Below are 72,089 nucleotides of genomic sequence, written 5' to 3' on the forward strand. Positions count from 1 at the left end.
AATACTTTGAGAATAAAATTTAGAACCTTATTTTAGGGTCACCTGCTTTGGGCAATATCTTGATTTGTCGGAGGAAAACAATGTTAATTTCTAAATGAAAATGGTATATGATCTTCTCAAGTGTAGGTTTATGTATGAAAACAAAGATAAGATGGATGAGGTATGGATAAATTACTATGGCATACCAATTTGTTTTGGTTTGAGAGATTTTGCCATAGTTACTGGATTAAAATATTATCCTCCTTCACCTTCTTAAGTTATACCTATTCTAACCCAAAAAAAGCACCCTGCACACTCAAAAAAGGCAAAGGCAAGTCAAGTGATCGTGATGACCTGGTGTCCCTTGTTGGCCAAGCTTCAAAAATATAAATTTGATAGAAGTGTTGAAAGGTAAAAGACTTTCAAAGAAGCATAAGCAATCGTGGTGCTTGGTTTGGTTTGTACATAATATTCTTTGGGTGAGAGATGTTAACAACAACATACCACTTGGTTTGATAAAGCTCTCCGAGGATCTTGAGGCATTTAACAACTATTCTTGGGGTTATAAAAGCTTTAAAATGGCGGTCAAATATTTGTTAACTCTATTAACGCCAAAGGCAGTCAACTTATATGGATTTCCATCGGCTTTCATGGTAAATATTTCTTTTATTATGACATGATTCATTCCTTTTATTCAATAATGTTTTTGATTTATTAGCATTACTTTATAGGCTTGGGTATTTGAAGTCATTCCTTATTTGAGACAACAAGTGAACTACCAGGAAGAAGTTTTCTTTCCAAGAATCCTGAGTTTTTTGTCAGCCAAAATTTATAAAAATGCAAAATTTCTTGATCTCTTCAACCCCCCAAAGGAAGCAGTAAGTCTAATTCTAATTAAATTTTATTTTAATTAATGATTTTTTAAAATTATTTTATCCGCATTCTATATATGTACTAATTTATTTTAGATTGTTCATCCGTGGCTTGTTCCGACCAATCGAGAATTGAAGATGATATTTTTTCTTACTTTATGGTCTTTGCAAACTTTATTGGACCCCAAGGTCATTGATAGAATAAAGAAAAAAAATTAGGAGAAACAACCATTACAAGAAAAATAATTTTGGAGGGTGGGCTTATTGTTGTTGATGATGGTGGTGGTGGTGGTACTACTGTTGAGGCTAATGATGCTCCTCTTACAATTTTTGAAATAAAAAACTATTATGATTATGATCATACTGGATATACAGATTTTTCCACTTCTAGCGAATATTCAGCATGCAAATGTCAAGACTCAAGGCAAAACATGATAGAGTGATTAATACTATTAATGCATTAACTATTTCTGTAAAGAAAATGGCATCTAGGAGGGGTGTCATTCCATCAAAGAGGATTTCATATCTATACACTCCACTAGAGATCAAGGTGGCTAAGAGGAGAAGGAAAAAATTTTCTAAGTCATTATCAAGCATCGTAATAAGCAAAATTGCAACTCCTCTATCTTTGTCTTGCACCTTTTATCAATGTACAAGGGTGACAGGAGAGCAACATAAGCTAAAAAAGGTGAATGCATATCATTTGTTCTAAAAAAAAAAAACAGACACATATTTATTTCAATAGATGATACATCTAATGAAAATAATCAAATAGATATATACATCTGTTGCAACTGTCATCTAACCTATTGCATCAGATGCATTATCTATTGTAATATTTGTCTGTCTATTTCAGCAAATCAAACAGGTCTTCATATAGTTTTAATTTTTGCCAATAGATGAGTCATATGTTGCAACAGATGGGTTATCTATTCAAAATTATCGTACAACTCTATTTTACCTGTTCAAATTTATCCCAAAAGATGATCTATCTGAGGCAACAGAAAGATAATATGTTGTATATCTGTAATTAGCATTCACAATTCTAGATTTCTAGGTCGATGTCACTGTAGAATCTACTGTTGAATAACATAATATCATAATTGATAATCCATTAACTACTTCCATGGAGGAAGAAAAGTGGAGCCTGTCAATTTGGGAGAATAAAAGAATTAGCCAATTTAAGAGTTCAGCATCTCGGGCGAGGCTAAAAAAAAGCTAACAAAGTTGATCAACAACTATTCAGAATGTATTGCCGATGGACCGTTAAAGCAACATGCCAGTAGGTATATAAATTATTTGTAAAGATATTGGTTTGTATAATTCTTGTTGTAAAAACATGACATTAACATATATAAATCATGTATAAAACAAAAAAGCGAACACTAAAAAGTGAATGAATCAAGTCTTGGTTTTGATATGTTTGACTTTATTGTTGTACATCCCAAAATGAAAGATTGGTTCTATTTGATGTCATAGCATCAAATTTTTTGGAATTATGAGGTTTAAATGTCATACATATTATTATTAATTAATACCTTATTTAATTACATCTGTGTATTAATTTTATTATTATGTAATCTAAAAGATTTGATAATATGTGCAGCACATCGATGTCATTTTTTACTACCTCTAAAAAAAGACCAAGTTACAAACATAAGAACAATATAGATACACGATAGGTAATTGTTTGTACAAAGTTCACATAAATAATGCCTACAATAGGTTTTATCAACAACAGCCAGAAGTTTCCCAAAAAGAGGAATGCTTAATCAACATCATCAAAGGTTTTAGCATTCTAGCTAGCTTACCTTAATATTTAGTCAATGAAGTGTACATCTCAATTAATTATGGTGATTAATTCCATTGGGTGTTGGCTGTCGTCATTCTAAAAGAGAGGCACATCCGAATTTATGACTTGATGTTGTAAAGAAGACATTTTGAGTCTCATCTGAGATACAAAAGCTGGCCAAAATATTGTCTACTTACCTTAATATAAGTGGCTTTTGCACCAAAAGGTTCGTACTAATTGATCGACGATTAAAGCATATCAGGATAAAATGGGTAATCCATTTGATTTAGAATATGTTGAAGAAATTGCTTAACAACCTATTGGTAGCCTGTAAGTATCATGATTTAGTTTAATTTCATAAATTTCACAATGTTTACATGAATTACAAGATATGGATTATCCATTTTTTAAAACACAAGGATTGCGGTCTTCTTATTGTCTCTTACACTGAGTATTTGACCGATGGATTATAAGTACCAAATGATAGACTTAATGCTGGATTACTCCACAAAATATATGTTGCTCTTTATGGAAATACGGAGAAGTGAAAGCACAAAAACCGTAAGCAAGCGACATTAAATACCCACGACGACCAAAGCCGAATTCCATATCACCAAATGAAGAATAACTTGTCCATATTGAGTAGATCTTTATACCTTGAGTCTGTCAAAGTAATAAAATCTCCTTGTGAATTGTTGATACCAAAGGTTAAATTGTTAATTTGTTTGTATAGTAGATCATTTGTACCCATAATAAATTTTTAACATTTGATTTATTTGTTAAGTTATTTCATGTAATTTTTGAAGGCTTTAATTTAGTTTATGTTGTATATGAATATAATTTAATCCTTCATTTTAAACCTAGTAATTGAAATAGAATACTAGATTCAAATATCGCAAAAGCTAATATATCTATTGCAACAGACGACATATCTGTTGGAAATTATCAAACAGATTTAGACATATATTGCAATATATCGGTTATCTGTTGGAAATTATCAAACAGGTATTCCTACTATTTTGATTTATTCTAATAGATTACCTATCAGTTGCAATAGATAAACTATATATTACAACAAATTATATATCTGTTATGACAGATAGATTGAGAAACATCTCCATAATTGTAATGCCTTGAATCTAATACTCGGAATATTACACGGTGCTAGCAATCCCGAAGGACCACAAGCAAACCCATGACTGATATATGTAATTGAGAACTGCTTAATATACTGTATAAATATGGAATAAAAGGGTTGAAAGGCCATAAGGTTCAAATATCTGATAAAACATAATATCTAGAAATATATCAATACCAAAACTTAAATAAACTGCCTAAACATGCTAGTTTGAAAGCCTCTAAATTATCTGAAAACTGTGGAGTTGATGGGACATGTCCCCAACTAAATTCGTCTGCTAAAACTGAAATAATGAAGTAATAAAATAATCATGCTATCCTTGAATGATGAGGACTCACTGCAAATCTACTACTGCTGGCTGAATCTGAAGCTAAGTGCGATCGAGAACTTGAGCGTCCGAACCTATGGTATAAAACACAATAGCGCAAAAGAAAAATATGCGCCAGTACGTCTGAATGTACTGGTATGCAAAGTGAGGTAGGCTGAATGTATGGGGTTCATATGCATGAACAATACTAACTGACTGAATAACATGAACGTAAGAATACAAACATGAATACGTAACTGTAAAAGAGACCATGATAATACTGACTACTGAGTCTGAATACTGATAACATGAGTTTCATATAACTGATATACTGTTAACTGAGTGGCTATGTCTGACAGTCCTGATCTTGATGGAACTAGGTGAGTTCTATACTGAACTGAGTGACTGTATCTGACAGTCCTGAATCTGAAGAACTATCTGAGTTCTTTTAATAAGACTAATACTGAGACTATAGGAAGTAGTTATCTAACTGGCATTCCCCCTTTTTATATAGAGTTGGGGTCCAATCTGTAACCCCAATTAGAAGGGTGTCAATGTCGCACCACTGGTAAGGACAAGCTGTGAGTGACCCTCATCTGGCAGTTCCCCAAAGGAGAACGGTGGAAACCTCAACTGGTAGTGTTAATCCACCTCATCAACCCTCAACTGTTAGTTTTGATGTCTCAACCTATGCTGGCTACATAGCTCAAGAACACAAGGATTGCTTCTAAGGGTCACATCTTTTACTGTCAGTGTATGCCCTTATCCTTGGGTTTGCTTGGTGTTGAATCCTACTCCAACTGAATAGACACTAAAGTAATTATACTGAGATAAACTGGACAGAGTTCACTGAGTTCTATGGACTGATGAAATGTTACCGAATTCTGTTAACTGACTGAGTTTATGAGATTACTGAGTTTTTCCTGAGTCATGTAACTGACCGAATTCTACTGAGTTCTGAAACTGACTGAGAATACTATTGATCATGGCGTGACTGAGATTATCTTGAAACTAACACTGGCTCTAGGCACACAGCTAAATTTTTGGGTACAAGTACCCCCAGGACTCGATAGCATGATACTGACAAAACATGACACTTCTTGAACGCATGACCATAGTAAACAATTCATAGTACAAACGTTGAGGATTTTCATAAAGTATTTGTATGTCATAAGCTTACACATGAATAGGAATACATAACAACATGGCATAATTTCGTAAGTCTAATCTCATGAGAATTCCACCAAACCATTACAATTCATAAAAATAACATGGAGGTCATTATGAACATAAAGGTAAAGCATGGATTCATCAATTTGGTCGTAATTGAGTCATAAAGAATAATTCTTATTCTTTTAGGTATTTTAGAAAATACCTTGCATGCATTACTTGAGGCTTAGGCATGAACATTAAAATAATACATCATGGCAACATTTTTCACTTCAAATACAGGAATTCCAACCACATGCTAAGATAATTTCATTATATGTATTAAAGATTTCAACTTGGTAATCATACAACAACATAAACATGGATATGATTCAATTCATAACATGGAATTCAAAATTTATATTTTTGAAAGGGTTTCTTGAGCTTCATGGGTGAAAGGAACCCATGAATCAACACTTTACTTACCTTGGATGAAAGTTTCTTGAAGATTAACGGTGGAATATCCTGGATTAGAACCTTCAATTAAAAACCCTAGATTTGTTCTTGAGGGAATTTGAGAGAAAAAATATATTTTGGTGAAAACCTAGTTGAATATCGTGTTATAGGCTTATATAGGGGAGAAAAATTGACCCTTTTTCCCTTAAAGACGCGGACATTTAATGACTAACAATTATGCATCGATGCGATTGGAGACACGGTGCGTCGATGGCATAGACGCGATACCTGATGTATTGCGCCATGATTGCACCAAGCGTCGGTTATTTTTACTGGTAGTCCCTTCAACAATGTTAACCAATACGATAGGCGACGCGGCACGCCAAGATTGCGTTATCCACTATTTTGGGACACCAAACGTGGTCTAAACGAGTTTTGAAAAATCTGGAACTTGTTCGGCAACACCTATCGACCTCTCTAATCATGAATCAACAAAAATATAGACCATTAAGGTACATTAAGGTCATGAAATGAGATTTCCAACTTTCGAAGGCCAAAAATAAACTAAGTCTGGGAACTTAGCTAGAATTTTCTAAGTCTGAGACCCCTTGACAAGCCTAAAAGGATGAATTAAACTTAGAAATTTTGCAGGGTCTTACAATAATACAACAAATGACCAATCTACTGAGCAGATAGTCAATCTGTCATAATAGATATACTATCTGTTATAATATCTAGATTATTTGTTACATTATAAAAAATTTAACTTTCATCAAACATAAAAAATTACCACTACATGTAAAGTGAAGTGTCTTGAAATAAAAAATTGTTATGGTGTTTTTCTTTATACATATTTTTTATACACAAGCTTCAAACATCTAATCAGTACCCTATAAGCCCATACCTCTTGCATTTTTCCATAATGATACCACATAGACTAGCCATTTCTATGTTGTTCAGTAAATACTTGATGTATACAAGTGTGTACAGCCCGCATGTGGCATCAGTTTTATTTTTTCAAGGTCTATGTCCTTGTTTTGACCTTCAAAATCCATTCTTTATTCTTCAACACTTCCTCTAGCAAATGATCCATCAGTTTATTCTACCTCAGCAAGCTGGGGAGCAACTCCAAAGTGGCCGCATATAGGTAAAGGAATCATAGTCATCGAAGACAGGCAAGTTACAGTCATAAACCTTAATCTTTCCCTCCTCGATAAGTATCTCAACAATGAGAAAATATTTGACTTCTACATTCATTACTGCAAGAATTCTCTTTGCCTTGGTCCATCCCTTGCTGTGTAGATATCGCCTCTTCCCTCTAACATATTTAATCATATCTTCATCACATTGGAACCTAGAAACTAACAAATCAAATCCCAAGCCACCGGGAGTTGATGCTGGCTTACTGAGCTCATTGTACCTATTCTTGAAATTATTATAGAAGTTGAGGTCCATTATCCCATCGGCAACATCATAAGCATCCGGGTACGCTAATTGCATGTCTTACATGAGGCAGAGAATTTCATCAACATACTGTGATATAAGAAGATAATTTTTAAATAGGTTAGTAATTGTAAAGAATAAAAACATAGTGGAAAGATACAACGGATGGTCCATCTATTGTAGAGAATTCTCAAAATTTATTCACAGATTACCTAGCTAATGCAACTTATGCAACAGATTTTTAATCTATTACAAAAGAACCACCACCAATTGCACTAGAATACCCAGCTATTTCAACAGATTACACATATGTTGCGTAGCTTCTTCTTCATGGAGTAGATTAAAAGGCTACGTTAGAAAAAGTAAACTTACCTTGTCTATGTACCACTTACACATATTTGTCATATTCTTAAAGTATTAGGCATCAAAAATATGCATCGTGTATTTTTGTGTAGGTTTATTCTTCTTAGCATACGTGGCCTTTCATAGTTCCTTCCTCTCTTTATCGCCAAGTGTCGCATATATGTCCATATTCTTTAGTGGCCCGTGAACTTCAATAACATTTGGAAAGGGAGGAGTTGCAATTTTTTTTATTTTCAAACTAGAGAATATTTGACTAATTTTTCTTTTCTTCCTCCTAACTACCACTGTAGGAGTGTATCGCTCTCTTAACTTCTTGGATGGTATGACACCCCTCTTGGATTTTAATTCTTCGATAGCTTCAGCGATAGACTCTAGTTTTTTAAGGATTTTATCTTGTCTGTCCTTACATACTTTGCATTTGCAATGAGAACATAAGGGTAAAGAGGGATGAGAGGGACCATTGTAAGGGTGGAAGAGACCGATGTAAGGATAAGACGGATATGTGTAAGGGGTGATTTCAAATGTATTTATTTTTTACTGGGCATCAACATGCTCATCATCACGACTGGAAGCAGCATCAGCATTAGGATGGCTGCCATCAACATTAATAACTCCACCAGAAATACCCTAGAAGAAGCACCCGAATCTATTATAGTAGGTTGGTCATGAAGAGCTTTAACATTAGGTTGACCTTGCCTAACTGCTCTTCTTATAGTTGTTGCTCCGGCCAATTCCTTCTTTATTAACTCCACTATTGGGTCTATTATTTTATCAATAATACCTAGAGTAATAAAAGAAGTCATCCCCAACTCCTGCTCAGTAGACACGATCCAAGGATGCACAACCTATAAAAAAAAGATAGATACATTTAAATCATATAATAATAATTTGCAGTCAGTTGGAATTCATGTTAACATAACCAACTTATGCAATAGATGATCTATCTATAGCAATAGTTGATCTATATGTCATAACAGATTAACAGTATGTTGTATAATATTACTCATCTATTGCATAATTTGTAGTAGATGGGAAATCTGTTGAGTCAGGTTTAGAGAACCAGAGCAACAGATAGTTAATTTTTTGCAAAATATGAATCGTCTATTGCAACAGATTACCCATCTGTTGCACTAGTTGTAGTAGATGGGTAATCTGTTGCAACAGACGACCCATCTATCGCTACAGATAGCACATCTATTTTAATATCTTTCTTTGAGTTAAATTATTTTACTTAAAAGAAGATGTATTGCACCATTCGAAGGGTTAAAGAGATCAGCCTCCTTAATTCTTGTGCTGCTTTTTGCAGCTAATTACCTAAGGATCCTTGGATGGGAAACCTCATCTAGGTAATCCTTGACCTGCTTTCGGGGGGTGGAATGGCTATAAATTTCAAGCTTAAAATATTTAAATAGGAAGCAAGCAAAAAAAAAATCATAATAATTATTTAATATACAATAATGGATGAGTAAATAAATAGTGATTAAATTTATCATGAAAGCCCAAGAAAAGACATATAATGTGATCATCTTTGGGGATAGCTTTGTAAGTAAATATTTAACAGGCAAGCTTTAGTTGTCATAACCCCAGGGATAATTATTAAATTTCTCAAAATTCTTAGCAAGCGCCAACAAATCATCTCTGATGACTTTCTTGACATCTCTTGCCACTATAATGAAATGGGAAAACCAAACTAAGCACAATTGTTCTCTGTACTGCTTTGGTATGTTTTTATCTTTGTGATCTTCTATCAAATCCGCTTCTTTGTATCTACGTCTAGCAATGTTCAACAACTCATCTATTTTTTCCTTGCGTTTGTTGGTTTTGGTGGGTTATTGCATGGACAATGCCTTTTCTCTATTTGATGGTGGTGGTTTGGCTTTCCTGCTTTCCTTGGGCCCTTTGTGAGGTGTTTTCTTGATGAGAGGTTCTTCTGGAAGATCGTATCTCAAGCTTTTCACTATGGAAAACTCTTTCAAACTAAAACAAACCAATATGCCACAATAGGTGATCCAGATTTCATATGTCTTTTCAACCCCCTCCTTCAAATCTTTATCATCCCCCTCATACGTGATCCTGCGCTTGAGGAGACTATATACCATGCTTATTTGGAAATAGGAAATGTGGTCCTCAGGTAGCTCAAGAAATCATCTAAAGCAGCCCTTCTTAAAAAGTTTATCTATGTTTTCATTGTTCATAATATTTCAAAAGTCATCAAAAGGTTTCCCTAACTGATATTTAAGTACAAGATCACCAGTTAGTTTTGCAGGGTCATCTATCAGTATCACAACTTGAAACCTATCAATACTAAAAGTTTTGACAGCCTCATGCTGGGATTTCGATCTTAATTCACATCCCATTGTTGATGTATTATCATCATGTTGAGCATTATCCTCTTTCTCACTTTTTACTTCTTCCTCTTCTTGTTTATCTTATTTTTCCTCCTTACCAGCCTTTATATACCTTTCTCTACCTTTCTTTTCATAACTTTCCTAAACTTCATTTTTCCCTGAGTGAGATTGTTCAGGAAGTTCCTCCGAATCTATCTGTACTCTAGCCTTTTTTGTTGGGTGGTCAGAAGTTGATCCACTTTCAATTTCTTTTCTTTTGGGAGACATCTTTTAACTACAAACAATAGAAAAATAAAAAATACATTACATTTGATGTCTGCATAATTTTTTAAGAAAAGATAACCCATCAGTTTGAATTAATGGGGAATCTATTTGAAGACCTATTCAATATCGCCCAACACATGTTCCACCTATTACAACAGATGGATCACAAAAATCACCACCAACACCAACACCAATGCCACCAAGACCACAAATACCACCACTAAGACCACCAAGACCACTAATACCACCACTATGGCCACCAAGACCACTAACACTACCACCAATTCCACCAATACCCGCACCAAGGCCATAAAAACCGCCAACACCACCACCAAGACCACTGATACAGCCACCAACAACACTAAAAACACCATCTAACAATACCACGACAGTCAATAAAACACTATGACAAAAACTAGAGTTTTCTCTGGTTCTTCCTATGTTTTAGCATCAAAACTCAAAATTGTTAACCCATTCTCAAAAATAATATAAATAAAAGTCTTATTTTTTATCATTAACTAAAAATCCTTGATTGTAAAATAAAGAACAAATGTAGAAATCTTCTCAAACTCCATTACCTACAAAGATAGAAAAATGATGGATACAAGCAAGAATGAAGTAAAAAATAACAACTATGTGGTCAAAAATGGAAAAAAATTGATCTTTTTTGAAAAGTTGAACAATATGTTGAGTAATTGTTGTTTGTATTGTCGAGAGAGAAAGGAAAAAGAGAGAACTAGAGATTTGAAATGATGAAATATTTTTTTCACAAATGGATTATTTGTATGGGTTGATTTGTATTTTTGAAAAAGAATGAAAATTTTTGAAATTATTAATTTGGTCCGAATTTATATTAATTATTTTTAAAAAATTTAAAAGATAAGAATCATTTCAACTCAGAGTGATCAATCTACTACTCGGGTCAGGAGGAACACAAAACCAATATTATGCAATTGTAAAGACTCAATCGAAGTTATAGTTAACCCTATGTACTCATCACAAATTCTAGATAAATCAATTTATGTATTAGCTTAACATTAAGTTAATATGAATCATTTCAACTTAGAGTGATCGATCGACGACTTAGGTCGGGAAAAATGCAATACCAATATCATGCAATTGTAAAGACGCAATTGAAGTTGTAGTTGACCCAATGTACTCATCCCTAATTATAGCTAAATAAATTTAGGTATTAGGTTAACATTAAGTTAAAATGAATTATTTCAACTCAGAGTAATAGATCAATGACTCGAGTCGGGAGAAATGACATGGATCGGGATTCAAAATTTTTCCATTTTCATCCATTAAATAATATTTAAATACCAATATCATGCAATTGCAAAGACTCAATTGAAGATGTAGTTGACCGTAGGTACTCATCCCTAGTTCTAGATAAGTCAATTTAGGTGTTATCTTAACAATAAGTTAATATAAATTGTTTTAACTCAGAATTATCGATCTACGACTCGAGTCGGGAGGAACGCAAACCAATGTCATGCAATTGCAAAGACTCAATTGAAGTTGAAGTTGACCCTATGTACTCATCCCTAATTCTAGATAAATTAATTTAGGTATTACCTTAACATTATGTTAATATAAATTATTTTAACTCAGAGTGATCGATCGATGACTCGAGTTTGGAGGAACGCAATACTAACATCATGTAATTACAAAGACTCAATTGAAGTTGTAGTTGAACCTATGTACTCATCCTTAATTCAAGTTAAATCAATTTAGGTATTTTCTTAACATTAAGTTAATATGAATCATTTCAACTTAGAGTGATCAATCGACGACTCAGGTCGGGAGGAACGCAATACCAACACCATGCAATTCCAAAGACTCAATTGAAGTTGTAGTTTACACTATGTATTCATCCCTAGTTCTAGATAAATGAATTGAGGTATTATCTTAACATTAAGTTAATATGAATCGTTTTAACTCAGAGTGATCGATCGATGACTTGGGTCGGGAAGAACACATTACTAACATCATGCAATTACAAAGAATCAATTGAAGTTGTAGTTGACCCCATGTACTCATCCCGAGTTCTGGCTAAATCAGTTTAGGTATTAGATTAATAATAAGTTAATATGAATCATTTCAACTCAGAGTGATCGATCGACGACTCGGGTCGGGAGAAATATAATGCCAACATCATACAATTGCAAAGACTCAATTGAATTTGTAGTTGACCCTATGTGATTATACCTAGTTCTAGCTAAATCAATTTAGGTATTATCTTAACAATAAGTTAATATGAATCATTTTAACTCAGAGTGATCGACTGATGACTCGGGTCGGGAGGAACGCAATACCAACATCATGCAATTGCAAAGACGCAATTGAAGTTGTAGTTGACCCTATGTACTCATCCCTAATTCAAGTTAAATAAATTTAGGTATTTTCTTAACATTAAGTTAATATGAATTATTTCAACTCAGAGTGATCAATGGACGACTCAGGTCAGGAGGAACCCAATACCAACATCATCCAATTCAAAAGACTCAATTAAAGTTGTAGTTTACACTATGTATTCATCCCTAGTTCTAGATAAATGAATTTAGGTATTAGCTTAAAATTAAGTTAATATGAATTATTTCAACTCATAGTGATTGATCGACGAGTAGGGTCAGGAGAAACGTAATACCAACATCATGTGATTGCAAAGAGTCAATTAAAGTTGTAGTTGACCCTATGTACTCATCCTTAGTTCTATCTAAATCAATTACAAAGAAATCTGTTGCAACATACGACTGAGCTATTGGTAATTTTCTAATAGATATTAAGATCTATTGCAATAGATTACCTATCTGATTTAATTATCAAATAGATATTTATATCTGTTGCGATAGATGACTGAGCTGTTGGAAAATTTCAAATAGATACTGATATTTGTTGCAACTAATGGCATATCTGTTTGAAAATTATTTTTTAATTTTAAATCAATCTTCTATCTAAAAGAAAAAAGATAAAATACTACTAAGGCGGTAAAAATATTTCTTGGATAACTCAAAAATATCCTCCTTAAGTAGTCTTATCTTGTATTTTAAATGTCACCCATCTTCCTCATGCCCCTCAAGTTATTAATTAATATTTAAACTCATATCTAGAATTATCTCACCTTCATCCCTAAATTTATTCATTTCTCTTTTCTTTCTCTCTTTTTTAGGGTTATCACAGTTGTCTCTTTTTTTCTCTCTTTTCTCTCCTCTTTCTCATAAAGATCATTTTAGATCTCAACTGATCTATATCTTTTCTTGACTGAAATTATTATTTTGATTCCCTTACTTTTGACATTGCAGGTATGGTTCACTGTTGCTCTTTCATTCTCGTCTTCTTCTTTGCAAGTTATTTAAATTAGCTATTTACATTCGTTTTTTTATTTAATTACCCTTTACCTATATCATAGTTATTTAAAAAATTTGAAGGAAAGGTTACTTTTAAGTCTTGAATGAACTAACCATTATTTTAATTAAAATATGCAAAAATAAGTCATCGGTTGGGAGAAGTTTAAAAGCCTTGTTAGCAGTATTATTTTTTTGTATGTATTTTGTTTATTTCTTTATTTTTTATATTGTTATGATGTTGTTGGTGGGGTTGGTGTTATTGATAGTTTTGGAACAAATGATGTTGTTTCTTTGTTGTTGATGTTGTTTCTTTGTTGTTGATGTTATTGTTGATATTACAACAGACAAAGAACTGTTGGAACAACTCAAACTACTAGCAAGGCTAGTTTGATGTAGTCCAACAGTTTACATATCTGTTGTAACAAACTTCATATCTGTTAGAACAGGCTTCACATATGTTATAATAATTTACAATCTGTTGAATAGATGGGAAGTTGTTGCAATAGATGTGGAGCTTGTTGCGACAGATGGTTAATATATTGCAATAGATAGATAATGTTCTTTCTGTTCTTCTGTTATTTGACATCAATTGTTTTTCTCTTATTTATAGCTATAAGGAAATGAAAGTTGATCGACTTTTTCTCGACCAACACAAGAGGCTACTACAGTAAGAAAGGGTTCAGAGGAATAAGTTGCTTGCAGATGAAATCACTTCATATATGGGAGGTATGTATTACTGATAATTTTATCGTGAAAATACATATAGAGTAACTGATTTTATGAATATTGTTTTTTATCGGTTAGGCATTGATCATTCAAACAAGATATCTGCAATTTTACAATTAAGTTTTATAGGACCTAACTGATAAGGCTGAGGGACCATGAATATGGTTCTGATACCCTATTAAAATTTAATGACGGTTATTGCTCATGTCTATATGCCAATCTTTGTGAAGTGATCAAGTTTTGGTGGCATTGTAAAAAGATTCAATAGTGATTGAACTAACTTTTACGGTGAATTAAACTCTGAAAGGGCCTTCAAAGCCTCCCACTGCTTCAACCAAGAATAGAAATCAATATAGTTATTGTCATAGCCCTAATTTTTATGGTTGTGTTGCTCAAAGTGATGATTATATGCTAGAATATGCGGTAAGAGAATACCTGCACGGAAAAAGGGGAGTTGATGAAAATTGTATCATCTGAGAAATAATTAAAGAGGAAACATAGGATAGGAGGGAATTTGTAGTAAATCTAGATAATGGAATTGACTTAGAACATGAGAAATCTGAATTAAGTGCAAATATGAAAGTGTATCCAAAAATAAAAATCTGTCTGTTGTCTCTCTTAAAGAAAAATAGTGCAGCTGTGCACTTTGCTAGGGAGCTGCAACTAGGTAGCGTGGTCGAAATGATCACCTACATAGAAAATAGCATAACACCAAGAAAGCAGCTTTGCGAGAATCGAGGGCTCAAATGATGTACAATAAGTCAAGAAAACTTACGCCAAGAACATCTAAGGTTAAAATAAGGAATCAAGCGAAGGCGGTAATTTTTGAATTTTAAATTTCATCCCATGCCTTCTTGTTTGTGTTTCTGATTGGGTCCACTACTATTGACTTGATCGAAACCATAAACAAGAATAAAATAAAGATTGAGTATCATTACTTCCTTAGCCATATGGATATAATTGATTATGTTTTCTTGCTTTAGCATGCTTTCAACATATCTTGGAGAAGATCAGAGGCTTTTTATAGTATGTGAATCCTGATAATTTTCAAGCTTGCCTCCAGCTTACTGATTTGGTATTCAAGTTTGTCGTTTCCATCTTTGAGGTTAGTATAGAGTTCTTGGTCTTTTGTGAGATCGTCAATAAGGAACACTTCCTTTGAAGTTATGGCATTGTAAAAGGACTTTAGAAGGCTTCCAGAAGACTTTTTTCAGAAGGCTTAAATGATACATGGAGGGTCACTATGTTTGTTTTAGGTCAACGTGTTGAGACACACTCAAATAATAGCCCAACAGTTGAACAACTCACTTTTTTTAACATTGTTCAATGCAACCTTCGAAGGATTTGATAGGTTAATGAGCCTGAAATTACATAACGTTTGATCTAAACTGATTCCACTAATGCTATAGCCTAAACGCTAGGAAATAACTTATTTGACTCCAAATAGATATTATAAATAGATAGAAAATAAAATTGGAGTACCTTATAAATACTGTAGTACCTTATTTGATCTAAATTGTTTGTTACTATTGTTTGAGTCAAATAAGTTATTTCCTAGCATTTAGGGTATAGGTTTAGTGGAATCAGTTTAGATCAAACATTACATAATTTCAGGCTCATTAACCTATCAAATCCTTTAAAGGTTGGTTGAACAACGCTTGAGAAAGTGAGTTGTTTAACCGTTAGGACCACTGCTTGAATGTGCATCAATACGTTGACCTAAAATAAACATACCGAAGAAAGTGTTCTGGAATTTTTCTAAAGGCCTTTTACAATGCCACAACGTCGAAGAAAGTGTTTCTCATCAAAGAGCTCACAAAAGACCAAGAACTCAATACTAACCTCAAAGAAAACAATGACAAACTAGAATACCAAAATAGCAAGCTAGAGGCAATCTTGAAAATTATCTAGATTTGCATACTACAACAAGCCTCTAATATTCTCCAAGATATGTTGAAAGAATGATAAGATAAGAAAGCACAATCAATTATATCCATATTGCTAAGGAAGTAATAATACTCAATCTGCCTTTCAATATTGTTTATGGTTCCAATTATGTTAATAGTAGTGGACCTAATCGGAACCACAAAAAACAAGGCATGGGACGCAATTTAAAATTCAAAAATTGTCGCCTCTACTTGATTATTTATTTTAATAGCAGTTGTTCTTGGCGCAAGTTTTCTTGACTTACTATACATCATTACAACCCTCAATGTCCGCAAAGTTGCTTTCTTGGTGTTCTGTTATTTTCTGTAGGTGATCATCCCGACCATGCTACCTAGTCGTAGCTTCCTAGAAAAGTGTCTATCTGCACTATTTTTATTGAGAGAGACAACAGAAAAATTTTCATTACTGGATACACTTTCATATTTGTACTTGATTCAGATTAATCATGTTTTAATTTAGTTTCATCAGCCAGATTCGCTAGAAGTTCCTTGGTACCCTATGTTTCCATTTTAATTAGTTCTCAGATGATATAGTCTTTCATCAACTTCCCTTTCCCTCACAGGTATTCTTCTATGGCTCTTTTTGGCGTATAATCATTTTCTCGAACAACCCTTTCATATAAATTTAGGCCGGGGGAATTTCTATTGGGTTTCTATTCTTTTTTTATGCAGCGCGAGGCTTCGAAGGCCTTCTCAGAGTCCAATGCACACTTAAAGTTATGTTCAATCTCTATTGCATCACTCCAATGACACCAAATATTAATCTCTTCTCAAAGGTTGACACGCATAAACATGAGCAATAACCATCATTAATGTATAATAGGGTACCATCACCATATTTATGGGCCCCTCGGCCTTATCAATTCGAACCTATCAAATTTAACTGTACAATGCAGGATCTTATTTGAATGATCAATGCCTAAACGGTTAACAACTACATTCACATAAAATCATTATACTTTATGGGTGTTGTCCCGGTGACCTTATCAATAATACATTGCTCCCACATATAAAAGTAGATCCATCCATCTGCACGCACCTTATTCTTCCTAGCCTATCGATGACTTAATATGATTAAATAGATGACTAACTAATTACAACAGATGATACATCTGTTAAAATTATCAAATAATTATAGATATCTGTTACGACAGATGATCAATCTGTTGCAACAAATGACTTATTTATTGAAATAATCAAACAAATATATCCATCTGTTGCAACAGATTGTCAATATGTTGTAAATTATCAAACAGATAGAATTTATTTTGTAACCAATTATCCATCTGTTAGATTTATTATAAAGCAATTTTCTTTTCTTTCTGAAATACAATAAAGATAAATATGTTGTATTTAGATTCATTTTTTATTTACATATTCGAAAATTCACCAGTTTTATTTAATTAAGAGATGTAATTATTAAAAATGAGGTGAACAGTCGTGGCTTTTTGACTAACCCATTCGAATTTAATCCTTTATAAATAGGTTCCTCTTTACTCATTCATGCTACTCCACTTCTAGATATGGCTGATCCAGATTTGGACAAGGTGATTCATCTTAAGTTCTTGCAGAAACTTGAAAGGCAGATTCATAAACTCCGGAGGGAGTTGGGAAACTTCAGAGCAAGGATGGGGAGGGCCTACTACTTCCGGATGACGATTGGCCCGGTAGCAATAATAATAATGATGATGATAATAATAAAAGCAGTAATAATTAGGTTATGTTTTTTCTTTTAGCGTATGTATTTTCTTTTTTATATTGGATCTACCCAAGGATATGTTTTTTTATATTGTATATATTTCTATATAATGGATTCAAAAATCTATGTTTGGTCGATTTTAGATATTTAATTCTTATTTAATATTTAATTTTCACTCTATCTATTTCTTATTCTCAACATGGCAACGGATATACCATATGTTGCAATAGATAGTTAATTTGTTGCGACAGATGGATCATATGTTGCAACAGACAATTATTAATAAAAAGGGTTACTGTTACTGAGAGGGTGAAAAGTCATGACTTTTCGATTATTTAAAATGAAAAATGGTTTGTAAATAAATAATAAGGAAATAAGTGATAAACACAATTTATAATCATAAAAGAATGATTATTTAATTTTAATAACTGATAGTGACTTTTCACCATTTTTATTTTTAAATTTATTTTTTAAAATTATTTATTTATTATATAATAAATAAGTCACAACAGTGAATAATTAAGGTATATGATGATTGTTGAAAAAAAGGTAAACAGTCATGCCTTTTTGTCTAACACATTCAAAATAGCTGATACATCAAATTCTCCATCTGTTGCTACTGATGAATCAGCTGTTAGAAGAAATACAAAAAGCTCCTAAAATAGATGTTAGATTTGTTACAACAAATGGTATATCTGTTGCCACAAATGGGTTATCTGATGCAACAGATATACAATTTGTTACCACAACTCAATAAAATGGTTGTTATTTTTTAAAAAAACGATTATTGAAAAGGTGAGAAGTCTTCAATTTTTTAATCGAGAAAAAGATTATTTAAATTTAAGAACTAATTAATAATAACAAGCTGAAAATTCATGACTTGTCACAATAATAAAAAAACTCACCAGCTTGATTTAATTAAGTTAATTCTTTTTACAGAAAATAATAAGGAAATAAATGATAAACACAATTTATAATCATAAAAAATGGTTATTTAATTTGAATAATTGATGTTAATATTAAATAGGCGACAAGTAGTGACTTTTCGCCATTTTAAAAAAAAATTATTTTTCTAATTTATATAATGAAAAAATCACCAAATTTGGATTAATGATATGATGATTATTAAAAAAAGATAGATTATATGTTGCAATAGATAGATTATCTGATGAAATAAGTTATCGATTTGTTACAACAGATGGTATATCTGTTGTCACAGATGGGTTATCTGATGCAACAGATATAGAATCTGTTGTCACAACTCAATAAAAATGGTTATTGGAAAGAATTAATTAATGATAATAAGCTGAAAAGTTATGACTTATCACAATAATCAAAAAGTCAGTCAGCAGCTTGATTTAATTAAGTCATAACTTTTCACAGTAATCAAAAAGTCATCAGTTTGTATGAAATTAATAAATGGAGGTGAACAGTCACACCTTTTTGCCTAACTTATTCAAATTTAATCCTCTATAAATAGGTTCCTTCTCAATCAATCGTTCATTCTACTACACTCTATTTATTTTTTCCATTTTGTCTTTTATATTAAACCTTTAATCACTTTCTCTTTCCTGACTCAGGTAAGTTTTTTTCTTGCTTTTTGTGTAAATATACCCAATTGGTACTGTACATTGTATTACATTCGGATTCTTTTCTTTACTTTTTTTTCATGCTTTTTGTCAATTCATGTGTGTTCTAAATATGGCTAATCCAGCGTGGGACATTACTTTTCTACAAGACGTCATGTGTGAACTTTAGAGGCAGGTTCATGACCTGTTATGAGAGTTGGGTGCCGTGAGAGAAAAGATGCTCCGGGAGATACGTAGGCTGGGGAGGGCCCTGCTGCTGCCGCTTGAAAATTGTCCAGCTGGCAATAATAATAATGATATGATGATGATAATAATTAGATTTTTTTTTCTTTTAGCCTATGTATTTTTATTTATTTTTGTTTAATGAAAAAATTTATGTTTGATCGACTTTGACGTTTTAATTCTTATTTAATTTTCATTGTGTCTTTCTTCTTCTCAACAAATATTCCGATGATTAAGGAATAATTGAAATCCAGTAGCAATAGTAAGAGTTGAAACATATTGGTTATCTGTTAGGTTTGTGGCAGGAGCTGTATTGTTGTTGTTCCAAACAGATTACTCACCTATTGCAACAGAATAATTATCTGTTGTAACAGATAAATAGTCTATTGCAACAGATAAATATTTTGTTGTAACAGATTACTCGTCTGTTGCAATAGATGAGTAATAAATTGCAATAGATAACTAGTCTGTTCCAATAGATAACTCATTTGTTGCAATAGATTATCTATCTATTCAATTCATGTTAGAGGCACTATAGGACAATCTAATATTTGAGTCTTCAGTTGCAACAAAATATTTATCTGTTGCAACAGACTGAGTGATCTATTTAAATTGTGGGCTTTAATGTTGTATTCATGAACGGGCTCTATCCATTGTTGAAAAAACAGTAGTAGCAGTGTACCCAGATGACAAATTCAACTAAAAATTATAATTTTACTTCCTAAAGTTACCTATGAAGTAATGACAAAGTGAAAAGTGATGTACGAAATAAAATTTCACCTAAAAAATTAGTCAAGTAGCAGTAGTAGCAGTAAAAACAACAACAATGGTCGACAAGAAGAAGATGAAGGTGATAATGAAGTAGAAGATGATGAATAAAGAAGCAACAATAATGAATAACAATAATCGCGAAGAGAGAGAAAACAACAGATGAGAAAAGAGATGCACTTTTTTTCCTTCATTTTTCGTTATATTAATTAATATTTGAGTTAAAGTATAAATTTAAAAACTTTTAGGTTATTTTTAAATTTTTTCAACTTTCTTAATTCATAATAAATTAATTATTATTTCACTCAATTATTAAAACTTAAGTCACCTGCATCTTATTTTCAAACTCTTTTATCACTTTTAGCTCAAAGTTGCTCCTTACTTTGTAGGAAATAGTTGTTTTTTCTTATCTAATAGAAATTCTAAAAATCCCACGACCAATTTCGATTCACGAACCCAAATTCTTAAATTCTCCCCTAGGTTTGGTATCAAAATAGAATCCCTTTTTTTTATAAATAACGGTTTCATTTTCAATTCCCTTCCATTTTGAATTTAAACTTAAGTTTTTGCCAGTTTTTTTATAACCAATAGGTGTCTGGGTTAACTTGCGCGCAATTCAACTAGTTCGATAGGATAGCTTCCACTTCCCACCCACCATCAACACAGGTATCATAATTTTTTTTCCAACTTTTAGCATCTGGATTTTGTATTTTTAAATAGGAAATTTGAGTTTTGGTCAGCTTTTAGCTGCTGGGTTTTGTTTTATTGGGTCCTATTTCTACTTTTGGAGCTCTTCTTCTATGGTGATTGGAAGTTTTAAATTCTAACCAGGTATGTGCTTGTCTAAGTACTCCTTGCTGTTTTCTTGGATGTTAAAATGCTGAAGGAAATTGACGTTTTTTTTGCTCATTTCTTTGCAACGAAATAGCCCATATGGAGCCAAATGGATTTTTGGAGATTCATAAAGCTTCCTTGTTCCTGAAAAAAACATAGTTTACTTGATGGTGGAGTATTTCTTGTTTGATTAAGGTCTTTTATGGCATCTGAAATAGAATCAAATATTATTATTTGATATCTAGTTAGAATTATGCAGGTAATAGTAATGCAAGTTTCAGGTATGAAGATATTAGTTATTCCATTTTCTACTCTGCATAAGATAAAAACACACAAATTCCTTCATGACTTATACATGTATAGTTATGTGGATTTCTAAATTGCAAATCAAATGTTGTATTGATGGTATACATGAATAATTTATTTCTGGATTAGCTACCAAACATTGTATAACTTATACAAAAATTAATACATAAATAAGTTGGTTCTTTACTAGCTACCAGACGACCACTATTATTTTCTTGGTTGATGTTTCACGAATACCACATAGGTATGGTTTGTGCAGGAAATGTCACTCATTAATAAGTGGATAGTATAAAATATTAAAGCAGCTTGTTGCATTAAACTCCTTGTATATGCGAGGTTCGGGGAAGGGGCAGAGCACGTTGAGTCTATTGTGCACCACATTACTTCGCATTTCTACAATTGCGAAACATTAAAGTGAAATTAAGATATCAGCAGTATGAAAGAAGGTGATCAATAGGATTAATAAATTGCAAATCACCATATTTTGTCCAATAATTTGGTTGAAATATCCTAGAATCATTTTGTTATCAAAAAAATATCTTGGAATCATTTTGGCCTAGTGTTCTCATTCGGGCAGTTCAGAGTATTCCCTTTTTCACATCGCCCAAAAAATTAACTACAACTAAGTTAGTCACATATTCACATTCGAACAGCACATTGTTTATTTCTTATTATTCTCTAACATTAAGAATATTCTCTTTACCTAACGGGTCCACTCACAATCCCTATATAAGAATTTCTCTGTAGCCTAATTGTTGGAGCAAGCTATTACTTTCTTTTGATGATGCAATTCTAAGTGCATCTTCAGTTGGTGTTGTCACCTAATGTCTTATTCTGCAAGGGGCAAGCTGAATTAATAGTGAGAATCCTTGTCCTTCTATGCTGAAAACATGATGAGCTTCAAGGACTGGGTACTGTCATAGTTGATAACCAAGTCGGTAGCCTCATCAAGACCACTTTTAGCATCATATAACTTCTTAACAGAGGAACATTCTGATCAAGAGTTTGGATCACCTAGGTAATTCTCCTTCAAGTACTATGATAAAATGTTCACCTGTAATTTTTGCTATTTCATTAGAATATGACTGTATGTTAGCGTGAAAACAGTGTATTAATTGTCTTCTAGCTTCAATCCATAGTTGATATCTTGTTGTAGATTTTTTGAAGGCTTACACAGAAATAGTGTCTTTGTGTTATAAAGCTAGAGCTAACCAAATGGCCTAATATTTGTTTATATTTTATAGATTCTATTAACAGGTGAAACTAAAGTTGACGTTTGGATCAAGTTCTAAACAATGAAGAATGTATCAGTTTTAGAAACTCCGGCAATTTTAGAGTGTGGTTAGCTTTTTGTTTATCTATTTATGTTGGTTTTCCAAAAAGTGATAGTATGTTGAACAGTAAAATATGTACTATATTCTAGTTTTAAAAAAGTGAAAAGTGCAAAAAGGCTCAAAGGTTCTTTAAGGCTTTAAGCGCAAGGTGCAAACAAAGTGTGAACTTTAATAAATAAAGTCTCAAATAAAGAAAACCTCTACAAATATGAATGTGTAATCCAAGATTAATAATCATGAACATAAAAAATATTCTAAGGACAAAAAAATTGAATTTGAGTATGATAAAGTGAAATATCAATTGCTTAGTGTCACATCTTCAGGATTGCACTCATTGGCAAGGAAAAATATGCCTTAGAGCCTTGATGATGACACTAAAGCTCCCAGAAAGTGAAGTGAATTGGTTAAAATGTTTTGTGACTCACTTTAGGGTTTAAGCATGCCATTGACAGAACTGTTGTGTTTATAGTATTTGGTACCCTTGTGCATAATAGTTGTGTTCTTGCAAGTGGTTTTATTTGTGCAAGAGAAATAATGTTGGTGCAAGGAGTATCTCCTTGTGAAGAATCAGGTTGCTTTGTGTTTTACCTGATAATAATCAGCTCGTATGTGATTTGTAGATTGAAAATTATTTTAAGGAAATCGATAAATCTTGAGAGGTAAAGTAGAGGTGAATATTGAGAATAAAGGAAGTTGTAGAAACTCTTTGGAATGAAGTAATTCCCTATTTAGGATCACTTCAAAGTTAAAAGGAAGAAAAACCTGTTGAGCATTACATTAAAAATGAAAAGGGAACTACTTAATTTATTTTTCAGCATTTGGGATTAAGTTGGGCTATGCCTGGTTTTATGTTATGTCGCACTTTGCAATTCTACCATTTCAGAGTCCCAATCCAAATACATGGCACCCCCTGTAATCTATTTTATATGAATGTACTTGACACATGGTGTTTTTAAGAAAAGGACAACCCAATGAACAAAGCATCCCGCATTAGCAAGGTCCGGGGAAGGGCTGCATCCCAAGAAGTGTGTTGCAGACAGCCTAACCCTAATGTAAGCATTAGTGGCTGCTTTCACGACTCAAATCTATGATCTATTAATCACTGGGAGACAACTTTATCATTGCTACAAGGCTTTCCTTTAGTGTTTAAGATGTAAATTAGACATATATATATATACATATATATGTACATACATATGTATATATATACATAGATACATATATATATACATATATATATATATATATATATATATACATACATAATGGTGATAGTAAAAGAAAAATAAATAATGGTGAAAAAGATAGAGAAATATCATGAGAGACGTCATCACAATCATTGCTTTTATCAAAAAGTAGTCTCCTGGATACCTTATTTCTTATCCACATGTTGTTATGTGTGTTATTTATGAATACCTTTCATCAAAGTAATTTTGTAGACCATTAATGTGTGTGCATTCGAAGTGCAATAGTTCATTGCTAACTGAGTTGCTCGGACTCTTCACATTCAGTGGCACAGCCGTGTCGGTATAACATGGATGTGGGATCTGTACCAGATCTGGTTAGCCAATTTCGGGCACTTTGTAATGCCCCAATTTTCTAGAACCGGAATGTCACACGATGCTCATGATCCCGAAAGACCACAAGCTAACCCTTTTCTGATATCTGTACTTGAGCACTGCATAATATACTGAAATAAATGCAGAAAACTGGCGAAAACTTACCATAAGGTTCAAATATCTAAAAATACTCAATACTGAAAACTGACTACTAATACATCTGTCCGAAAAGCTTCTAAACTTGTCTGAACTGTGGAGTTAATGGGACATGTCCCCAACTAACTCCGTCTACTGAAAATAAACTGAGCCTAATGCCATAATAAAATAAGGATCATCCTCGAATGAAGAGGACTTACTATTACGTCTACTGCTGCTGACTGAGTCTGGACTACTAAGGGTGCTCTGGATCTCACGTTTTGAAACCTATGGTATAAGACACCATAGTGCAAGAGAAAAGTATGCGTCAGTACTTTGAATGTACTGGTATGCTAGATGAGGTAAGGCTAAATGCAAGGGCTTATGCATGAACATAACTTAACTGAATAACATGAGAGTACTAAATGAGGACATATGCATGAATGCATAAACCAAAATTGGAATCGCAGTAACACTGAATATGAACTCTAAATACTGGTTTCTAATTACTGACTTACTGATGACTGAATCTTCTAGTATTGATGTCTGAGTTTACTAATACTGAGAGACAGAATAACTGAGTCTATTGAGATTGATGTCTAATCTTGCTTATACTGATACTGATTTATTATATCTGAGATCAAGCCTATATAATGGGTGACCTCTGAGTTTACTGGTAATGATGCCTAATACTTGATAAACTGAATTTGAGATCAAGCCTATATAACGGGTGACCTTTGAGTCTACTGATAATGAATATGATTATCTGAATTTGAGATCAAGCCTATATAACGGGTGATCTCAGAGAGGTAGCCTAGTATAACGGGTGACTCCTCAGCTGAATTTTATTACTGAGACTGAATCTAAAACTGAGACTGTAGGAGGTAGTTATCTAATCGACATGCCCCTTCTAGCTTCTTTGGAGTCCAATCTGTAACCCAGTTGGAAGGGTGTCAGTACTGCTCCAAAGACACTTCTTTCTAAACCCAAGATGCCATGCCTAATATAACGGGTGACACTTGGTTGAAGCCAAGCCTAATATAACGGATGACTCCAGAGAGGTAGTCAAGCCTAATATGACAACACTGAACTAATTCCTAGAGTGTTCTAGACTGAGTTGAATCTGTTATTGGTCATCTTGTTTGACTGAGCTGATTGAATTTACTTGGTTCCATTATCTAATGGAATGCTATTGAATTCTTGTTAGCTTACTAAGTTTCACTGAAGTCTGAACTGAATACTGGATACTACTAAATACTATCGAATCGAAACTGAATACTGAGTTGGATTATACTGAGATTACTGAATTTTCTTAAGTTCTGTACTGGCTGAATTCTACTGATCATAGCACAACTGAAATTATCTTGAGACTGACTCGGCTCTAGACACGCAGCTAAATTTTCGAGTATAAATACCCCCAGGACTCGATAGCATAAATAAATAAGACAGGACCACACTTGAGTATCATGATAATGGACTTTCATTCACAACACAATCAATACAATATCTCGTCAATCACTTGAATGTCATAAACATGTAAATGTATAGGGAATGCATACTAATACCTCATAGTTATTCAATAAGGAATACACATGGATAAGAATGCATGCAACTTATCATAATACATTCACTAAAACATTTCAACAAACGCTTGGCATGCACTAGTTATCACATAATTGAGGATTACATGCTTAACATACTAAAGAGGGCACTATTCTCTTTCCTTAAACATTCTATCAAACATATGGGAAGCATGCTTTGGTTATACCACAGATTCTATACTTAATTGTCATGAATACATCAATATCATGCAACTTGAAGATGGTTTATCATGAACATCATACAATTCATCACATACTAGAATCAACTCTCGAAATTGATAGTCTAAATCATGAATTAAAACTCAATAATAACATGAACTTCAATTTCAATTCACATGAATCATGAAAACTCCTAAATATAAGATCTTTGAATTTAGAAAAGGATTCTTCAACTTCTTGAGCGGAAGAAACCCAAGAATCAATACCTACATACCTTGTTATATGATTCTCGGAAGATTTACGAAGGAATCTTGATGACTTGGGTCTTGAGCTATGAACCCTAATGGTTGTTCTTGAAGAAAATTGAGAGAAAACTAGTATATTTGGGTGAAATAATGAGAAATCTCGTGTTAAAGAGTATATATAGGGGTAGAAAAATGACCATCTTGCCCTTGGAATTAAAATCCAGAACTGGAAATATTCCGATTTTACATGCTGGCGCGACGCGTCATAATCGCGCCAGCTTACTGGAAATTGGACAATTGGGAAAGTGAGCCTTGGAGCGATGCAGTGGAAATCGCGTAGCCACCTTAGTTGCAAACTGGAAAGCCACCGCAACACGATGGAATCACAGAGGCTTACTGGATTTTGACAATTTCTATTTTGGCTGGCTCCACGACGCGCTAAAGTACCAGGTGGTACACTGTCTCACTAAAATGGCTCTAACTCTTCGCCCGAGTATCGAATTTGGGTGAATTTGGTATTGACAGAAATCTTATTCAATTATCCACATGTTAAAAAGTCGATATTAGGAAAATGCTACATGATTTAAAATATTTCTTACTTGGGAAGTCAGCCCTTACTCCCCTTAAGGATGAAACTCGACTGAAAGAAAATTCAGGGTATTACACACTTTGACCTAAATTAGAGGAGAAATTTCGTACAAATTCAATGATTTTGATATTTAAAACAAAAGATAAGGTAAAATTGAAGAAAATGGAATACCTTGTATATGGAAATAAGATGTCAGACCTTACCCTTTTATCTATGTTAGAATATGAGTAGAAATAGGAATAGGATATAAAAATCCTACTTGGAAATAGATTGTACTATAGTGTCTATAAATAGGGTCTCAATTTAATTATGTAAACACACAATTCAATAATATTTTTCTCCATTAATTTGTGCATGGTATCAGACTGTTGGTGAGAAATATAAAAAAAAAAACTTAGTCACCATGCGTCAATTCTGGTGACTGATTGGTGTCATATTTTATTTTATGGGTTGTGTGAAAAATACAACACCACCAAGAGAATCGAAAAGATCAGGAGACAAACCCAACCAAAACCTCTGGAATATTACCTGACATGTGCCCCCACGCGCCAGCCGGAATCCTGAAATTCCAGCAAGATCTCCTCACTGTCGGTGTATGAGCCCATCTCTAGTCAAATTTTTGATTTGTTCTTTATTTCTTTGGGGTCGCCGATCTATTCCAACTTCGACCACTTACTTTTTTCTAGATTTTGCTAAGTATTTTGAGATTTCGATCGTCGGAACCTAAATTTCGGCGACATCATATTTTTTGGAAAATGTTTTCAGATATTCAGTAACTGTTTCTTTGGGTTTTCAAGTCAAATTCTCAAGATGTATTTTGGGTATGATATTTTTGGCTTAAAAATATAGGAATTGAAAGTTCAAGTCCTGTGATCACTTCCAAACCATTAATGGAAAGTTTAAATTATTTAGCCTGGGATTCCTCGATTGAGTTGTGGTGCAAAGGTCAAGGTGTTCAAGATCACTTAAAGAACAAGGCTAGTGTGGTAGATGAAAAGTAAAAATATTGCGTGGAATATACGAAAGCTAAAGAGAAATGAGAGAAAGTTGACACTCAATTATGTAGTCTCTTATGGAGATCTATTGATTCCAAGTTGATGCCCTTGTTTCATCTATTTTAGATATGTTATTTAGTTTGGGAAAAGGCTCGCTCGTTTTACACTAATGACATATCTCAGTTTTATGATGTGATATTTCGAATGAACAACTTGAAGAAATGAGAATCTGATATGTCTGCTTACTTGGGACAAGTACAAGCAGTCATAGAAGAATTTGATACATTGATGCTCGTCACTGCGGATCTGGAAAAACAATAAGAGCACAAAAAAATATTATTTTTGGTTCTTACACTTGCTGGACTTTTTACTGATTATGATGTTGTACGTGATAAGATTAACTAGTCTTATGATTCCTACAATTGATGAGTTAGTCTCTTGTCTGCTTCGTCTTGCCGCACCTCCTAGTCATAAAGTAATTTCATCATCCACTGTTGACTCTTCTATTCTTGTATCTCAAATCATAGAAAAAGAACATATCAGCCTATGAAAAATCAGCGAGGAGGTCGTTTTGGAAAATTTTGATTAAAGTGTAGTTATTGTCATAAAGCTGGACATACTCAAGATATATGTCATAGTTTTCATGGTCCACCACCCAGTTATGGTCCTATTATTGTAAAGGAATATAATGAGTTCCTTTAAAATCAGGCAAGTGCGGATATCTCCATAACCTAATCGACCATCCAATAATGCTCATATTGCCTAAACAGAATATGAAGAGTTCCTTCAGTATCAAGCAAGTAAGCAGACATCTCCACAAGTAACCTCGGTTGCCCAGCCTGATGCTTCTATTGCTGGTAATACTTTTTCTTGTGTTTCACAGTCTAGTACTCTTAGATCATGGGTTGTTGACTTAGGTGTTTCTGATCATATTTCTGGTAATAAATCACTTTTCTCTAATATAGTTTATTCACAATCTATTCCTGCTATTACTTTAGACAATGGGATCCAAACAAAACCAAAAGCAATTGGAAAAGCCAAACCTCTATCTTCTGTCACTCTAGACTCTGTTCTTTATGTCTTTGGTTGTCCTTTTAGTCTTGCATTTGGTAGTCATTTGACATGTTCCCTTAATTGTAGCATAATTTTTTTATGACTCTTTTCTAATGTAGTACTCAGTACAGGACAAAAAATTAGCACAGGACATGAGACACAAGGCCTTTACCATCTTACCTATTTAAATTCCTTCACAGCATGCTCCGTTATAGACCGTGCAAACCTAATTCATAAACATTTGAGACATCCGAGTCTATCCAAGCTACAAAAGATGGTGCCTAGCTTGTCTAGTTTATCCATATTAGATTGTGAGTCATGTCAACTTGGGAAACACATCCGTGTTACTTTCCCATATAGTATTGAGATTCGTTCAGAGTCTATTTTCCCATTAGTACATTCTGATGTTTGGGGTCCTAGTAGAGTCAGTTCACCTTTAGGTTTTCGTTATTTTTTTAGTTTTATTGATGATTTTTCAAGATGTACTTGGGTTTTCTTAATGAAAGATCATTCTGAGATATTTTCTATATTCAAAAGTTTTTGTGCTGAAATATAAACTCAATTTGGTGTTTCTATTCGTACTTTTCGTAGTGATAATGCCTTAGAATAATTATTGTCTCAATTTTAGGAGTTTATGACTCATCAAGGAATTGTTCATCAGACATCTTATCCATACACCCCTCAGCAAAATGGTATAGCAGAAAGAAAAAATAGGCATTTTCTTGAGACTGCTCGCACTCGTCTCATTGAATCCCATGTTCCGCTGCATTTTTTGGGTGATGCAGTCCTTATATCTTGTTATCTAACTAATAGAATACCATCATTTTTCATTCAAAATAAGGTTCCCCATTCTATATATTGTTTCCACAGTTACATCTCTACTCTATCCCTCCTCGTATCTTTGGGAGCACATGCTTTCTTCATAACATAGCCCCTGAAAAAGATAAATTAGCCCCTCGTGCTCTCAAGTGTGCCATCCTTGGTTACTCTCGAATTCAAAAAAGGTATCGTTGTTATTCACCGAATCTTCATCGCTACTTATGTCTGCCGATGTCATTTTTTTTAATCTCGACCTTACTATATATCTTCTGATCATCCTGATATCTCTGAGATTTTACATGTATCACCAGTATTACCCGCACCATTCTTGGTCTTACCTTGTATCTCCGGACATACCCAAACCAACCTTTAAGGAATCAATGGTGACTTTTACATCTCCAGCTGCAGTGCTACCACTTCTGACTTATCATCGTCGTTGGCGTCCAACATTAGTCCCAGACGGTTCATGTCATACATCGGACGTTGCTCCTACTGCAGACTTGCCTTCTTCTAGCCAATTAGTTGCACTTCAAAAAGGTATGCATTCTACTCGTAATGCTAACTCACACTATACTTTCTTGAGTTATCATTGTTTATTATCACCCCCATTATGCTTTTGTGTCATATTTGTCCTTTGTTTCCATCCCTAAGACTATAGGTGAAGCACTTTCTCATTCAGGATACAAGCAAGCTATAATAGATGAGATGTCTGTTTTACATACGAGTAGTACTTGGGAGCCTTTCCCTTCCTGCAGGTAAATCTGTTGTTGGTTGTTGTTGGGTTTATGCAGTCAAAGTTGGTCCGAATGGTCAGGTTGATCGACTGAAGGCTCGCCTTGTTACCAAAGGATACACGCAAATATTTGGGCTTAATTATGGTGACACTTTCTCTCTAGTGGCTAAAATAGCATATGTCCGTCTTTTTCTATCCATTGTTGTCATTCGTCATTGACCTCTTTATTAGTTGGATATTAAGAATGTTTTTCTGTATGGTGATATTGAGAAAGAAGTCTATATGGAGCAACCACCAGGTTTTGTTGCTCAAGAGAAGTCTAGTAGCCTTGTATGTTGATTGCGCAGGTCACTCTATGGTCTGAAATAATTCCCTCGAGCTTGGTTTGGAAAATTCAGCACAGTAATTCAGTAGTTTGGCATGACTCATAGTGGAACTGATCACTAAGTGTTTTATCAACATTCTCAACCAAATCTGTGTATTTATCTGGTAGTTTATGTTGATGATATCGTTATCATCGGCAATGATGATGATGGTATCACTGAATTGAAGCAATATCTTTTTTAGCATTTTCAGACCAAAGACCTCGGCAAACTGAAATATTTTTTAGGTATTGAGGTTGCTCAGTCCAGATCAGGTGTTGTTATTTCTCAACGCAAGTATGCCTTAGACATTCTTGAGAACACAGAAATGATGGGATGTAGACCCATTGACATTCCTATGGATCCAAATGCTAAACTTCTACCAGGACAGAGGGAGCCACTCAGTGATTCTAAAAGGTATAGACGGTTGGTTAGAAAGTTGAATTATCTCACCGTGACTAGACCTGACACATCCCTTCCTGTGAGTGTTGTAAGTCAGTTTATGATTTCCCGCTGTGATAGTCATTAGGATGCAGTTGTTCGTATTCTGCGATATATAAAGTCAGATCCAGGTAAAGAATGCTCTTTGAGGATCGAGGTCACAAGCATATTATCATTGAGATGTTGATTGGGTAGGATCACCCTCTGAAAGATATTCTACCTCCGGATATTGTGTTTTAGTAGGAGGTAATTTGGTATCTTGAAAGAGTAAGAAACTGAGTGTGGTTGCTCGATCTAGTGCAGAAGTAGAATATCAAACAATGGTTGTAGCAACTTGTGAGCTAGCTAGTTTGGATTAAACAGTTGTTGAGAGAATTAAAATTTGTAGAAACAGGTAAGATGGAACTTGTGGGTAATAATTAAGCAGCTCTTCATATCGTATCAAATACAGTGTTTCATGAGAGGACTAAACACATAGAGATTGATTGTCACTTTGTCAGAGAGAAGATACTCTCAGGAGATATTGTTACAAAATTTATGAAATCAAGTGATCAACTTCCAAATATCTTCACCATATCCTTTACCGGTCCTCGTATTAATTACATTTGTAACAATCTAGGTACATATGATTTGTATGCACCAGCTTGAGGGGGAGTGTTAGAATATGAGTAGAAATAGAAATAGTATATAAAAATCCTACTTGGAAAATAATTGTACTATAGTGTCTATAAATAGGGTCTCGGTGTAATTACGTAAACACACAATTCAATAATATTTTTCTCCATTAATTCTCACAATCTCCTTCTAAAATTCTTCTCTTGATCAATATTTTCTCTGCATATTATGTCATAATTTAGGTTTTAGAACTTTTTTTTGATATTTGAATTATTTTTAGCCGAATTCCCACTCCCCTCTCCATAATTGGACCCGTATCCCTAGATCTTAAAATTTAGAACATGGATCCGACATCTAGATCCATAACTCTATCAGCTGCCCACACCCAAATCCGAGCAACTTAGATTGCGATGATACTCTGCAACTGCTATAATTCCAAAAGTTTATTCTTAAGGCACATTTCACGCATTTTGATGTATTAGACACTTTCTTTTTTTGTGATAAGCAATAAATTACATACCGTTACTATGCGAAAGCTTTTAATAGCTTGAAGATTTGTACTTTCCTCGGAGTATCAAGTGATTCTAAGACGAAAAGAAGCAAAAAGAGACCAAAATTATTGCTGATGTGTATAAAGATAATGACAACAATAGAACCTTGTATCGATGTTTTACTCATTGATAAGAGTGACAATGAGCCTATATGCATATCCTGCAGATCATGTTATGTCGTAAAGGTTGTTATGTTGGGGTCCCTGCTTAGTATGAAATAGCATCTTACTCTGGTATGACATATCCTTTTGGATTTTATTGTTCTAGTTAACTGGATAGTGGAGAGTTTTGGGTGAATCTTCTGATTGTTATAGAATAACGCTGGCTCACATGCACTTCACCTATAATTAAAGGGCTATTTAGTAGCTGGTTAGAATCAATCATGCAGATATTAATAATGCAATATTAGTTATTCTGTTTTCTAACCCACAAAAGATAATGCATAAATCTTTTATAACTTATACATGTATTAGTTATGCGGGTTTCTAAATTGAAAATCAAACGACGTAGTAATTTTATATATGAATAATTTACTTTCTAAATAGCTACCAAATGTTGTATAACTTGTACAGAAACTAATATATAGATAAGTTGCACCTTTACTAGCTATCAAACGACCCCTAATTGACTGTTTATCTAACATCTATGATCTATCACTATTATCTCAAGTCAGTTATGACATTCTTTTCTTCATTTGGTTCAGCTCACACTGCTGATTTGGTTACAACAACTACATTAGCCAATATAATCCAATCTTCCAATGGTGATCAGGAGAATACAAATAATTTCTGATCACAACCACGGATGGATGAAGATTCTTTTCAGTTGGATTCTAGGGTTGGTAGAAGCCTAGTCCAGTGGTAAAGATTGAAGCCCTTCATATTAAGTTCTTGTGACTTCTTAAATGTTTTGGTGTGTCTGAGGACAACCCTTTGGCATCAAAGCTCTTATACCAGATCCAACTGCATTACTAGATACGGGAAAGAGAGTCAGATTTGAAAAGGTCAAACCGTAAAATTGAGAGAGCTCATGTAATAGCAGCAGAATAAGAAGCTACTGGTCGACCATAATTGGATTTCTCATTTAAGATCCTTGTACTGGGTAGAATTGGAGTTGGCAAGAGTTTAACTATAAATTCCATTTTTGGCCAATCAAGAGCAACAACCAAGGTGTTCAAGCCTACTACTGACCATATTTAAGAGATTTTGGGAATGGTAAATGGAATTAGAGAATCTTCTATTTACACTCCTGGTTATTGCCTCCCTCATCCAGTTATGTCCGAAAAAACAAGAAGATTTTGCATTCTGTACAAAAATTTTAAACGAAACAAATGCCTGGTATGGTACTGTATTTTGAGCATGTGGATTTAATCAACATGGATTAGAGTGATTTCCTTTTGTTAAAGCTTATAATGGAAGTATTTAGTCCTGCAATTTTTGTTTAAACCATCTTTGTCATGACTCATTCTTCCTTCAATCTTTGTGAAGGAACAAAAATCTCCTATTAACTATGAATCTTTTGCCGCCACCTGCACAGATTTGGTGCAACATTATATTCACCGGGCAGTCTCTGACACAAAGCTCGAAAATCCTGTGATTTTGGTGGAGAATGATCCCAGTTGTAAGACCAATAATGCTAGAGAGAAAATTCTCCCCAATGGGCAAATGTGGAAATCTAAGTTGTTGTTTCTGTTGATAACGCTATGCTACACCTTCAATCTGAGGATTCTGTGATCACTGTCAAATATAGTAACCAAACAAAGATTGGGGTTGAATCCCAGCGAAATACCTGGAATCGTGGGTCTCAATTGTTGTAATTAATGGGCAAAACAAGAAAGTAAATGGGGGGATTTGAGTAGAAATAACGAATGAGTAGCTAATATCAACTTTGGTTGTAATCAGTCATTGGTGAACACTAGGATTGTGTTTTCCTTGGCTTCTCAACTCCGTAGGCTTATCGTGCTTTGTTGAACCAATAGAGTGATTTCCCTTTGTTAAAGCTTATAAGGGAAGTATTTAGTCATGAAAATTTTTGTTTAATACCATCTTTGTCATGACTCATTCTTCCTTCAATCTTTGTGAAGGAACAAAAATCTCCTATTAACTATGAATCTTTTGCCGCCACCTGCACAGATTTGGTACAACATTATATTTATCGAACAGTCTCTAACACAAAGCTCGAAAATCCTATGATTTTGGTGGAGAATAATCGCAGTTGTAAGACCAATAATGTTAGAGAGAAAATTCTCCCTTATGGGCAAGTGTGGAAATCTCAGTTGTTGTTTCTGTTGATAACGCCCAAGCTACACCTTCAATCTGAAGATTCTGAAATCACTGTCAAATATAGTAACCCAACAAAGGTTGGAGTTGAATCTCAAGGAAATATGTGGAATTGTGGCTCTCAGTTGTTGTAATTAACAGGCCAAGCTAGAAAAGTAAACAGGGAATTAAGTAGAAATAACGAATAAGTAGCTAATATCAACTTTGGTTGTAATCAGTCGTCGGTGAACACTAGGATTGTGTCTCCCTTGGCTTCTTAACTCCGTAGGCTTATCGTGCTTTGTTGAACCAATTAGATACCTTGCATGCAGAATTTGATATGTACCATTTACCGTCTTTTGGACTAGCTGACAGATTTCACCCTTTACCTTTTGAGTCTCAGGATGTCGTGTTACTAACCCTTATCCTAGATCCCAGTTAAATATTACCGTTTGAGCATCTAGTTATTAGATGACAGCTAACCCTCTTACTTAGATAATACCTAGTAGCGTGGATCGATAGTTAGACTTCAAATTACTATTGTACTTATCTTTTCCTAGTCACTACGCCTCTTTTGATGTAAGTAGCAATAATCTAGGCGGGATCCTAATATTTGAAACCGCTAAGATATCTATTAAAGTGAAGATAATACAATGCATATAATGGTTATTGATTCAGAACAACAATATCACTTCCCCTACTTCGTCAATTCGCCAGGGTTTTCAAAATCCTAACTAAGGTTTTTTAATCCCGCATGCTTGTGAAGTGATGAACAACGTTCATAATTGAAAGCATAAGATGTAATCACAATAATCACAACTAAAAATCCAAAACTTTAACTGAATTAATAAATCGAAATCAATACAAGAGAATTCCAAGACTAAAATCGAATCTTGAAATCAACATATGTTTGTAAGTATCAAGAGTGCGTAGCTTCTACTAAAAAATACATAAAGGATATTTATAGTACATGATAAAACCCTAATCAAAGCCCGAATTAAAAAGAACAAAAAAAGGTTGGTGACCGCTTATCCGTGTATACATGCGGCCTGGCCTTGGGCGCATGTGCCATATGCGGCCTGACCCTCGGTGCATGTAGATATGGGTAAGTTCAAGAAAAATTTCCTGCAATGTCTGCTCTCTGGATTTGGACTTCTGAAACTTACCCTACACATATGCGGTCCACATGTGCTATATGCGGTCCGCATGTTGACATAAATAAGTGCCTGCAGTTCGTTTTCAGTTTTTTCACCTTGTGGATTTTCAATTTTGGTACTTACCTTAGTCTCATACAGACCACATGTGCTATATGTGGTCCACATGTAGACATAGGTAAGTGCCAAGCCATCCAATTCTTGCAACCAAGCTTCCAACATCAAATTCCATCGCATGCTTTAGTCACGTACATTCGAAAAGTGTCATGAATACCCCAAAAATGATTACGTAAGTAGCCAAAAACTCCATTTTTCATCTTTTTCATGATCTTAGCATCCTAAATCTAGTTTCCTATAAAACATACCAAAAACACATCATATATAACAAAACAAACTAAGAAACTTGTATATTTTCATAGTTTTAAGAGTCGAAAGTGCTATATTTCTCTAGCACATCAGTTGTGCATATGCACTAAAGTTCTAATTAATACTAGTGGCGCTAGGCCCGTGCTGAGCACTGGCCCACCATGTTAAGATTAAATTTTTTAAATTGTAATAAAAGCAATGAATTAAATCATCACAACTAAGTATTGATATATTTATATATAATACGAGTGTATTTAGAAATTCAATTGCAGTTTATATTCTTATGGTAAATTTACTACCTAAAGTTTAGATCTTTCATTAAATGTTAAAGAAATATATTTATGCATAAAGTGACCTAAAAAATTAAATATTTTTAAATAATTTAAGTTTTTAATTATTCTAATTTATAATATTTTTCTTCTATTCGAATTTAAGTGACACTAATATAATTTAGAGAGTCTAACAAACATCACAATTGAAGTAGCAAAATATACATGTCTTAAACGACACATAATAACTAATTAAAAGTAATATAGTAAAATTATTATAAGAAATACTTGTGAAAATAATTAAAGCGGGCCTCATATAAGATGTCAAGTTATTTTATCATTTTATGTCAGTTTTATCATTTTTATTAAATATTATTAATTTTGTAATACTTAGATAACTTATAATAATTAATTAGAGCTAATATAGTAAAATTACAATTGAAGCAGTTGAAGCGGATATGTCTATTTAACCTTTTTAATTAAATATTATTAATTTTCTAATACGTAAATGACATATAGTAATTAATTAGGGGTGATATAGTAAAATCACAGAGCAAAAGTGATTAACAAGCATGTCGACCACCAAAATGAAAAATAGTTTAATAAATTAAATTTCCTTGTTTACATATTTTATTCTTCATTTAGTTGTACCTAATAAAAATTGATATATTTATCATTCAGATTTAGCCTGTAACTGTGTATTTAATTTTTTATTTGAATCTAATAATTTAGATCTCAGTAGATACACTATTTTCATACTTTCTTTTTGACACAGATATTACTATTGTAAAGTACTTCATCCAACCATTTTTATTTTATTTTTATTTTTTTATCCTTGTTATTAAATATTATTTATAATCTAATACTTAAATAACTTATAATAACTATTTAGAAGTAATATATTAAAATTACTATAAAAAGTACCTCCGAGAAAAATTTAAATGGACCCCATATAAATCTTCAAGTTAATTTTAAACATAAAGAGCTAACATATAATTGCGTGTCTACTTTATCTTTTTTTATGAAATATTATCAATTTTTTAATCTTAGATGATCTATAATAATTAATTAGAGGGAGATATAATAAAACTACGATTGAAGCAGTTGAAACAGACATTCATATATGTCTATTGTATTTTTTTTAATGAAATATTATTAATTTTTTAATACATATATGACTTATAATATTTAATTAGGGATGATATAGTAAAATCATAATTGAAGCAGCTGAAGCAGAAATGTCATAAATATTTATTTTATTTTTCAATTAAATATTATTAAATTTTTAATGCAAAAATGACTTATAATTATTAATTAGGGATGATATAGTAAAATCAAGATTGAAGAATCATGTCTATTGTATTTTTTTAATTAAATATTATTAATTTTCTAATATATAAATGACTTATAAAAATTAATTAGGGATGATACAGTAAAATCATTGTTGAAGCAGCTGAAGCAGACATGTCATAAATATTTATTTCATTTTTTAATTAAATATTATTAATTTTCTAATACATAAATGACTTATAATAATTAATTAGAGATGATATAGTAAAATAACGATTGAAGCAACTGAAAAAACATGTCATAAATATCTATTTTATTTTTTAATTAAATATTATTAATTTTTTAATACGTAAATGACTTAGAATATTAATTAAGAATGATATAGTAAAATCACGGTTGAAGCAGCTGAAGCAGGCATGTCTTCCACAAATTATCTGCTTCAGCAACTTATCGTAGCTATAGTAAAATTATGGTTGAAACAGCTGAATCAGACATGTCTTAAATATCTATATTTATTTTTTAATTAGATATTATTAATTTTCTAATACATAAATGACTTATAATAATTAATTAGGGATGATAGAGTAAAATAACGATTGAATCAAATGAAACAAAAATGTCATAAATATATAATTTATTTTTTAATTAAATATTATTAATTTTTAATAATAAATGACTTATAATAATTAATTAAAAATGATATAATAAAATTACAATTAAAGCAAATGAAGAGACATTTCATCCACAAGTTACCTTGGCTTATATACTAGTAATAGATACTCCCTCCGTTTAAAAAAGAATGACATACTTTAACTTGAAACAAAATTTAAGAAAATAAAGAAACTTTTGAATCTTGTGGCATTAAATTAAAGTTATGTTAAATGTACCAAAATGTCCTTTAATCTTATGATTCTAAACATGTGAAAAGTTAAAATTAAAGTATTGTCAAAAAATAAATGAGTCATTCTTTTTAAAATGAATTAAAAAGAAAAGTATATCATTTGTTTTTTAAACGTAGCAAGTAATAGATAATAGATAAATATATATTTAACTAATATTAATAGCCTATTGGAGTTCAAAGACCGCCTAAAGGCCGGACCATCAAATTTAGGTTGATTGCCTTGTCTTCCACATCTTCTCTCATCCTTTTTAAAGCATCATGCTTAGATAAGAAATGTTGGAGTTGAGAATAAAATTGATGAGGTTCCTCTTTTAGACAGAGATACGAAGATGGTTAATATGATCTTTACCTCCTATTCGGATACTGACCAAGTCTCAGTTTGAAAGGTTGAGTGGTTCCCAAAAGAAGGATTATTTTGATAAATTAGACTACCGAAAGCCCTCTATTAGAAAAAAAAACTGATAGAGGAAGCTCGTAGACAAAGAGAAAAGAGAATTTCTTCGACTGAGGGCAAAGCCCCGGATGATGAATCGCAGGAAGGCCAACCAGAGCCAATTCTGTTGCCAGGTATGGCTATTCCTTTAAGCTTCGATTCAGAAGTGGCTCATCATCAGTGAACAATGACTTGTAAGACAAGTCCTTGAAACCAACGGTCGGGACCATGATGTGAGCTTTGATAGCATTAACCTCGAGAGCAGTGCAGAAATAAAAAAAAAACATCATTGCATCGGTTAATGGACGAGTAAGCAACGACGAACAAGACTTCAGTATCCAATTCGAGTTTGTTGCATTTTTCACCAATCCAGGTTGGCCCACTTACACAGTAGGTCTTTACGTTCAATTTGCCAATATAGAGAAGATCGGCACAATTCACAGCAATGCAAAGGTAAGAGGTGCGGATATGTCGATACCTAACCTATGAAATAAATTAATTATATGTATAATGAATTTTTTTTTTTTGCGTGAATATTTCTTAAATTTTGTTTTAATATCTTTTAATGATTTATTCTTTTCGTAAGATATATTTATTAATTTGTGTAATTTATTATTTTATCCTGTAGTAATTGCAGAGTTATAGATTTCTGTATAATAATTTATCCTAATTATATTGTAATGTATATCTAATTCTAAATTTTCAATGTTATTTATTATCTTGTGTTGTTCTTCTCGTAGCGATTTTTTTAAATTATATAAATTATCACATGTACTTTTTTCTAAATTTTCTAAGGTTTCTTCTATTCATATTAATTTTTCTTTTAGATTCTTCATTATTTTTCTAATTCGATTTCTATAATTAATTTTTTATTTAGATTATCTTAATTTTCTCTAGTTTTTCTAATATATTTTAATATTTTTTAATCTAAATAATATCCTTTCGGGTAATTATTCAGGTATAACTGTGCTATTCAATTTATAGTTTCAATTTCACAATCTAATACTTTTTTTAATATTATTTTCTTAATATCTATAATTTCTATATCTCTAAATATATATAAGATTAAGACTTTAAGATTATCTATCATTTAAAATTGACTAAATATTTTATTATAATATTTTGTAGTTGTTTGTTTTAGTCTTAGTAGTTCTTGCATATTTTCATTAAGAAATTCTATATATTTTATATTTTTAGTTTTCATGTATTTGTCTATATTTACTTTCATCTGTTTTTCTATTAACTGTATGTTTTTCATATCTTTTTTCAAAATTTCTAGATATATGTAATTTATTATAATAAGTATTTATAAGAATAGTTAGGTAGGTATGATATATAATTTATTCTAGTCATATAATATTTATCAAATGCTTTTTCTTATATCTACTATTTTTATATCCTTAAGTGCATACAAAATAAGTATTTTAAATTTATCTACCATCACATCATATAAATAATTATTCATTTTTATAAAATTTCTATTTTCAAAATATTCCCTCCAATCATATACATAACAAAATATGGTCATCTTAGATTACTATATACTAGATTATTCTTAAATAACATGTTTTTCGATCACTATTAGCATGGTAATTTGGATACTTTTTCCTTAAACAGTGCCTTTACTCTGGTTACTCCCCACCATGACATAGTTCTTAGGGATTTTTCTCCGTTTTCACTTTGTTAATAAACTTCTTAACATATTATTATTCGAATAATTCTACTATAAAGTAACTAACATGAATTTATTTTATCATACCATAATTGTTGGGAATTATGAATTTAGTTATTCATAATTATAAATAAATATACCTATTCGGGTAGGTTTGATATTTCTGAGGTTTGTTCCTCCATAGTTTTCTCCATTGAAATATATCTGTTTTTTAATTAACTAAGCAAAATATTTGTTGCGGACAGGAGAGAGTATTTGTGCTTCAACATATGAAGGCTTGCCTTGCAATGCCTTCGATTCCTCTTATTTATAGAATGAATCTTTACAAAAATATTCACATTTTTTGCACGTTTTCTAAAATTAGAAGCCTAAAAAGTCTAAAAGGCTAAAATAGGCTAAAAAGGCTAAAAGTCTAAAACTCTAGCCTATACAAAAACTTTACGTAAAATGAATTTAATATCTTGTCTTCTATTATTACACCGTTGATATCTTCTCGTTGTCTTATCTGCTACTTTTTCATATCTCCATTATTGCTTCTTATCTTGTATCTTCCAGCTGGCATGCTTATCTTCTTGATTCTTTTATTCCAGGTGGACTTCTGGGATAATATTATCTTCTCCATTACATCTCGAACATTAATGGTCTGGATATTTGTGTCCAATTATCTTGCAATATCTTATCAATAATCCATCTAAAATAAATTCTCTCTTAATTGCTTTTGCAGTAGATTATTTTTCTGGGTTAAATAATGTCATTATCCATTGCCTAACATCTTCCATATCTGCTTGTCATAGTTCTTTTGAATTTGAATAAATCATCTGATGGTCTCTTGAATAATAGCTCCATATTGAATTTCCATTGGTATAATTATTTGCTAATTCTTGAATAATTGTAGATAGTCCAATGAGTCGTTTATTTGCGTAGAAATCAGGTATCTCAATTCTGGGTATCTCTAGCTGTTGTATAATATCTTTCGGTATAATTATATCTCTGGTTAATCCTATTTTTATAACTTGTATAAATGGTTTTATTTCGTCGTATAATATCTCTGCTGGTGCAGTATAACACTTTATATAAAATAGATTTCCTTTGGTTATTCTTTTATAGGTGGTGAATATTTTATGTAATTCTTCCATAGCTGTTAGTTCTTCTTCGTCTTGAGTGTATATGGTATTTAATAATCCATAGTCAAAACAAGTTTTTATTAAGCTTGAATTGGTTTTGGGTAGTGCAATTAGCTTGTTGTAACCTTGTAATTTTTGGGTTATATAATTTGTGTTTGGTTCTTTGATATTTGTAGCTCTGGGGTTAAGGTTTAGGAAAGTTTGTACTATGTAGATATTTTTTATGTATTTTTGGGTTGTATAGTTGTACATTTTTATATCTTGGTTCAGACTATCTCGGTATGTGGTAATTTGTGAGGATATAAACAAGGGTTTTTTGTATTTTTGGTATAAATGGTTTCTCAAATATCTTATTCATATTCATGTTCTGATATCTTTGTCTACTAACTCCTTTGCTTGTACCTGCAGAAGTAGATTGATAAACGTTATGGGTTTTATGGAGTGTCCTATCATCTCCTTCTAGCTCTGGAACTTTAATGTCTTTCGATCGACATAACTCTGCACACTACTGAGTTAGCTGATTTGTAGCTATAGACTTCAGTTTATCTTCATTAGTCTTTAGCTTTTCTATCTCATTACCCATACTGTCCACTTTCATTGAAAGCGTAGTTAGGGTGTTGAGTATTTTTTCTAGAGTATCTTCTTCTATTATATCAGTTTGTGTAGCTTTGTCTTGATATGTAATTTGCAATAATATTTTTGTTAGTACTAATTACTTCAATTATAAATGTGAAATTTAATATATTCAAGACTAGTCTCCGAGTCTCTTTTGTTGTAACTGAATTTTATATTTTCTTTGTTAACCTCCAGCGTACCTGTGTATTATCTATTCGTACAATAAACTTGTTATATACAATATATGACTCAAATGCTAACAAACATTTATATAATGAACATAATTCTTTCCTATTTATTTTTCATTTTATTTCTGTTTCATTGAACGTACCTGAGTAGTATCTACAATGGTGTTCTAATTTTTTTGCTTCATATCGGTATCTAAGTACTCCTTCATAACTACATTCACTAGCATCTGCTTCTACTATATATATAAATTTTCTATTTTCATTTGGAAATTGTAGTTTTGGTAATTCTTTACAAAGTAATTTTATTTTCTGAACTTGTTTTTTATCTTCTTCATTATAGTTATATTTTACATCCTTTTTTAATTTTTTCTGTAGTGGTTTTAAAGTTTCTTCTAATTTTGAAATATATTCTCTTACTTGGTTTACTAATCCTAAAAATGATTGTAATTTCTTTTTTGTATCTAATTCTTCTTTCAAATTTATTATTTTTTGTACTATATGTTGTTGCATTTTTACTCCACTCTTATCTATTTTGTATTCCTAAAAATTCTATCTGATTTTTCATAATTATAAATTTCTTCTATTATTAATATCTTATCTCATACTTGTATTTTTACATTCCTAGCTTTATAAGTAATTAAGCTTCCTTTATTATTAAATCCTTTAACTATTATTGGTGTTTTTAATTTATCCCATTTACTTTCTGGTAAGCAATTATATCTACATAAATTAGTTTCTGCTCCTGTATCTATCATAGGCGTATAATATCTACTGTAATATCCTTCTACTACTATCTTCATTAATACATATATTTTCATTTTATGTTAAGGCTCTTCTTAAGAATAATTTCTCTCTGTTATATGTTAAGGTTAATTGTGTATGTTCTATATTATATGGTTTACTTGTTCTAGCCATTTTATTCTAATATTATATCTGCTTTTTGCATTTCTTCCTTTACTTCAAATTCTATTTTTATTTTTCTAATTCCTATTATTTTTTCTTTTTCTGATATATTTTTACTATTTATTAAACTTCTTGGTAGATCTGGGCACATATCATTATCAGTTTTTATTTCTTCATTTTTTACTAGGTATTTTGCTATATAATTTTCTTCTTGTCCTGTATTTAAGAGTATTAAATATTCTTTTTCATTTATTTTTTCTGTTATGTAATATTGGTTTAAATTACTTGTTGAATTTATTTCATAACTTGTTCTTTTTGATGGGCTTGATTCTGGTTTTTCATCAGCTATTCTTTTCTTTGTACTTATTCTATCATTTACTATTTCTAAATTTTCTTCTATATCTATGTCTCTATAGCTATAATCATTATAATCTATTATTTTTACAATTTGTTCGAATGAACTTTCTATTCGTATTTTGTTAATCTTATTTTTACCTGTTATTTTATGTTTTGTTGTTAATACATATAAATTTTTGCATCTTGCTGTAAATATTTTACTTCCTGGGGTTAATTCTATTCCTGATATTTTCTAATATAATACTAATGATTTATCTATATTTTTATCTGTTACCACTACTGAATAATTTGCACTTATTATAAATTTAAATTTTTGGTATATTAGATTTCCTTTTATGACAGTTATTATGCTTTTTTCTACAGCTTTTATAATTCTATCATCTGCTAAATATAATTCTATTGGTGTATCTATTCCTTCTCTAAAACATGTTTTTATTAATATCTCTGTACCTCCAAGGTGTACATATTTTATTGGGTCTCCTCTACTCTTTATATCGTTTATCTGTTTATTAATTATTCTTTTTGTTACTAGTGGTATACTAGCTTTACCTTTTGCATATCTACAGTCTATTATATGTTTCTTTTGGCATACTACATAATATTCGTCTTTTTTCCTAGTAAAAATATTTTTTATCGTTGGTATTTTAAATATTTTTTCTACACTTAAGTCTAATTCTTTTCCTTTTATTTCATCAAATATGTTACTGTCAAATATTATTTTTTGTTCTGTTCCTTCATCATTTAAATATTCTTCCTTTGTTATTATTTTTATATCTTCTTCAGTCATTTGATTCATCTATTTCACTATCTATTTCATTATCTGTTTCATTTTCTGAAATTTCATATATACTATCCTCACTTTCTAATTCATAATCTATATACTCTATCTGCATATATTCTGTATTATCTATTTTTATTTCTGATATTTGTTTATTTTTTGAATTTTTAGGTAATTTACAATCTTTAGCTAAATGTCCTAACTTTCCACAATTATAACAAATACATTCTTTTATAGATTTCTTTTTTCTATATGGTCTTTTGTATTTATAATTTTTTACATAATATCTTTTTCTTGGTTTCTTGTATTTATATTTTGATTTTTTATATTTCTTATATTTCTTATGTAGATCTTGTTACTATTGGTTGTTTAAATTTGTTCTAGAGCACAATTACTCTTATAGAAAAATTAACAACACTCTATTTGTTAAAAGAAATGGAAAAAGTCATTTGTTTATCTATATATATGTGGATAACATTATATTTTGAAGAATTAATGAATAACTAAGCAAGGAATTTACTAATAGGTGGTGAATTTGAAATGAATATGGTGAGAAAACTCACTTTTGTCTTAGGACTTTGGATAAAGAAAACACTTTCAAGTACTCATACTCACCAACAAAAATACACTAGGGATTTGCTGAGAAAACATGACATGAACAACTCAATACTAATGATACACTAATTTGAACATTATAAGCTAGATCATGATGTACTTGGTATCCTTATTGACACCAGGTTCCGAGGAATGATTAAGTATTTTCTATATCTTACAGTTAACCGTATTGACATTGTGTTAGCATGTGGCTTTGTGCAAGATTTCAATCCAACCCTAAATAATCCACTTGAAGAATGTCAAAATTTTGATAAGGATCAAATTTTGTAAAGGATCTATTTCATATATCAAATCTATTCACCTTTATACAGTAGTTTCATTGGCAGAAAGGGAAAAATACAACAAAACTGATTAAGAGAACAAAATTCACTTAAAAATTCTTTCAATTATGAAAAAAGCACATGCAAGGTAAACTATAAACAATAGATTCTTGATTCTTATATGCAAATGGAGAATACCGATTCCTTCAGCGGAGAATATCGATTCCTTCAATGGAGAAATAGAATAGCGCAGAGAAAAGCAAAGATCAAAAATAGCAAAACTTGAAAATCGAAGATATTGTACTCTAAAATCAAAGACTGCTCCTTACCGATTCCTTCAATAGAGCAGTTTCACACCAAAATATACCAAGTAAAGCATCAATTTCACAGAAAACACCGGGTATAATAACAGTCTACTAAGACAAGAGTTCCTGGAGTAATAGCGAAGACAAGAGATCCCAGAGTAAGAGTTCAGCAAAATCTACTAAGCAAAATTTACTAAGAGTTGAGCAAAATCTACATATTGAAGATGTGAGAATGGAAAATTGGGGATTATCCTAAACCTAATACCCAATTTTGATTTTTTTTAATAAATATAATTAATTCTCGGGTAACCTTTTAATGTTGGAGAGAAAATTCCCGAGTGACATTTTTTATCAAAAAATAACCGTCCCAATAAATTGTCTATAGTGATGATTTATATAACTGTCGCTATACATTAATCTATAGGGACAGTTGTATACATTAGGCAACGGTTAATATTATATTTTCTCCTAATACATTAGACTACAATATGCAATGATTTAAAACATACCCATAGATAATTTTTAGCGACGGTTATTGAACCGTCGCCTATTTAATCATTACTATAACTGCCAGTTCTAGTAGTGAAAATTGCTACATTCATCAATTTTCAGGTAAGTGGATGGTGTGATCAAACCATCTTGGTCACGAGTCCCAATGGGCTAGGTAAGTTGAGCAATAAAATTAAAATTTAAAATTTTGAGGATGAGAATGAAAAATTATGGACTTTGGCTCCTAATCATACTTTTGGGATCATAAACTTAGGTTACGGGCCATAAGTAGCACGAAAAGTATCAAAATGCCAAGCCCGAATTACAGGAAAGTGGGCCAAAATTTTTGGCCCAGCACTTGAGTCTTGCACATGCTGGCCATGAGTTGAATTTGCACCATATGCCTAGCCGTATATGGCAGACGCAAGTAGCTGCCGCGGCTAGGTCATGTGTGAGCCCAAATTTTGATTAAAATTTTGGACCCACCAACACTTATATAAGACCTAAAACAACCCCCATCTATATTTAAACATTCTTAACCTCATTCTAACTTATTCAAAGCTTCAAAACTTCACTTTTCTCTTTGAATTCAAACTTCCCTCTTAAAACATAAACTAATCTCACATTTAAGTTAAGGTTAAACTGATACTTGTTTGAGATACCAACTTGTCCCAAAATACTAAAAACATGTTTCAACTTATGTTTTTCTTGATTTTTTTTTTGTTCACTTCTGGATTTTCATAAAAGATAACTTTCTTGGCTCCTAATGGTTATGTATTGATTTATTTATTGTTTAAACAAGTTGATATATGTATTACCATGAAAAACATATAGATTCTATCATGCTTTTATGTAGGAGCCCTTAAGTAGCCTATAATCTCAATGTAGGGCCTTATTTTGAATTAAATTTTATGGTAAGGCCTTAACCGGAAGTTGAACTTTAATGAATAGAGTAATACCATAAGTTGAGCATGTTAGGTTGCATTGAAAATCATGATTCTTTATATATGTTTGCAATTTGGAATTTTTGGGATTTCAAATAAGGTTTAGGAGTGTGAAAATTGAGGAAAAATTTAAACTTTTTGAATTTTGAGATTTTCTTCAACTTTCTCTACTCCTCACTGTTGTTGCAGACTAACGACTAGGTTTTTAGGTACATATGGCACCAAAAGTTGCTAAAAAAAGAAGGTCAATACTTTAATGAGACAGGTAAAGTCTCCTAAGCCCAGTGGTTTAGTGGAGGAGTACCCAATGCAGTGACATAGCGATGTTGTAGTTGGGATGAAATACAGAGTTACTAGAGGACAGATGCGTCGGGCTGCTTAGGCAGTTATAGCCCAGCTAAGGATAAAGTCAGTACGGATATCACCCCCGCATACTTCTTTACCAAATGGTGATGAGGAAGAGAATAAGACAGATTCTGGGTCTACTCCATAGTGGCAACTCTGTATTAGCATTAGCTCACACATCAAAACCGTCAACTTAAAACAATTGCTTGTCCTCATGCAACTCAGCACAACTAAGAGAATACAAAGCATATTTGGCAGTCAATCATCCATATCATCTCAAAACACTTTCACCATCTCCAAGGTTAGTCAATTCAAGAACAACTATGTATATTATTGAAGAACACCAATGCAACACACAGGAATCAAGATACAACATTAATTATGCTATAACAACCATGCATAGACTAGTATTACACTCTCCAAACAAGTTAGCAACTAGCAACATATCTGGTGTGACCTCACATTAAAGAAATCCCCTTCATCTTATATCAGTAATCATATATGTAACCATGGGGACAATCAAAGAACTCACTCTCAGAACGAAGTTCCAACCAATGTATGCCAAGTACCATAGGCTTGCCCTTATCTTCCTTACCCAGATCTTCAGATAGGTCAGCCAGGATCACTAAGGTCTTCTCTTAGGCTTGTAATGTAGGTTAGGGGCTGGTATGATACTCGATGGTATTTAAAGTGACTAAGCCTCCTTGACACTACACTAGCTTTTTGGGGTTTCACTCCTTAGCCTTTTCTACTCTTCTCTTTTTTTGATCACACTTATTTATGATGGGTGCGGTCTTTTCCAAAATCATTTATTCTTTTTCACAATTTTTATTTTTCTTGGTCTCTTCCTCTACACACAACTTTTTATTCTTTTCTTTTATGCTACCTTTCTTTATACTCATTCTATATCATGCACCCCTATGATATCCACCCTCAACTTAGGTCATTTGCTTAAGTCAAGGTGCACTGTATCTAAGGAGGACCAGGGCTAAAATAGGTTCATTGTGATCTAAATGGGAAGGTAACAGGTGTCATAAAAAGAAATAGGCTAATTAGGCTCAAAACAGGAATCAAGGGATATTTTGCACATAGGGAAGGTCATTTTGGCTAAAGTGAGCTAATATCAAAATGGCCAATGATCCTTTCCTAAATCCTATCCTTCAACCATGGAAAGACCAACTAGGCAAGTTTTGGATCTAACACACAATGGGAACTAGGTAGTATTTCAGACACATACAACACAAAGGTACAACACAAGCTACTACCCATTTGGTTTATGCAATTGTTTAGCAATGGTTATCATGTCACTAGTACTAATGCCATAACAAGATGCACAGTGGTCACACATAAATGCATATCACACAGTTATAAAATAGACCTTTGGAGAGGTGTTCAAAAATGAACAAAAATATGTTAACCACCTAAGGTACTTGTATTTCTCCTAGTTAACTACAATATTTTATAACAAATCACAATACACCTAAACATGTTGGCTCTACTAAGAACAAGACTCCAAGGAAAAGAGGCACGACAACAAAAACCCCAAGAGGACATTAATACCCACAATTAGTCCAACCCCCAACTTATAATCATACATTGTCCCCAATACATCAAACCAAAACAAGAGAGTCAGAAATATACTTGTGGCACCATGGGTGCAAAGATCTGATGTCAATCACATAATACAAATACAAACAACAAAATACCTTGGGTTGCCTCCCGATAAGTACCTAATTTAGTTCCTCGACATGACTACATTATCTTGACTACTCAGAATTCATCAAGATACCTTAAAAGTGCTTCATACATTATCCCTCCACTTAAACAATTTGAATTTCACCCCCAACTTAGAGTCCATCTTCTAGCCTCGATCATAGGGGGTGGTACAAATAATTAAGAAGACTAGTAATGGATTAAGCATAGTAAACTACTCGGCCTTAAAGTGAGGTTTGTTTTTATATTGATTATCAAGTGTAAAATAAAGAATATAGGGTTTTTGCTCCTCATCTTCACACTCTTCCACTATTGTAAATAATTCCAGAGACACGATATCATCTAAACATAATGTGGAAAAATGCTTCGAGTGAGGCCTAACTAATTCTACTTCAAAATTTACACGATCTACTACACACTCACTTTTATTCACCTTCTCAATGTCAGTCTCAAGATCAAGATGCCAATCGAGTGGTTGTGATTCTTGAGTTTTCTCCTCAAATTGGCTAATGTCCCCCTCATATTCTTCTTTGTTTAGCCATTGTAAACATGGTGGGAGTGGTAACTCTTTTAGCTTTGCCCATACCTGTTCTTGATTCTCTAAGATGCATTTCATCAATTTGTTCACTTAAATCATGACAACACACATATCTTCAGTATGATCACTTTGACCACAAACCAAACACCAAGTTACAATAAGTAGGACAGTATCCACATAATAGTGTGAAGGTCCCATCCATGCACTTCCAGGTAAATTTGGACAGAAAGACTTAAAATATGGCCCCCCACAATAATAAGAAGAATCATCATCACTCAAAAAACCATCTATCGAGGCTGACATCTCAAGAAAGGTATGAGAAAAATAAAACTAAAAGAAAGTAAATAAAAAAAACTAAACAATTATTTACAAGTTTGAATTCAAGCAAGTAAACTAAAACTCCAAACCAACTCAATACGCCAAATTGTTCCCTCGCAACGGCGCCATTTTTGATAACGCTCAACTTACACGTCAATTTAGTGTAAGGCGATCGTCGTCAATATATTTACCCAACTTTTGGAGTCGGGGTCAAATCCATAGGTTATAATGTGTGTGGCGAATAAACTAATTTGAAACTATAGCTATGAGTTGAATTCAAACAACTGGTACGAAAATATAAAATGGGGGTTTTGGAGATTAGAAAATAATTTTTGGTTACCTTAGTTTCAGTTTGTAATCAAGAGTTTATAGAAAAATCAAAGTTTTGTTCACTAGGGATTTTGGTACTTAACAGATGCTACTAGTGGTTCAAGATTCTCACAGTAGGTAGGACAACAAGTTATCTTTATCGAATTTATGCTTAAATGTCTCTCGACCTACTTAAGCATTTAATTACCTAATCCTCTCAGACTTAGGAAATTTATATTCATTGCCCAGATTTTACCATAGGTTAACCAACCTTGTTACATCTCTGATTATTAAACGGAATTTTAGTGTTTCTATGTCCCTGTTGATAATTCACTTCCCACGATATTTGATTTATTTCTTAAACAAATAAAGCAGGTGTTATCTGTCGTTTGCAACCAACATACCATAATTAAACCATCAGAATTATCAAGAAGTCCTACCACCTTTCAAATCCTGAACACTCGACACCTTATCAAGACCTAACCCTATATCTCATAATTCAGGTTAAAGAAATTTAGCCACTCATGAAGTAATAATAGAAGTAACTAGATGAATTCATGCTTTGAAAGATAAAATTACCACAAAATTAATAGAAACTAGAGATTCTACGAATAAATCACCAAGGAAATCCCAAAATAATGATTAAATTCTCTTCAAAGTAATTGCTTTTTTAAGCCAAGAAGTTAGAGAGAGAAAATGTCAAAGTATTGTGTCTCAAAACTCAAGGTTTGGAACTCTTAAGAAAACCCTAAACAAGGCTTTAAATAGTTTACCCTAATTATGGAAACCAAATAATAAAATTTAGAAATTCTTTGGATTAGTTGATGCCATTTGTGATAGCCTATCAGGAGGCTGACGACTTATCACAAATGTCATTAATTTTATTTTTTCTTTAGACACTTGCTGCCTAGCGCTGATGATAAATGGTGACACCCTATCAGCTCCTTGACAAATTATCACAAGTGTCATCAAGTCTCTGCTTTAGTTTTCATGTATTGCCTTAGGTTGATGGCATTCTTGATGTCTTATCAGCTCCTTAACGGCCTATCACAAAATGTCATCATAGCTTTTAACTTAGGTGAATTCTCTATCTATGAGATGATAGCTTATCACAGGGCTGACGACTTATCACAAATGTCATCAGCCCTACACTACCTCTATTTACTTTAGATTTTAGTTCATTTGCTTCCATTCTTGTTGGTTCTCTAACATATTAGCTTCTTCTAAAAAATCAAACATAAATAATCAAAAACGAAAAAAGTTGCTTAAGACTTTGCAATTATTCTTAGTTAAAAGCCTCAAATGTGTTAGCATTAGCTCACAAATCAAGAGTACCTCCGTTTATGCACAATAGTTAGATGTACCCCATTTTAAGGAGGGTATAGAACAAGCAACCCTACCAGTACATCAGGGGCAGAGTCCTGCACCCACATATGCCATGGAGGCATCTCTGAGGTGGTGTGTAGAGGATATACGGGCAGTTTATGATATTGATTGTCATATCTTAGATACTAGCAGTCTTAAGAGACTTATTTATGAGGAGACCCAGATTGATATATCTGAATTTAGGCGAGTACCACAATTACGGTATGTATTCGATCGTTACCAATTAGAGTGGATGACCAGAACACTTGGTTGATATAGCTCGGCCATAGTATGTGAGTTTTATACATTATATCAAGATACAACAGATCTTTTTATAGGCAGATTACTAAGACAGATGAGACACATGAAGTAACCACAACTTGAGCATACACTTGCGAGAGGGGTCAGAGTTGATCTATCAATAGAGACTATTTGTTAGGGTTTTTTTGTCTAGATTATTACACTTTCGTATGTACAACTAAGTGTTACTATAGATTGAGATTCATAAGTGATCGATATTTATGTGTGAGGTTGATCATAAATGAGAAAGGGTTGAGATAGCTAGGTGGATAGCTAACTATATTTCACCTTTGGTGATGCTACTCGATGGATTAAGGTTCATGGTATGATCAAGAAGGGTACATTCACCGTTGCAGCCATATTTTAGTGTTTGTACATTCAATATCGACTATTCCCCATAACTTTAAAAAATTTGTTGACTTGGGAGGGAGCAGCCCTGGTTGCTAGTATGATGGTCGGATATGCTATTAATTTTACAGCCATTCGTAGCATGAGATCCATGATAGATAATTTAGGTAGATGACTAATCTACCATTCCTTTACATGATTCAAAGTCTATGTGACGAGGCTGGTGTAACTGAGATACCAAGCATAGATAAGAGGACATGTGTAACAACTACTGTGTAGATAAATAGTATGAAGGATTGGCATGTCCAGTCCTTCTTAAGAGATCTAAAGAGTCTTCTACAGTACCTCAGGTCTAGACTGAGGGTCCATCAGTTTCCACAGAGCCTGGTGATGCACATAGTAGTGATGTAGGTATTAGTGATGATACTGAGATAGAGGAGTAGAGAGAGGATCCAGATTCAAGTACTTAGGGATAGAGGACACCAGACACTTCTTCATTATCCTTGACTTCAATCTTAGAGCCGATTGGTGTATCTTCAGGTACTACTCGCCCATCCACTATAGCTCCTACTATGGGTATGATTACTAAATCTAGAGAGTTCTTGTAGAGCTTAGTGTATAGTTAGAGGGACATTCATGCACTATTGAGGGTTATTAAGATTGAGATGACTACCCTAGATGAGCAAATGAAATCTGGGGTTTGTACTAGACTCGAGTAAGCAGAGAAAAGATGGGAGGCCGCATAGAAAGATATGCTATTTGAGCTATATTCTGACTTCTGAACATGTCTTGATAAGTTTGAGAGATGGGTTACAATATGATTTATAGAGACATAGGCACCAGATCTAGCCTAGATGAGTGAGGATCTTAATATATTATGATAAAAAGTGCGCTCTCTCATAGAGAGCCGAGTAGAAGACACTCCCTCAGTTATACCCTTAATGATCTAGATATCACCTCTGTACACACCAAGATAGTTTGATTTTTTGTAGAGGATGATGATGAGGACAAGATAGGTCATATAAAAGACTTACAGGGTCCTGATATGTCATATGACTATGCCGTTAAAAGAGCCAGGCACGATTTAATAGAGACTGCACTCATGTACAGGCATCAACGTATAGAGATAGTAATAAGTATATCTTCTAGTAGTTCACCATTGTCAACACTATCTCTGCTAGCTGATATGCCCCATTCGGGAAAGCTTATTACACATACGCTTAGCACGTCATAGGTATGTTCTCACTTTCCTTGGTTTTATATTATTTTTGTGCATTAAAGTTAGTGCATAGTTTTTTAGTTAGGGGTGTATCATAGCCACCGTGGGTTTTTGTTGTCATGTTGATTTCCCTATTGGCCACGGTATGGTTGTATAACTAGCATGTCTAGGATAATTTATGTCATATTGTATTTTGTTTTGTATTATGCTGTGTTTTTATGTAATTTGGAGATTTTAAGTACTTATAGTAATTATCATATTTTTATTAATTTTTGAGAAAAATGATACCCCTCCAAATATGTGTTTTTGAACTATATGAATGTCTATATGTGTGAACAAAGTAGATCTTGTTATGACATTAGTATTAGGGACATGAGAATCACTAGCTAACAATTGCATAAAATGTATAGGTAGTAGTTGGTAATGTAATCTCTTTGCAATATGCGTGTGAGAGCAACTTAGTTCCCTTTGTATGTTAAATTCAGAACTTTCCCAGTTAGTCTTGCCTAGATTGAAGGAAAGTTGGTTAGGAAAGGATCATAGGCCTTTTTTATTTTAGGCCACTTTTAGCCTAAATGGCCATCCCTATGTGAAATAGTATCCCTTGATCCCTTTTTGAGCTTTATAGCCTATTTTTCTTTGTTTTCACCTATTCACCTCCCCATTTATATTACAATGAACGTGTTTTTACTTTGGTCCTCCTTCGACATTATGCACCTCAACTCAAGCAAAATGCCTAAGTTGAGGGTGGCTATCATAGGGATGCATAGTGTAAAGTAGGTATTTAGAATGGTAAAATAAGAGAAAAAGCTAGTAGTGTTGGGTGTGGTGGAAATTAAAAAAAAAGGAAAAATAAAAAATATGAAAAAGTGAAAAAAAAAGAATAAAAGACCACACCCAACCCGAATATGCATTAGAAAATAAAAAAAAGAAATAAGGGTGGAATAAAAGGTAATTAGCTAGTAAGTGAGACCCCAAGGTTAGTGAATTGCCAAGGCAGCTTAGTCACTTGAGATATCTATATGTACCATACAGGCCCCCATGCCTACATTACTAGCTGAGAAAAGTCCTATAGTGATCCTAACTTGACTGTCTAAAAACTAAGGTAAAGAAAATAAGGGTAAGTGTATGGTACTTGATGCACATTGATTGGAACTTCTTTTTTGAGTGTGTCTCTTGACTACCCATATGTTAACATGCATTATTTCATATGAGTGAGTTGGGACTTCTTTGTTGTGAGGGCACTTGAATCATATTGCTAGATGTTTTCTTATTCTTTATAGTTTAACTCGTATAGATGATTGATTTTTTGTTGCTAATTTAATTCCATACATTGATCCCATTGTGTCACATTATTGTTCTTCTTGTTCATACACAGTTGGTTTTGAAAAGTGAGATTTGAGGGGGTGTTGTGTTTTGAGCTTAAAGTGTTGATTGACTGCCTTTAATAACATAGATTCTCTTAGTTAAATGTCTTTTATGTTTTATTTCCCGAGGACATGTAAATGCTCTAAGTTGAGGGTGTTGATGTGCTATAGAAATATACACTTCCGATGCTTAAAACTATGAAAATATGCCAGTTTCTGAGGTTATTTGTTAGATATGATGCATCTTGGGTATGTTTTTTAGGAAATCATGTTTTGGATGATAAGTTTGTGAAAAGGATTAAAATGTGTTTTTGGCTACTTTTTGGAGCAATTATGGATGTTCAGGACACTTTTAGGCTTGGTCGTGATCAAACCAAATGCGGAAAATAAAGTAGAGCTGAAAAATGACTCTTGACATTAGCTAAGTCATCATGTAGACCGTATGTGAGCTAAGCAAGTGTCAGAAGTCCAAAATCCAATGAGCTAACTTGCAGGACTTTTTGCCCCTGTCACTTACCGTCATACTTGCGCCTAGCCAGCAGGCCGTATGTACTACATGCGCCCAAGGTCACGGCGCAAATAGGGACCATAAGTGGCTACCTACCCTCTTTTCTTCTATTTTGTTTAGGCTTTTATTTTTGGGTTTTTTCAGGTACTATAAATACCCCTTATGTGTTTTTTAGTAGAAGTTACAAACTCTTGAGACTCCCAAACATATTTTGACTTCGTGATTTGAGTTTAATCTTTGAATTCTCTTGTATTAACTACAGTTGATTAATTTAGTTACAATTTTGGATTTTATACTTCTTATTATTGGATTTAATCTATGCCTTCAATCATGAGTGATGTTGATTACTTAACAAGTATGAGAGACTAAAAACCCATAGCTAGGGTTGTGGAAACCCTAGAAGATTTAGGAAGTAGGGGAAGTGCTATTGATGTTCTGAATTGAACCATGCATGCATTGCTTTATATTCACTATAATAGTTTTCTTAATAGGTGAAAACATCAAGACCTCACCTAGATTATTGTTATTTACACCAAAAGAAGAGTAGTGACTAGGAAAAGATAAGGATAATAGCAATTTGGTGTTTAACTATCGATCCACTCTTCTAGGTTTTATATTTGTAAGATGGTTCGATTTCATCTAATAAATAGAGACTCAAAATGTAGTAGTTAATTAGGATCAAGATTAGAGTTAGTAAGGCAATATCCTGAGACTCAAAACGTAAAGGGGAAAATCCTTCTTCTCATGTAAAAGATTGTAGAAGGTACATAACTTATCAATTCTGCATGCAAGGTATCGGGTTAGTTCAACAAATCACGATAAGCCTACAAAGTTGAAAATAAAGGGGGAACACAATCCTAGTGTATAGTCATGACTGATTATAACAGAAGTTGATATTAGCCATTTGTTTCATAATTTAGTCAAAACCCACTATTACTTTTCTAGTAATGTCCATTGATTAAAATAGTTGAGAGCCATGATTCTATGTATTCACTTGAAATTTGACCCCAGCCTTTGTTGGGTTACTATATTTGGCAGTGATTGTATCATCTTCTTAGAGGAGGTGCAGCTTGGACGTTGCCAATTACAAAATGCTGAGTAAGTAGACACAAAAAGACTATTTCCCTATGTTGTTTATGGATTAAATATTGGATAGAATAGCAAAAAGGGGTTGGTATTGTTTTCTTGATGAGTATTCATGTTACAAACAAATCTTGATTGCTCATAAATACCAAGAAAAGACTACTTTCACTTGCCCTATGGAACTTTTGTATTCTAGAGGATGTCATTTGGGTTGTGCCGACAACTTTTAAGATATGTTCAATTTCCATATTATATGATATGGTTGAAGACAAAATTGATGTATTCGTGTATGACTTTTTAGTTATTGAGGACTCATTAGACTCATTAGATGATTTTTTGGCCCATTTGGCCAATGCACTAGTGAGATATAAAGAATACAATTTGGTGCTGAATTGGGAAAAATCCCACTTCATGTTGAAAGAAGGTATAGTTCTAGCACAAAATATCTTCATACATGGTATTGATGTGGACAAATCTAAGATAGAGGTAATTGAGAAGTTTTTACCTCCAGTGTTAGTTAGAGGCATACGAAGCTTTCTGGGTCATGTAGGATTTCATAGGAGATTCATCAAGGACTTCTCTAAAATTGCAAACCCTTTATGCAAACTTTTATAGAAGGAGGTGAAATTTATGGTTTATGCTGCATGTCTCAAGGCTTTCATATGCCTAAAATAGAGGTTGATTGCAACAACTATTATTATGTCTCCTGACTGGTCTACACCTTTTAAGGTCATATGTGATGAGAGTTGAGTGACCTTTGGTGTTGTCCTAGGACAAATAAGAGAGAAGATCCTACATCCCATTTACTATTCAAACAAGGCTTTAAACCCCGAACAAAAAATTTATACAGTTACCGAGCAAGTGTTGCTTGTAGTTGTGTTTTGCCTTTGAAAAATTTAGAACTTATTTGATTAGGAATAAGGTGATAGTTCACACTAAACATGCAATCTTGAGGCACCTGATGTCAAAAAAAGATGCAAAACAAAGATATGTCCATTGGTTTCTCTTATTACAGGAGTTTGATTTTAATTTAAAGGACTCAAAAGGGATAGATAATTAGGTTGCAGGTCACATATCAAGACTTGAGGATCAGGCAATGCAGATACTAGGGGATATTATTAAGATAGATGATACATTTCTAAATGAGAAGGTATTATCAGTGTCTCAAAACCTAATACACTAGTTACTGACTTTGCCATCTTTTTAGCTAGCTATTTGGTCCCAAAAGATCTATCCTTCCAGCAGCGAAGGAGATTTATGTATAAGATAAGGAGATTCTTTTGGAATAAGCTATAATTGTTTAGGATTTGTAATTATGGTGTAATTTGGAGGTGTATCCTAGAGGTGGAGATAGTAAGCATCCTAGAAGTTTGTCATTCCTCACCAGTTGGGGGTCACCATAGTGTTACTCGCATAGCCAAAAAGATTCAGTAGTGTGGGATCTATGGTCTACAATCTAAAAGTATGCTCATGATTTAGCATAAGTGTGTGACTGATGTCAGCATCAAGGCAATGTTTTACGATTCCATGAACTCCCCATGACACCTATTCTGGAGTTTAAGTTGATTGATGTTTGGTGGATTGATTTCATGGGAACAGTCTAGAGCTCCTATGGCATGAGGTATATTCTGGTAGTGGTTGACTATGTGTTGAAATTAGTGGAGGCAGTTGCACTCCCAAACAATGAAGGCATAAGTTCATCGCTTTCTTATAGAAAAATATCTTTTCTCAATTGGCACTACTCGTGCAATTATCAGTAACTATAGGTCTCACCTTTGTAACTGCCTGTTTAGAGCCCTACTTGATAGATATGGTGTAAGACATAAGGTGGAAACACCATACTATCCTCAGATGATGTAACGCCCCGAATCTGGTATCCAAAATGCTACACGGTGCCCATGACCCTGAAGGACCACAAGCTAACCCATGACTGATATCTGTACCTGTACACTGCATAATATATGTATATAAATGTTGAAATAAAGGCTGATAATCCATAAGTTTCAATGTTATACATAATTAATAAAAATGTAACATCTGAATGGGGTATGGAATACCCAACACAACTGAAATAAAATGTCCAAACATAATAGTCTTAAAAGCCTCTAACTGTCTGAATAAGGAGTTGATGAGACATGTCCCCAACTAACTTCGGCTACTGAAATAAACTGAGTATGAAAATAATAAAATAATAATTATGTCATCGAAAGATAAGGACTCACTGCTAACTCTGACTGTTGATGTGGGAATGCTACTGGTGCTCTGGAGCTCGTACCTCGAAACCTATGGCGTAAAGTAAAACACCATAGCGCTAATGCGTCAGTATGATGAAATGTAATGGTATACATGTAAGGTAGCCTAATGCAAAGGTTTCACATGCATGAACTATGCTAACTGACTGAACAATATGAACGTGAGTATACATGCAAGAATAAGAGACTATAATTAAATTCGTGATAGTATGATTACTGAGTCTAAATAGTGATAACATGGAAATTCTGATAACTAATGTAACTGATATAACTGATATTCTGAGCGACTGTGTTTGACAGTCTAGTTTCTTATAGAACTATCTGAGTCCTACACGATTCTGAGTTGACTTTATCTGACAGTCCTAAAATATGAAGAACTATCTGAGTTCTTTTACTTAAACTATATGATTGTATCTGACAGTCCTGATTCTGTAACTGAAACTATGGGAAGTAATATGTAACCGACATGCCCCAAAATACACCATAATAGATGAGCTGGTGTCCAATCTTTTCCCTAATTGGAAGGGTGTGAATACTGTGCCACTGGTAAGGACAAGCTGTGAGTGACCTCATATAATAGGTAACTCTAACGATAATGGTGGGAAACCTTATATAACAGGTTAAGCCACCTCATATACCCATATATAACAAGCTATGATGTCTTATCCTACACTAGCTACATAGTTCTGGAACACAAGGATTGCTTCTAAGAATCACACCCTCATTAATAGGTTTATTCCGATCATTGCATTCCCTCAGTGCTAATTCCTACTCCTATCTGACTAGAAACTGAACATGATTAACTGAACAGGACTAGACTGAATTTATGGAGTTCCGTTCAATGACGGAATTCTACTGGGATTACTGAATTTCTGAGGTTTCCTGAGTCACATGACTGACTGAGTTCTATGGATCATGGCTTGACTGAGGATATCGTGAAAACATGACACTATCTCTAGGCACACAAATATGTTTTTTGGGTACAAGTAACCCTAGGACTCGATAGAAGGAAACAGACAAAGCATGAATTTCTTGAATACATGACCAACATCAACAATCCACAATACAATAAGTTGGGGATTTCATAAAGTACATAGTTATCATAATATTGTACATGAATGGGAATATATATCAACATATCAACATTTCATCAACTAGTCCCATAAGTAATCCTTCAAACATCCATAATGTACAACAATATCATAGAAGCAATTCTGATAACAAAGGTAAAGCGTGCATTTGTCATTTTGATCACAGATTATCTATAAGGCATAATTTATATCCCTTTAGGCATTTTACCAAACACTTTACATGAACAACTTAAGGAATAGGTGAAATCATCAAATTTCACAAATCATAGACCACCAAATTCATGGATTTCAATTTATATACTATCGTAGTTTCATAATTTCACATAAAGAACCCAACTTGGGAATCAAACAAAAACCATCACATAAATTTGAACAAAACACAACATAATAACATGATTAATAACTTAAAATAGGGTTCTTGAGCTTTATGGATGAAATGAATCCATAAATCAACACAACACATACCTTAGTTAGTGATCCTACGAAGATTGACAGAGAAACTTCTTGAATTTAAATTCCCCAATTGGAACCCTAGCTGGTTATTGAGAGGTTTTTTTGAGAAAAATAAGTATATTTTGCTTCTGTTGGGGCTAAATCCCCTATTTGGGAGCTTATATATAGGTGGAAAAGGACTATTTTACCCTTCAAACAACCCAAAAATAGAGTGTTTACGTCACTTGGGCCGTAAGATATGCGGTGCACACCTTATCGCGTAATCTAGGTTGTGCAAAGCACACCTTATCACCTAAGTTAGGCTGTGCGTCGCACATCTTATGTCATAAGTTAGGTTGTGCGTCGTACACCTTGTTTTATGCGACACACTCCACTTTACAAAGCCATAACTTTTTGCTCGGGTGTTGGATTTTGGTAAAATTGGTATCGTTGGAAAGCTAATTTGATTTTGTACAATTTGGTGGGTCTAAATATGCCAAAATACCACATGTACAATAATTTATGCTCGTTCAAAGATGACTCTTACAGAATCAAAAAATAAAACTTGAGGGATTCAGAGGCTCTTAGCTTGCCTTACTCTAAGTGACTCTTATGAACACATTTAACACATCATGAACTCTCTTCTCACTAGGATACTCATTGTAAGTCATGTACTCAAATATGAATCATAGGATATGAGGTTTCATAAGTAGGAACAATGGTTCATTTTCTAGCTTAGAAATATATGGGGTATTACAATATCTCCCCCTTGGGAACATTCATCCTCGAATACGATTGATTGAAAAGTGAGAGATAATAAACTGAAGTGCATACAAGACATACACTACTAAAAAAGATTTCATAACTGAAATGACTGATAGGCTGAACATATCATATTGGATATGCATATTTGATGCATGGGTAACTGATTCATGAATGCATGACTGAGGTTTCTGAAAAATTGGATTTCTCAAAATGAGGATGCATATCTTATGCATGACTGATAATCTGAATTCATGCATATATAATGCATGATTATATGATTGAACTGATGCATAAATGCATGACTGAAGATGCAACGGTACTTAGTACCAAGTTTTTAATGAAATTTTGAGCATAAAACTGAACACCAAGTTGGTAACGAAACTGAACATGATAATTGATTCCAAATTTGTTACTCAGATTTAGACACGAAACTAAATAAACTTAAGGAAAACTATTACCTTGAGCTAAGTCTGAGTTAAGAAAAAATAGGTGAGAATACTTGGTCCGCATATCTGCTCCTGCTTCCCAAGTAGCTCCCTCAATGGACTTGTTCTTCCAAAGAACTTTGACTAGAGGGACTTCTTTACTCAGTATGTGAATCCGGTAGTCTAGGATTTCGACTGGAATCTCTTCAAAAGAGAAGTTATTCTTAATATCTATGCCATCTATAGGGACTACAATTGGTGAGTCACCTATGCACTTATCAAGTAAGGAGACATAGAACAGTGGAAGAATTGAGGCTAGATCTGAACTAAATTTGAGCTCATAAGTTAATTTGCCAAAGCTGCTGAAATTTTGAAGGGACTGATATATTGGGGACTGAGTTTTTCCTTCTTTCTAACTCTCTTCACTTTCTTTATGTGAGAGATCTCTAGATACACATTGTCACTAATCTCAAAATCAAGATCCTTTACTGAACATGCATGAGTAGGAACATGAGAACATAGTTGAGTCAGAAACCTGATGCATGAATTGAATACTATGACCTAAATATCGTGAACTAAAATAAGCCCCTAAATTCATGGCTCACGACTGAGATTGAAGCTTAAGGGTCAACCTATGAGTGCCCCCTACTCCAAACTACATTCATTACATGAAGAAAGAATGCAATGTTTATATAATGAAGGTTTATGGGTTCATAGTGTATCTTCCCCTTGGGACACTATGTCCCTTGAAGAATGTTGACGTGGCTGAGATGTTGATAAAAACTGGGGCGATACACAAAGAAACTACGAACTGAATCGTGATTGATTATCTGAGATCTGAAACTGAGTAATAATACATGGACTGAGCTGAGCTTGCTTCTATCTAGTTGGTTCATTTAAGAATAGTTACATTCATAAGACTTTGGATAGTATGTTTGGATAGAAGGGATGGGAACCCAAGCCATGCATACTTGTCTATCTGACTGCTAAACTGAATTACTAGCTTTGTGGATTAACTCATGCTGAAAACTTAAAATCGCCAGGAACCTTTCTTTAAAAGTCTTTCTATAGAGTTCTAGTGGTTTTAGGGTGCAAGGAAACCTTGGCATGATCTGATTAAGATAGCTGAATAAGAAAATCATCACTTGGCAAAATTTTGGTAAGATGAGTTGAGGTCAACGAACATAATTTAAGATGAGGTGACTAAGCCTCCTGTTCTGCAATTGAGACTACTCAAAAGATTCATGTGGGTGCTGAGCACGAGTGCACAAATATTTTGACTTATCTGATTAACTAAATTGATAGCTGAATACTAGGAATGTAAGACTAAACTGTACTTTGTCTTAATAGCTGGACTGAGGCCGTAGAATATTATGCATAAGAGGTAAGAACTAACTGAGTAACATGAGGTAACTTTACCATGGATTCATGAGGCATGTATTATTTATGAATGTGGGACCATGTGTGCGATATGATTTGGAAACATTCTGTAAACTGAAGTACTGAAATACTAATAACTAAGTAACTGAAAATTGTATGCTAGGGTCAAGCAAGTCTGAAACTAAACTGAGTTTCTGATCTAATTACTGAACTGAAGCTAACATTATAACTAAGGCTATAACTGGGACTCATACTGGAGCTAAATGCTAGGTCCTGATAACTGAATACTAATAACTGAGGTTTAGACTGATACTAAAGTACTTAATTCAGAGATTGAACACTAATCACTGATTACTTAATACTGAAACTGTAACTGAGATGGAAACTGAGTTTCAATAGTTACATAATAAGGATGGACATAATTCAAGGATCTAAATATACACTTACACTCTGTACTTTCCCAACTTCTAAATACTCCCTTTTCTTAGTCATTTACTTGCATAGTAATATGACATTCAAGCCTATTTTCATAACTACACCCTCGTGTACAATTAGCATGCAACTATTTTATCTTAATATGTAACATTTACTCTCTCCCATTTATGCAACTTTACATCACTACATATTTTTCACAAAGAGAGCTCACTAAAGGGTTGAATCAGAAGGACCTAAATCATAAATTGACACTAACAGAACTTTGACACTTGACTGAAGACTGAGAAATAGAATATAAACACATGGATTCACCAAGAGGTCTAAACTGAGGATATGCATAACATAGTATGAATTTAACTAATCAGTAGGGGCATAGCAGGAGTCATGGAAGCTGAGTATACTATAGAGCATTATATAGATGAGTCATGAGCTGTATGACCTGAGTTTGGAGTTTTCTATATTTATAGGACATGATTTGTATTACTAAGGGGAATAAAACTGAACTTCTTATGATAGGAATTGGAATAGTACATAATTCTATGAAAAACGTGCGAATATAAACTGGGTTCATGGAATTGAGATGTGAAGCATGCATTGGCATTATACTGACTGGAGTATGAAACTTTACACTGAGATAAGAATGGGTCTAGAATCATTTTCCCCTTGATGCCTTTCTATACATACTGGCACTACTACTGGAATTTGAGGGCCTAACTTGGTCACTTGGTCTATCATCTCCCCCTTAGCTTTAAGCCATCATCATAAGTTTGTGAACATTTTACTAAACTTTGAACTGAACTGCAATCATTATTTCATACTTATACTCTGTTCGACACATGGTGTCCTTACTAAACACACCATCTCCTTTTGTTTCTTCATGGACTACTAATATCACATCTCCTAACTCACATCCCTACCTTTATACTTAGTATCAAATCAATAAACTTAAATTCTTGATAGCACTGTTCAAGCCTACTAATTTACTTTGGTACAACTATTCCCATGAATACATAATTTTTTCAATACGGATAATATTATCCCAACTCTACTACTGCTAAACTCCTAGGTTCATGCATCTAACTCTAGGTTATATGCTATCATAGGATTCTGAGAAGGGGTCTGATGACATATCTAGATTTGGGTTTGTTGATGAGTTCTCATGATTATAAATAAAATATGTACAACTTTGGAACATAATGGAACTAAAGGGATATATTTGAGCCTGTGGGAAATCCCATAACTCTCTATAGGGACAGTCTGAGAAAACCCTATCTTTAGGACTTTGAGCTTCACTATTTCTGTTATCTTGAAAGTAAGGTGGATTTGACATGAGTGAAGAATGATGAGAATATTCATTAGTTTCCTAAAGAACCTTTCTATACCACGATCTGAGACATGACAGAAGGGAAACTGTTTCTAAAACATCTCATAGCCATATGCACATAAGTGTGGTGCACAACATATCCATGTGCAAGACTCTATTAGATGCAGTTTTAGACTTCCTAGATACTATTGAACCGTAGGCTCTGATACTAAGTTTGTAATACCCCAAATCTGGTACGTAAAAAGCTACATGATACCCTTGACCCCGAAGGACCACAAGCTAACCCATGACTGATATGTGTACTTGTACACTGCATAATATATGCATAGAAATGTGGAAATAAATATTAATAGGCCATAAGGTTCAATGCTGTAACATAACTGATAAAAACATAATATTTGAATAGGGTATGGAATACCCAAAATAACTAAAATAAACTATCTAAACATAATAGTCTGAAAAGCCTCTGACTGTCTGAATAAGGAGTTGATGGGACATATCCCCAACTAACTCCGGCTTCTGAAATAAACTAAGTATGAAAATAATAAAATACTAATAGTGTCCTTGAAGGATAAGGACTCACTGCTAGCTCTGACTGCAGATGCGAGAATGCTACTGGTGCTCTAAAGATTGTACCTCAGAACCTATGACGTAAAGTAAAACACCAGTGCATATACGTCAGTACGATGGAATGCACTGGTATGCATGTAAGGTAGGCTAATGGAAAGGTTTCACGAACATGAACTATGCTATCTTACTAAATAATATGAATGTGAGAATACATGCAAGAATAAAAGACTGTAACCAAATTCATGATAATATGATTACTGAGTCTGAATACTGATAACATGGAAATTCTAATAACTGTTGTAACTGATATAACTGATATTCTGAGTGACTGTGTCTAAAAGTCTAGTTTCTTATGGAACTATCTGAGTCCTGTACTATTCTGAGTTGACTGTATCTGACAATCCTGAAATTTGAAGAACTATTTGAGTTCTTTTACTAAAACAGTATGAATGTATCTCACTTTCCTAATTTGGTAACTGAAACTATGGGAAGTAGTATCTAACCGACATGCCCCAAAATGTGCCATAATAGCTGAGCTGAGGTCCAATCTGTGCCTTGATTGGAAGAGTGTCAATACCATGCCACTAGTAAGGACAAGCTGTGAGTGACCTCATATAACAGGTAAATCTAACAAGAATGGTGGGAACCCTCATATAACAGGTTAATCCACCTCACTACCCGTATATAACAAGCTATGATGTCTCAACTTACGTTGTCTACGTAGTTTTGGAATGCAAGGATTGCTTCTTTGAATCACACCCTCATATAACAGGAGCATTACAATCCTTAGGTTCGCTCGGTGCTAATTCCTACTCCTATCTGAATAAACACTGAACAAGATTAACTAAACTAGATTACACTGAATTTATGAAGTTTCGTTGACTGACGGAATACTACTGGGATTACTGAATTTATGAGCTTTCCTGAGTCACATGATTGACTAAATTCTATGGATCATGGCTTGACTGAGGATATCATGAAAACATGACACTATCTCTAGGCACACAGCTATGTTTTTCAGGTACAAATACCCCCAGGATTTGATAGAAGGAAACTGACAAAGCATGACTTTCTTTAATACATGACCAATATCAACAATCCATAATACAATAAGTTGGGGATTTCAACATATCAATATTTCATCAAAGAGTCCCATAAGTAATCCTTCAAATATCTATAATATACAACAATATCAAAGAAGCCATTTTGATAATAAATTAAAGCATTCATTTGTCATTTTGATCACAGTTTAACTATAAGGCATAATTTATATCCCTTTAAGTGTTTTATCAAACACCTTACATGCACAACTTAATGAATAGGTGAAATCAATTCATGGATTTCAATTTATATGATATCGTAGTTTCATAATTTCACATAAAGATCCCAACTTGAGAATCAAATAGCAACCATCACATAAACTTAAACAACCCACAACATAAAAACATGATTCATAATTTAAAATAGGGTTCTCTAGCTTTATGGATGAAAGGAATACATAAATTAACACAATGCATACCTTAGTTCGTGATCCTACGAAGATTGACAGAGAAACTTCTTGAATTTGAATCCCTCAATTGGAACCCTAGCTTGTTCTGGAGAGGTTTTTTTGAGAAAAAGAAGTATATTTTGCTTTAGTTGGGGCTAAATTCCATGTTTGGGAGCTTATATATGGGCAGAAAAGGACCATTTTACCCTTAAAACAATCCAAAAATAGAGTATTTACATTACTTGGGCCAAAAGATATTCTGCGCATACCTTATCACGTAATCTAGGTTGTGCAGCGCACACCGTTTTTCCTAAGTTAGGCTGTGTGTCGTACACCTTATGGCATAAGTTAGGTTGTACATCACACACCTTATGTTAGGCGACACACTCCACTTTGCAAAGCCATAACTTCTTTCTTGGGTGTTGGATTTTGGTAAAATTAGTATCATTGAAAAGGTAATTTGATTCTCTACAATAAGTTATGCTTGTTCAAATATGACCCTTATGGAATCAAATAATAAAACTTGAGGGATTCAAAGTCTCTTAGCTTGCCTTACTCTAAGTAACTCTTATGAATATGCTTAACACATCATGAGCTCTCTTCTCACTAAGATACTTATTGTAAGTCATGTACTCAAATATGAATCATAGGATAGGAGGTTTCATATATAGGAACAATGGTTCATTTTCTAGCTTAGAAATATATGGGGTATTAAAGATTAGCAGCAAGTTAAAGTCTTCAATAGAGAGATAAAGGCCATCTTGGCAAAAACTGTGAATGCCAATAGGACTAACTGGTATATAAAATTAGGTAATGCATTGTAAGCTTACCAAAAAACCTATAAAATCCCCATAGGTGCCTTCCCATATCAGATTGTATATGGCAAGGCATGACATTTAATGGTTGATCTTGAGTATAAAGTACTATAGGCATTGAAAAGGATAAATTTTGAGTGGCATGACGCATCAAACTTGAGGTTAAACACTAAATGAGTTAGATAAATTCTAACTTTGTGCTTATGAGAGATTGGCCATATACAAAGAAAGAATAAAGCTTTATCATGGTAGGAAGATTGAGAAAAGAGTATTTGAACCCAATAATTTGGTTTTGTTGTATAATTCAAGACTCCACATATTTCCTGGCAAGCTAAAATCTAGGTGGACTAGATAATTAACAATGGTTAAGGTATTCCCCCATGGTGATACAGAGATAAGGTGTGATGGTGAAATTCCATTCAAAGTAAATGGGCAGTGATTCTTTGTTGATCTAGACCATGGTGAAGTCTGAGTAGCCAAGGGAACTAAGTCATGCCACACGAGTAAATCAAATGCTGCTTGGGAGGCAACCCAAGGTACTCGAATACTTAGTGTGTCCTAGACATGTCCTCATTTTCTTTGTTTTATATTATTTTAGAATATTTAGGATAGAACACAGTTTTTAGTTAGTGGTGGGGTATACCATAGACGTTGCGAGTTTTTGTTTCCATGCTTCATTTCTTGATGGCCTTGGTATGGTTTTAGAACTGGTATGTCTAGGTTAAAATTTTTATCTTATTATGTTTTGTTTGGTAGTGTGTTGTTTTTTCATGTAATTAGGAGATTTTTTATTATTTAGGAAAGTTATCATATTTCTTATTGAAAAATGATACCCCTCAATTTTTTGTATTCTAGAACTGTGTTATTGTATATATGTGTGAACATTGTGGATCTTGTTATGAAATTAAGATTAAGGACATAATAATAATAACTTTATAATAGTTTCATGAACAAGATAAGTAGTAGCTTGTAATATTGACTTTGTGCCATGTGTGTGTGAAATACTACTTAGTTTGCTTTGTGTGTTGAATTTTAAAATTGCCCCACTAGTCTTGCCTAGGTTATAGGATAGTTAGTTAGAAAAGGATCATATTCCATTTTTTTATTTTAAACCAGTTTTAGCCTAAATAACCTTCTTTGTGTGATATTGTATCCCTTGATACCTGTTTTGAGCCTTATAGGTTGTTTTTCTTATTTCACCATTCACCTTCACATTTGTGTTGCAGTATCATTTTTTGGCCCTTTCCTCCTTGGACATTGTGCACCTCAACTCAAGCAAATTTCTTAAGTTAAGGGTGGCTATCATAGGAGCCTGTGATGCTAGTACATATGTAGAAGGGTAGAATAAGAGCAAAGTTAGTAGGGTTGGGTGTGGTAGAAGGAGAAAAATAAAAAGAAAATAAAGAAAAAATTATGAAAAAGTGAAAAAGAAAGAATAAAATACCACACCCAACCTGAATGGTTAATAAAGAAGAAAAAAAGAGAAATAAGGGTGTAATAAAAAGGAAATTGACTAATAAGTGAGACTCTAAGGTTTGTGTAGTGGTAAGGAGTCTTAATCACTTGATATGTTCATATGTACCATACCATCCCCTAAGCCTACATTACATGCCGAGAACAGTCCTAGAGTGATCTTATCCTGACTATCAAAAAACTAAGGTAAAGAAAATAAGGGCAAGCCTATGGTATTTGATTCACATTGATAGGAACTTATTTTCTAAGTGTGAGTGTATATTGAATGTCCCTTCATTGACATGCATAATTTCATATGGGACATCTTTAATATGAGGGAACATGAGTAATAACACTACCTGCTTACGTGTTTTGTTAGTGTACGTTCTACATATGCATGGTTTTCTGTTGCTAATGTAGTGCCATACCTTTATCCCATTGTGTCACATTGTTGTTCCTCATGTTTAGACATGGTTTTGAAATATTAGATAAGAGGCGGTGTTGTAATTTGAGCTTAAACTATTGATTGACTGCCTTGAATAACTTAGATTCTCCTAATTAAGCATCATGTGTTGTTCTATTTTTTTTGTTGTGTTGTGTTGCTTGAGGACATGCAAATCTTATAAGTTGAGGGTGTTGATGTCCTATAAAAATATAGCACTTTTGATGCATAAAATAAGGAAAATATGCAAGTTTCTTAGGTTGTTTTATTAGATATGATGCGTTTTGGGTATGTTTTGCAAGAAACAAGATTTTGGATGCTAAGTTTGTGAAAAAGATGAAAATTGGTCTTTTTTCCTACTTATTTTCTTGAATATGTGTGGTAGTGACACTTTTCAAATTATTCGTGACCAAAGTACATGATGAAAGTTTAATATTTGAAGCTTGGTTGCAGGTGTTGGAAGGCCCGATACTTATCTATGTCTACATGTGTACCACATATAGAACATGTGGTATGTATAAGACTAAGGTAAAAACCATAAGTAAATATCTCGAGAGTAAAAGTGCTGAAAATAACTTCTGGCACATACCTATGCCACCATGTGGGCCACATATGGGTAAGGTAAGTGCCAGAAGTCCAAAATCCATAGAGCAAAGTGGCAGTATTTTTTATTCTGGTACATGTTGGTGTCTACATACACCCAGCCTTAGGCCGCATGTGGAACATGCGCCTAAGGCCAGGCCACATATGAACTCCACATATATCCACTGACTATTTTTCTCCTTTTACGTCCGGGCTTAGATTTTAGGGTTCCCTCATGCACTATAAATACCCCTTATGTGTTTTTTAAGCAGAAGTTACACACTCTTGATACTTATGAACATATTTTTATTTTGACATTTATTTTTGATCTTGAAATTCTCTTGTATTGATTTTGGTTGATTAATTCAGTTACGGTTATATAACACCTCATATTTTAGGCTAGAACAAAAATCATGATTTCTATGAGTAGATGATCCAAAAGACATAAATCCTATGCAAATTTTCCATGTTAATCAATTATGTAGTATGGGAAATTGAATGAAATTTTTGTCAATATAAGATTTGCCCAAATTTGATACCCGGGAAAGATGTTATGGCTAATTTTAGTCCTACTAAAAAAACCCATCATTTTTGTACTTGGCGCATCGCGGAGGTGGTCTATTTAACAATTGTCAAATTCCAGTATCCTAGAGCGATTGTGGCGCATCACGATAAAGTTTCAGGTCCTAACCAGTGGGACAACATGATGGCTCCGCATTGCGGTGATCCCAAGAATCCCATTCATCATTTTCTAGTGAGCCACCACGATAGTGGCGCATCGCGGTGGCCCATAAAATCGGGCTCCTTGTTATATTTTATTCCATCTCATTAAGGGTATGTTGGGTAATTTCCACCCCTTATCAACTTAAACATGAGATTTTTCTCCCAAGTGACCACATTATTCATATTTTCTTCAAAAAAAATTTACAAGAAACTCTCTCTAGGGTTTAAAACTAAAAGCCCAAATATCCTAAGATTTCACCGTGGGTTTTCAATAATTCTTCGAGATTCGTAATCCCCATTACGCAGGCTACAAGAAGCACCCATCAATTATTCGAATTGCATCCCTCAAGCATGAGTTCATTCAAGATTAATAAATTAAGGTATGCGGGGTTTTCCTAAAATCTCATGGGCATAGAAATCATGATTTTAAGGATGGGGTTTTCGATTTATGAATATAATCATGTTTTAGAAGTTTTGACAGTATTATTTTGGTCTTTAGACCTTCCCCCAAATTGATTAGAATTGTATATATATGTAAGCACGTATTTTAAGGATTGATGATTGAATTGAGAGCATGACTTATGAAAAATCCCTCTCTTGTTATGATTTTCCTTTACTCATGATATACTGTGGATTGTTTTGAAATGCATTTTGAAGAGCATGATACGAAATGTCTTGATTTATACTATGACTTAAAATATAATGAAAGAGTGCATGGTTTTGCCAAAAGCATATGACCACCATATGTTTGAAGAATTCTTGCATAGTTTTGACTTATGTTTTGAAATATGAAATCATCTCATACTATTACAAATGTTAGGTGGTTTGAATTGAGT

The 72,089-nt window shown here is 33.2% G+C and overlaps 1 long non-coding RNA gene and 1 pseudogene across 1 annotated transcript; both read left to right on the forward strand.

Annotated features, from left to right (window-relative positions):
• Positions 1–20,783: 20,783 nt before the first annotated feature.
• On the forward strand, positions 20,784–34,182 carry LOC107851163. Its single transcript, XR_007047958.1, has 2 exons — positions 20,784–22,569; positions 33,446–34,182. It is a non-coding gene; the product is annotated as an uncharacterized LOC107851163 (long non-coding RNA).
• Positions 34,183–34,847: 665 nt separating this feature from the next.
• On the forward strand, positions 34,848–42,673 carry LOC124889676 (annotated as a pseudogene).
• The last annotated feature ends 29,416 nt before the right edge of the window (positions 42,674–72,089 follow it).

The sequence above is a fragment of the Capsicum annuum genome, chromosome 12, assembly GCF_002878395.1.
Source record: "Capsicum annuum cultivar UCD-10X-F1 chromosome 12, UCD10Xv1.1, whole genome shotgun sequence".
Classification (NCBI taxonomy): domain Eukaryota; kingdom Viridiplantae; phylum Streptophyta; class Magnoliopsida; order Solanales; family Solanaceae; genus Capsicum; species Capsicum annuum.